General features: G+C 34.6%; 2 protein-coding genes across 4 annotated transcripts; one reads left to right on the forward strand and one right to left on the reverse strand.

Moving 5' to 3' along the window:
* Positions 1-2,209: 2,209 nt before the first annotated feature.
* On the forward strand, positions 2,210-19,278 carry LOC129884324 (G-type lectin S-receptor-like serine/threonine-protein kinase LECRK3). The gene is given in 6 exon segments (XM_055958642.1): positions 2,210-2,739; positions 3,573-4,147; positions 17,711-17,724; positions 18,031-18,299; positions 18,301-18,530; positions 18,533-19,278. Coding segments are annotated over 6 exon segments (2,364 nt in total).
* A 3,141-nt stretch (positions 19,279-22,419) lies between these two features.
* LOC129887508 (G-type lectin S-receptor-like serine/threonine-protein kinase LECRK3) lies at positions 22,420-53,432 on the reverse strand. 3 transcript variants are annotated; one of them, XM_055962624.1, is made up of 2 exons: positions 53,291-53,432; positions 22,420-23,710 (listed from the first exon to the last, which is right to left on the reverse strand). In XM_055962624.1, exon 2 carries the CDS (start codon positions 23,620-23,622, stop codon positions 22,495-22,497), a length of 1,128 nt encoding a protein of 375 aa, XP_055818599.1. In that variant the 5' UTR covers positions 23,623-23,710; positions 53,291-53,432; the 3' UTR covers positions 22,420-22,494. The 3 variants fall into 3 exon arrangements, with proteins under 3 accessions (XP_055818599.1, XP_055818598.1, XP_055818597.1); XM_055962623.1 differs by having other exon boundaries at positions 22,420-23,714; XM_055962622.1 differs by lacking the exon at positions 53,291-53,432 and having other exon boundaries at positions 22,420-24,124.
* Positions 53,433-72,089: the final 18,657 nt, after the last annotated feature.

The following is a 72,089-nucleotide window of genomic DNA, read 5'->3' on the forward strand; positions in this document are numbered from 1 at the left end:
TCATAACAACGAGTTCTGTTGAAGGATTGTTAGGAGGGAAATCAGCAGTAGAGGCAGAAGGGACATTGATATCATGATGAAATTTTGTTCTTATTTCATCCAACACACCATCGTCTGATTTGCTTGCTTGTTTTGAAGAAGAATCGGCCTTATCACATACACTTTCTTCTTCTTCTTCTTCTTTTTCTTGTTTAGAAGAACAATCATCTTTATCCATTGTTGATTGTTGTTGGGCCTCAGAACCCTCATCTGATTGCCTAGGGCTTGAGGCTACCTCACCATCTACCATTGTGGCATCAGCCAACAAAGTTAATTTAATAGTAGATACTTGTGCTTCTGCTGCTTTTGTTGTTGCTTCTGCTTCTCTTTGGGATTGTGTTCTTATTCTTCAAGATTTTCGAGGAGTATTTCTTAAAGAAAGTTTTTTTTTGTACGAGCCATTTTATCTACACATACGAGATAAAACACGTAGATTAGCACAATTAATTCTTCAATAAAATAGAAAAACAAACTACAATACATAATTTCATATTCTTTTCAAATGAGTGATTTGCTACATCAATTTAAGGAGTTTATGCAAAAATAAGTTAAACAAATGCAGCAATAACAACATCTTAAGGTAGAAATTTAAGAAATTAAAAATACAACTACTTAAACAGTTGCTTTAGAAATACTTAAGTTGTTACTATAACTTAAATGCAACTTAAAGAATTTAGTGTAACAGTTTCAGTAGTTGCTACTGCAACACCTTAAGGAATTCTCAGTAGCAACTTAAGAGTTGCTTCATCAACTACTTAAGTTGCTACAACAACTTGTTTTAGCAACTTAAATAGTTGCAACTCAAGGAATTTACTACATCAACTTATGCAGTTGTTTCATCAACAACTTAAATAGTTGCAACACCTTAAGGTTGCAACTCAAAAAATTTATTACATCAACTTAAGCAGTGGCTTCATCAACAACTTAAGTTGCTACATAAACTTAAGGTATTTAGTGAAGCAATTTAAGCAGTTGTTTCATCAATTACTGAAGTTGTTTCGACAACTTAAGGTTGCAAGTTAAAAAATTTATTGCAGCAATGTAAGCGGTTGGTTCATTAACTACTTAAATTAATGCGACTTATTAAACAACTAATGATTTTTATTCAACAGCTGAGAGGGCGGTTACAACAAGTACCTCGTCTGTTGAAAAAAAATCAAACAAATTTCGAAATTGCTACAGTAACTATACATCTTTTTACTCTTATTTTTTCTGCTATGTCATTCATAAATTATTTATTTTTTCAGATTTTCATTAATGTCACACCATCACAATAATGAATACAATGTATTAGGACAAAAAATACAATAATAAACTACGAAATATTTGGAGAAACAATAAACATAACATACACAAGATGCATATTCTTCTTCTTCTTTTTTTAAACTATGAAACTCAAACTCAAAACCCTAACTATTTGGAGAAATTTTTACCTCTGTCACGATGACAATGTAGAGGATAAGAGAAGAAGAGCAAAACACGAGACGAAGAAGACAAAGATGAAGAAAACTTGAAGAACTTTGGAGAAGAGAGGAAGGAGATCTTTAGAAGATGAACGTTTTTTTTTGAAAGATGAGGAGGAATGACTGATTTGAAATGGGGTCAGTTGAGGGATCCTATTAGAAAAGTAAAAAAACTTGTATTTTTATAAGTTTAACAAGTTTAAAAGTACACTTCACCTCATTTAATTTAATCCCTTAATTAGTAAATGATTTAACTTGACCTTAATTAATATGTCACTTTTTTAATTAGAGACTTTTTTGTCATTTGTTACTCAATTTTCTCAACTTTTCTTGGTCAAGAAAACGCTGTAGAACCCAATATGTACATTTACTTCAAAAAAAATGGGGTAGCCAATGTGGACCTATTCCACATTTACTTTTAAAAATGTGGTCCAACAAGTTAATTGAAGTTGAATTTTCTTCTTCCCTATTTCTAAAAATGGAGTACCCAACTATTCCACATTTACTTTTTAAAATGTGGTCCAACAAGTTAATTGAAATTGAATTTTCCTTTTCCCTATTTCTTTCTAAAATTTGTTTTGTGGAATATTATGGCTTTTACTATTTGAGACTTGCAACATTATATTTGTAACTTATATAGGTGTAGGTAATTTTTATTAACTTTGCCTCTTTGTAGGTAATATTCATTAACTTTCCCTCTTTCTTACATGGCTTTTGCAGCTGTGCTTGTTGTTGGTTTCTTATTTAATCCCCTTTCAGCCATTGCGCAATCTTACAAAAATGTTAGTTTGGGTTCATCACTCAGTACGAGTGATGTTACTAGCTTTTGGCCATCTCCGTATGAAGAATTCGCTTTCAGCTTCAAAAAAGTTGGAAATGGATCAGGCTACTTACTAGCCATATGGTTCAATTTAATCAAAGAAAAAACCATAGTTTGGTCAGCCAATAGGAATAATCTTGCCTTAGATGGATCCAAAGTTCAGCTCACTAGAGATGGAAGACTAGTCCTCACTGATCCAAATGGTCAAGAGATGTGGTCTCGTGGCATGGCGGAATTGGCCTATGGAGCCATGCTTGACGATGGAAACTTTGTACTAGCAACCAGTAGTTCAGACACTCTATGGCAGAGTTTTAATAAGCCCACCGATACGATTTTGCCTGGTCAAGTACTTAATCAAGAAACTAGTCTTATTTCAAGTTTCTCTAACACGAATGTATCTAGTGGGAGGTTTGAGTTCACAATTCAAACTAGGGCTGTTCACAGTTTTGGTTAAAACCAAAATCAAATCGAAAATTTAACCAAATCGAATAAAAAAATCGACATTTGATTTGGTTTGGTTTGATTTAGTTTTAAATTTAAAAAACCGATAATATTTGGTTTGGTTATGGTTATAGTAAAAAATAACCGAATAAATAACCGAACCAAATCGATAATTATATACATAAAATTTATAATTATTTATATGCATAATATTAGTTTTTCATAAATAATTAAAGATATTTTATACCTTTTAATTATTAATTTAATTTTGATCTACTTATTTTTAAGGCTCATGTCTTAAAAAAAATATGTTCAAGTCCAACAATCCAAGTCCAACTCTGAATTCTAATAAGTCGTAAGCACTGAGCAGAATATGTCCAAGTTCAACAATCCAAGCCCAATTTTTGAATATATTATGGATTCTCTAGTTAGTTTAGTTTAAATATGTAATTTTTTCATTTTAATTGACAAAGTTGTTTGTATTTTGGAACCTTTGTTTAACTTGTTCTTTTAAATCTAAACTGCGTTGCAAATTTGGTCCACCTGATTTGCCATCAGCATGTCTTTTGTGGGTCGTAAGAAAAAAAGAGATTCATAAGAAATTTGAAGAATATAGGGAGAGAATATTTGAATTTTTCCGGCTAGTCATAAACCGAATAACCGAACCAAACTGAACCAAACCGACAATAACCAAACCGGTGGTTATTATTTTACTTGGTTTGATTATGGTTTTAGACATTTAAAAACCGATTAAATTAATTTGGTTATGATTTTAATCAATAACCGACCCAAATCGAACCATGAACACCCCTACTTCAAACTGATGGAAATCTGGTGTTTTACACTGTTAGTTATCCATCTGAGGCAACAAATGATGCATATTGGTCACCTATGTCAGTTGGCGGTGGTTATCAGGTGATCTTCAATCAATCCATCTTTATTTTTCTTCAAGCAAAGAATGGAACTTTGTTATATTTGATATCTTCTAATGTGGAAAACTCAAGAAGCCAATCACTGTATCATCGAGTGATTCTTGAATATGATGGAGTTTTTAGGCGCTATGTCTATCCGAAATCTTCTAGTGGGAAACCGATGGCATGGTCAAGTTTGTATAACATTCCTGATAACATCTGTTTGTCTATCAGGGAAGATACAAGAGGGGGTGCCTGTGGTTTCAACAGTCTATGCTCAATAGGAACTGATCAGAGGCCAAGATGTGATTGTCCACTGGGGTATATCTTGGATGATCCGAACGATAAATTAGGCAGCTGCAGACGAAATTTCTCTGAGAAAAACTGTAACCATGAATCGCGAGAAGTTGAGGCTTTCACTTTCCAAGAAATGTTGCACACTAACTGGCTTGACTCTGATTATTGTTATTAAGGTTAGTAAATATAAACTATAAAGATGAAAATAAAAAAAATAGTATTCGAGTCCACATAATTTATTGTGTCCTTAAGGATTTTAATTCTCTCACTGTATCGAGATTATGAATTATTTCATCCCAAGATAAAATGGATAAACTTTTAAAGAAGTAACGGTACCTCAAACTTCAATAATTTCAGCGAACTCAAAAGCCAGCTACAAAATCACACAAAGACTCAACTTTGTTTGTAAGAAAATATATGCAGAAGAGGGAGAAATTCAATATTTAAAAATGAGAGAAAAATCATCTATTTATAGACAACAAAGAATAATGTGAACAGGTGCTTATTGTGGCTTATCTGAAAAGTCACAACCCTTCACAAAAGTCACAACCTTTCGAAAAGGTCACAATCTTTCATTTCTCATTCACACCTTTAAAACTCAACAATCCCCCACATGAATGGAGAAATGACTATTGTTAAAACATATGCATGAAAAATTGTGTAATTTGTAAGTAAGAATTAATTGCATCTGGATAAGTAGGTTTTCCTTTGAACTTTCCGTAGTGAACATATATCGGATATACTCGATCAATCAGTAGATTTGATATATTTGAACCATCGAGCTTTGGTATATACCTAAACAACATAAGTCACACAATCAACCCTTTAACTATTTTTGGTTCTCATTGTTTTGTTCATTTCAGCCATGAATATTTCTTGGTTCATAAGTGCATAGAGAACTGGCCTTATCGGATTCTCCTTGAAGTGACTTACACTTCACACTTATATAGGTGATATCTAAATGTGTTATCCCATAGAAACACCATTTGATATGCCCTGTATCAAACTTAGATATCATTAAAAGGTCCTAATGCCTTATCTTTATTACTAAACATTGTCGCATCATAAAAATTATTTTAACAATGTTGAACCGTCTTCAATGACTTTTTTTGTTCTCCTTGAACCTAGATCTTGGGATCTCCAGTCTTTTAGGTAGAGTTACTACCACGATAATTTATCCTCGGCTATAGTCCCATTTCCTTTTATGATCACTCAACTCCTTCTCTAGTTAGGCTTTTGTAAGTGGATCCAACACATTATCCTTTGATTTTACATAGTCAATTGTGATAATTCTATTAGAGAGTAGTTGCCTAACGGTATTATGTATTCGTCGTATGTGACGAGACTTACTGTTATACATAACGCTCTCAGCTCTTCCTATTGCAGCTTGACTATCACAATGTATGCATATAAGAGCCATTGGTTTAGGCCAAAATGAAATATCTTCTAAGAAATTTTGGAGCCATTCTTCTTCTTCACCGGCCTTGTCTAAGGCTATAAACTCAGACTCCATTGTAAAGAGAGTTATACATATTTGTTTGGAAGATTTCCAAGATATCGCTTCTCCACCAATGGTGAAAATGTATCCACTTGTGGATTTAGTTTCAGTTGACCCATTAATCCAATTTGCATCACTATATCCTTCAGCAACTACTGGATACTTATTGTAATGTAAAGCAAAGTTTTGAGTGTATTCTAAATACCCCAAAACTCATTTTATTGTCATCCAATAATTTTGGTTGGGATTATTTCACGCTCCGAGAGGGTACCCTAGACGTGACCGGCACTCAGGAACTATTTCTGACTCCAGAGCAAACCACATAGCTCGATCACACATCCGTTCATTCATTCATTCAGCGAAAAGTTTAAAAATAAAGAATAATTTAGTGGGCAACTCAAATCACCCATCCAACTCAAAAAATAACTGTCGTGGGCAAATAAATCAACTAAAATATTTGTCATTAAAAATAGTTTGACAAAAATAACTCAAGGAAAGAAATACTCAATCGACCCATCACTATCTAGTCTATGAAGCCTCTATCACTACTATTTAATTGGTGCCAATGACATATTCATGGCTATCTCAAATTAAAATAGAAAGGGCTAACTCGACGCAAGAATACATAAGCGGTGTCCTCCGGATGTAGGAAAGGACTCACCAATACGCTGAGTGTGCATAGATCCTCAATGGTGCTCCTATTGATGATCTCTTAAACCTGTCTCTGCATCATGAAACGATGCAGGTCCAAATGAACGTCAGTACGTGGAATGTACGAGTATGTAATATGGCAGAATGAAACATACCTCAAGGAAGAATAACATCGGATCAACTATCTTGAATCAGAAAGGTAGGAGAGACTCACATAAGAAATCATAAGTCTAAAGTAAGAATACATTTCTAGACAAAGACCAATCCCACATCATACAATCCAATCCAATCATACACAATACAGTTCAATCAAATCATATATCATCCGATTCAATCCAATCGTATACAATCGGTTCAACCCGGTCATATACGATCCGATCCAATCCAATCATATATCCTTCCATTCAACCCAATCAATATATCATCTAATCCAATCTAGTACAATCGTACACTATCAAATCACAATTCATCTAATCCAATCCGATCAATGCAATCAACTCACAATCAACTCAAAGGGGCTCAACTCAATAAATATGCAAATTAAGTTATGCAATGTCTTACAATTCAACTCAATCATCTACAATCACAATCAAACCAATCAGATCAAGCACAATCCATTCAATTGAGAGTTTCTCTAACCGACAACCATCACCATATGAGCGAGTGATAGTACAACAAGCCGACGTTGTTGTCGCGTCTGTTCGTACCTTGCTAGGGTATGAACGCATCAACCAATCATGGATCCAATCCAACCGAGTCCTATAATGTCAGGAAAAATATTTTAGGGAAGCATCCGACTTTAACGGTTCAATCCCCTCCTACGTTTGGCGACGTAGTTATTGGGTTTGAGTATGGACTTACTCTTATCCAATTCGGTGCTCGATACTCCTCCCAAGATTCAATATGCTCATATCTATCAAGTGAGTAACATACTCAAAATACTAATTTAACCTCATTGGACTCTTTCAAATCAACTCATCTCGACTCATCAAACTCTTCTCTTTAAAATTTATACAGTCTCAAAATAGACCTTTTTATGTAAAAAAATGCTCAACTCATTTATACTAAAAATACTCATGTTCAAAAATAATTAAAAGACTTCTCAAACTCAACTCATGCTTAAACTCCTTTTAAATCATAGATGAAAATAATCATTTCTTAAACTCAAAAATAGTGTATAAATAGTTTATGCAAAAATGCTCACAAATTATTTACTTAAAACTCCTTCTCAAAAGATCCTTTATTTTCAAAATACTCATAAGACTCCAATCAACTCAGATTATGCAAATCACATATCACATAATCACATTAGACTCCAATCCGCTCCATCACATAACATCCTCATCAATATACCTCTTCATCAATCATTCTACACATATTAAATAAGCACCATTCACGTCATCACTCACATCGTCATCAAACATCATCATCACATCATCATCATATATTATCATTTACATCATTATCAAACATTATCATCACATCATTGTCAAGTATCATCATCACATCAATCATCAAATATCTACTCCAAAATCCTTATTTTAGTCCTATGTTCATTTTATAGAAGCAAAGGGACATTCTTAACCAAACAATTCATTCTTTTCATTCCAATCAATACATACATACACACAACTATCCATCTCAACCTCAAGACATTTATGACAAGAAATCTCATCTTGGGTTCATGTGAATGAAACATGAACCCATACTCTCAATAAAACTCAACTCAAGAATATCGTCAATACCTATAAATTTATATACAAAGATACATTTGTAGTTAATAATATGAAAAATAACTATTTAGTAACTCAAGTCATTAAAATCATCAATCAACCATTTGTATCTAAAAATATTCCATAGTTTAGGGAAAACTTTCAAGAAAACCTTTCTAGAAGGTGCAACTCTTTCACAACTCCTAACCAACACATCTATGGGCATATGGAAGAACTCAATTCATATTTTAGGTTAGCCTTACATACCTTGTTTGAATACTTTGAAGGAACTTGATGTTAGGTCTTCAATAGAAGGCTTGAATTCTTGAAGCTCTTGAAGGGAATCTTTGTTGGAGAAGGATTTGGAGAAGAAGAAGAAGAAGAAGAAGAGAGAGAAAATTTTAGAGCTTTTTAGAGAGAGGAAGGCCTGAAAAATAGTCCCAAAACGTTCAAGGATAGGGTATATATAATTAGGGAAAAGTCCAAGTTGCCCCTCTTCAAAAATCTGGAAAATTGGGCAAAAACCTTGCTGGCGCTATAGTGGCGCATCGCGCTACTGCAGCGCCAAGCCAAAATAGGCTTAAAACCCTGCACATCTAATAGTGGCGCGTCTCGCCAAGCCCTAAACTACTGAGGCTATTTTCTGGCGTTATAGTGGCGTGGGGCGCCACTGGAGCGCCAAGCCTAAATTTCGCACAGGCCTGAAATTCCTGCAGTACTAGTCTGTAGTAAAATGACCATAACTTTTGACTCCAAACTCCAAAAATTGCAATCTTGATGGCGTTGTGAAGAAGACTCGAAGACCTTTAATCTGGTAGGTCGTGGGCTACCCAGTTCTTTATATCCTAGGAGATATGGTCGTTTGAAGTTGACCCTTATACTAACTCATCCGAAAACTCAATCGATTGGAGTTCTTTGGACTCGACTTGGTGGTAGAGATCCCTTATGACCCCTAAACACATCTAACACACTTCAAATACTTAGGAATTAATCCTAATTCATGTGTAGAATTACAAGTCCTCCGATCTGAGTCTACCCACATGTGAAGAAATGTTCGAGTCTTTGCAAAAAAGAATTCGGGGTGTCACATTATCTCCCCATTGGGATCATTCGTCCTCGAATGATGAGTAAACCAATGGTGGACTCGAGGCACGAATAAAAATTGAAACTCAATCAAATCAACCAATCGAGCAATTTAGACAAATGGGCTATTCAAACTCAAGAATAGACAAATCATTTCAACTCAGGAATAGGGACATCACCTTCATCATTCTCATCATTTGGCATGAATAGAACATCGAAACTCCATCAACCGAATCATTCAAATATCTACATACTCAACCGTCGAATTCCAATTCACGAGTGACATTTCCAATCCTCTTCACCATTTCATGAGGTCAATATATTGGTGTCCAAACTTCCTCTTCTTTCCAAGCCTCATAACACCCTTCACACACCTCCAATCTTTCCCCAAGATGCAATCATTAGTCTACTACCATCACTCTCACAGTAACAACCATACACTCGAGCTTATCACTCTAACTACCTCACTCATATCTAAGAGTTCTCGAGCTTACTTTAACACTTATACCCTCATCATCGTATAAGATCTTTCCCGGGGACACAATAACATACTCTTACCTATCTATGCTCATCATAAGGTCTCATCTCACTCCTCCTCCACACATTTATCCTCAACTAGACAAGTACAACACAACTATCACAATCGGGAAGCACTCACTCTCCCTCATCTACTCTCGCTCAACTCCATTCACTATCATCTTGGCCAACTCATCACTATCGGAAGCACAAGACTTACTTTGGCTCATTACCCCATCATCTCCCCCTTAGCTTAAAGGCATCAACTAAAGGAAACTAACTAGTCACTCAAAACGACTCACAAATTTAGAACCTTATTCAAATCTATACTGTTTCATATACACCTCTTAAGCCTCTTCTTACCATATGACTTAGACTCAATTCACTATTTACATCTGAGGGTCACATAACCCCTCTATTCATAACACACTCTCCTCGCAAGTTAATATCTTAATCTCTCGCATACGTCATGTCAAGCCTACTAAATAAAATCTTAAAACTAGAACTATCACAATCATTTATTATACCTCATTACTCACCCTATAGATACTCCTCTCTAGTTGTAGGTCTCAATCAACCACCATTCTTACTACTTCGGTTCTACTCCTCTAACTCCTTCTTCCTACCTCTACAATCATTCTACCAACCATAGCTCACTATACCTCAAACCATATTCCCTTGAATGGTAAGACTTGTCACTCAGATACACAACTTCCCCCTCGAAGGTGATATTCGAATCAAGATGTAGGGATAATATTCTAGGATACATGTCGCTCTGACTCAACGCACGATCCATACGAATGAGAGTACATCCTTCCAGATCAGTAGAGTTAAGCACAGTAATCGGTTCCTCTCAAGCCTTGTGCCGTCTCTTGCCTTCCTCAAGACTTTATCTTAACTCATCAACAAGAATCTCATATCTACCATTTCAACTATCTTGAGTATGAGGGGTAGTCAAATAGATTTGAGCAACGCACGAATTAGAAAGGAATATTCATAGAGTTAAACTCTATCGCACGAGCTTAGAATATGAAAGAAGAGAAACACATTCTTAATGTCTTATAGCCTCTTGATTATAAGTGTGGTGCAGAACACACCCATAAGCAAAACTCTACTAGACACGGCTTCATAGACTCCCTAGGACACTTGAACTCTATGCTCTGATATCATGTTTGTCACGCCCTGAGAGGGTACCCTAGACGTGACCGGCACTCAGGAACCATTTCTGACTCCCGAGCGAACCACATAGCTTGATCACACATCCGTTTATTTATTCATTCAGCGGAAAGTTTAAAAATAAAGAATAATTTAGCGGGCAACTCAAATCACCTATCCAACTCAAAAAATAACTGTCGTGGGCCGACAAATCAACTAAAATATTTGTCATTAAAAATAGTTTGACAAAAATAACTCAAGGAAAGAAATACTCAATCTACCCATCACTATCTAGTCTATGAAGCCTCTATCACTACTATCTAATTGGTGTCAATGACATGTTCATGGCTATCTCAAATTAAAATAGAAAAGGCTAACTCGACGCAAGAATACATAGCGGTGTCCTCCGAATGTAGGGAAGGACTCACCAATATGCTGAGTGTGCATAGATCCTCAATGGTGCTCCTATTAACGATCTCTTAAACCTGTCTCTGCATCATGAAACGATGCAGGTCCAAATGGACGTCAGTACGTGGAATGTACGAGTATGTAATATGGCAGAATGAAACATACCTCAAGGAAGAATAACATCGGATCAACTATCTCGAATCAGAAAGGTAGGAGAGACTCATATAAGACGTCATAAGTCTAAAGTAAGAATACATTTCTAGACAAAGACCAATCACACATCATACAATCCAATCCAATCATACACAATACAGTTCAATCAAATCATATATCATCCGATTCAATCCAATCGTATACAATCGGTTCAACCCGGTCATATACGATCCGATCCAATCCAATCATATATCCTTCCATTCAACCCAATCAACATATCATCTAATCCAATCCAGTCCAATCGAACACTATCAAATCATAATTCATCTAATCCAATCCGATCAATGCAATCAACTCACAATCAACTCAAAGGGGCTCAACTCAATAAATATGCAAATTAAGTTATGCAATGTCTTACAATTCAACTCAATCATCTACAATCACAATCAAACCAATCAGATCAAGCACAATCCATTCAATTGGGAGTTTCTTTAACCGACAACCATCACCATATGAGCGAGTGATAGTACAACAAGTCAACGTTGTTGTCGCATCCGTTCGTACCTTGGCAGGGTATGAACGCATCAACCAATCATGGATCCAATCCAACCGAGTTCTATAATATCAGGAAAAATATTTTGGGGAAGCATCCGACTTTAACGGTTCAATCCCCTCCTACGTTTGGCGACGTAGTTATTGGGTTTGAGTATGGACTTACTTTTACCCAATTCGGTGCTCGATACTCCTCCTAAGATTCAATATGCTCATATCTATCAAGTGAGTAACATACTCAAAATACTCATTTAGCCTCATTGGACTCTTTCAAATTAACTCATCTTGACTCATCAAACTCTTCTCTTTAAAATTTATACAGTCTCAAAATAGACCTTTTTATGTAAAAAAATGCTCAACTCATTTATACTAAAAATACTCATGTTCAAAAATAATTAAAAGACTTCTCAAACTCAACTCATGCTTAAACTCCTTTTAAATCATAGATGAAAATAATCATTTCTTAAACTCAAAAATAGTGTATAAATAGTTTATGCAAAAATGCTCACAACTTATTTATTTAAAACTCCTTCTCAAAAGATCCTTTATTTTCAAAATACTCATAAGACTCCAATCAACTCAGATTATACAAATCACATATCACATAATCACATTAGACTCCAATCCGCTCCATCACATAACATCCTCGTCAATATACCTCTTCATCAACAATTCTACACATATTAAATAAGCACCATTCACATCATCACTCACATCGTCATCAAACATCATCATCACATCATCATCATATATTATCATTTACATCATCATCAAACATTATCATCACATTATTGTCAAGTATCATCATCGCATCAATCATCAAACATCTACTCCAAAATCCTTATTTTAGTCCTATGTTCATTTTATAGAAGCAAAGGGACATTCCTAACCAACCAATTCATTCTTTTCATTCCAATCAATACATACATACACACAACTATCCATCTCAACCTCAAGACATTTATGACAAGAAATCTCATCTTGGGTTCATGTGAATGAAACATGAACCCATACTCTCAATAAAACTCAACTCAAGAATATCGTCAATACCTATAAATCTATATACAAAGATACATTTGTAGTTAATAATATGAAAAATAACTATTTAGTAACTCAAGTCATTAAAATCATCAATCAACCATTTGTATCTAAAAATATTCCATAGTTTAGGGAAAACTTTCAAGAAAACCTTTCTAGAAGGTGCAACTCTTTCACAACTCCTAACCAACACATCTATGGGCATATGGAAGAACTCAATCCATATTTTAGGTTAGCCTTACATACCTTGTTTGAATACTTTGAAGGAACTTGATGTTAGGTCTTCAATAGAAGGCTTGAATTCTTGAAGCTCTTGAAGGGAATCTTTGTTGGAGAAGGATTTGGAGAAGAAGAAGAAGAAAAAGAAGAGAGAGAAAATTTTAGAGCTTTTTAGAGAGAGGGAGGACTGAAAAATGGTCCCAAAACATTCAAGGATAGGGTATATATAATTAGGGAAAAGTCCAAGTTGCCCCTCTTCAAAAATCTGGAAAATTAGGCAAAAACCTTGCTGGCGCTATAGTGGCGCATCGCGCTACTGCAGCGCCAAGCCAAAATAGGCTTAAAACCCTGCACATCTAATAGTGGCGCGTCTCGCCAAGCCCCAAACTACTGAGGCTATTTTCTGGCGTTATAGTGGCGTGGGGCGCCACTGGAGCGCCAAGCCTAAATTTCGCACAGGCCTGAAATTCCTGCAGTACTAGTCTGTAGTAAAATGACCATAACTTTTGACTTCAAACTCCAAAAATTGCAATCTTGGTGGAGTTGGAAAGAAGACTCAAAGACCTTTAATCTGGTAGGTCGTGGGATACCCATTTCTTTATATCCTAGGAGATATGGTTATTTGAAGTTGACCCTTATACTAACTCGTCCGAAAACTCAATCGATTGGAGTTCTTTGGACTCGACTTGGTGTTAGAGATCCCTTATGACCCCTAAACACATCTAACACACTTCAAATACTTAGAAATTAATCCTAATTCATGTGTATAATTACAATTCCTTCGATCCGAGTCTACCCACACGTGAAGAAATGTTCGAGTCTTTGCGAAAATATTTTCGGGGTGTCACAGATTACTTATGTATCGACTCAATTTACTTATAGCATAAGCTATGTCTGGCCATGTACAGTTCATGATGTACATAAAACTTTCTAACACTCTTGCATAATCCAATTGAGCTTGACTTTCATCTTTATTCTTAGCAAGATCAAGGTTCACATCAATTAGTGTTTTTGCACTTTTGAAATTTAAGTACTTGTATTTTTCAAGTACCTTTTGGATATAATGAGTTTGATACAATTTTAGACCTTGAAGAGTTTTGTGAATTTTAATTCCCAATATTAAATCAGCAACTCCTAGATCTTTCATATTAAATTTACTAGAAAGCATACGCTTAGTAGCATTTATGTTTGCAATGTTGTTACTCATTATTAGCATATCATCCACATATAAACAAACAATGACAACTTTGTTTGGAGTGTCTTTAATGTAAACACATTTATCACACTCATTAATTTTAAATTCATTTGTCAACATGGTTTGGTCAAACTTCGCATGTCATTGTTTGGGTGCTTGTTTTAGTCCATAAAGTAACTTAATAAGTTTGGAAACTTTATTTTCTTTACCAGGAACCACAAAGCCTCGGGTTATTCCATGTAAATTTCTTCCTCTAATTTTTCATTTAAGAAAGTTATTTTTACATTCATTTGATGGATTTCAAGGCCATATACTGCAACTAGTGCAATAAAAATTTGAATGGATGTAATCCTAGTTATAGGTGAGTATGTATCAAAATAATCAAGGCTTTCTTTCTGTCTAAATCCTTTAACGACAAGTCTTGCCTTATATTTGTCAATAGTTCCATTATATTTCATTTTTCTTTTGAAAATCCATTTTGAACCCAAAGGTTTGTTTTCAGGAGGAAGATCAATCAATTTCCAAGTATGGTTTCTCAATATTGAATCAATCTCACTATTGACGGCTTCTTTCCAAAAAGATGAGTCTGCAGCGGACATAACTTCTTTTAATGTTTGAGGTTCATGTTCAAGAAGAAATATTACAAAATCAGATCCAAATAAAATAGATGTCCTTTGACGTTTACTGCTCCTTGGATTCTCTTTATTAGCTACATTCTCCTTTGGTTCTTCTCGAGGTCATTTAAACCCTTCACTAGATACTTCAAATCTAGTTTTATATGGATAGATATGTTCAAAAAATTTAGCATTATCTTATTTTATTACCGTATTGTCATGAATATTTAGATGTTCGGACTTATGAACCAAAAATCGACATGCTTTACTATTTGTAGCATATCTAATGAAAACATAGTCCACAGTCTTAGGTCCTATTGTGACCCTCTTAGGTTTAGGAACTTGGACTTTGGCTAGACAGCACACACTTTGAAATATTTCAAATTTGGTTTTCTTTTTTTCCATTTCTCATATGGAATAGACTGTGTTTTGCTGTGGGAAACTCTATTGAGTATTTGCTTTGCTGTAAGGATGGCTTCCCCCTACAAGCTTTATGGTACGCCTGAACTTATAAGTAAGGCATTCATCATTTTTTTTAAAGTTTGGTTTTTTCTTTCTGTAATTCCATTTGATTGAGGTGAGTAAGAGGCAGTTGTTTGATGGATGATTCCATTTTCCAAACATATTTCTGCAAAAGGAGATTCATACTCTCCACCTCTATCACTTCTTATTATTTTTATCTTTTTATTCAACTGATTTTCAACTTTAGTTTTGTATTGTCAAAATGCTTCTATTGCTTCATCCTTACTATTTAACAAATAGACATAACAATATCTAGTGCAATTGTCAATAAAAGTTATAAAGTACTTTTTCCCACAACGAGCTGGTGTTGACTTCATATCATAAATATCTGTGTGAATCAATTCTAAGGGACTGAAATTCCTTTCAATAGATTTATAAGAATGCTTAACATACTTAGATTCAACACATACTTGACATTTTAATTTATTGCACTCAAAGTTAGGCAATACATTTAAGTTGATCAGTTTTTGTAAGGTTTTATAATTGACATATCCTAAACGTGAATGCCATAAATTATTTGACTCAAGTAAGTAAGAAGAGCTTAAACTTTATTATTATCAACAACCATTACATTCAGTTTGAAAAGTCCCTCAGAGAGGTAGTCTTTTCCTAAATACATTTCATTCTTACTAACAACTACTTTATCTGAAACTAGAAGGCACTTGAATCCATTTTTGATAAGAAAACTGACAGAAACCAATTTCTTTCTCATTTATGGAATATGACAAACTTTGTTCAGCGTCACCACCTTGCCGGGTGTTATTTTTAGGAATACTCTATCATATCCTTCAACCTTAGCCATTGCAGAATTTTCCATATAGATAGTCTCATCAGGTGCGGTAAGGGAATCAATAGCGAAGGCTTCTCAGATTGCACAAACATGTGACGTGGCTCCTGGATCAAGCCACAATTCTTTGAAATTTCCTACTAAGTTGCATTTAGTCAGCATTGCACATAAGTTTTCAACACCCCCATTTGTATCAACCATGTTGGCTTGACCTTTCTTCTTTTCCTTCTTGGAAGCACGACATTCCACAGCCTTATGTCCAGTTTTTCCACAGTTGTGGCAGTCTCCTTTGAACTTCTTTTTACTAGGATAGTTCTTCGGTCCAGAAGGTTTCTTCCTCTTTTTTGATTTATTTGAACCATCCTTAACAATATTTGCTCCCATAATTATTAAGTTTCCTCTAGCCTTGTTTTTGACAGTCTTGTTGTCTTCTTTGATCCTAAGATGAACAATCAAGTCTTCAAGAGTCATCTCCTTTCTTTTTTGCTTCAAATAATTTTTGAAGTCTTTCCATGAAGGAGGCAATTTCTCGATTAATGTCGCTACTTGAAATGTTCCGTTTATGATCATACCTTCTACCAGAAGATCATGAATAATGACTTGTAGTTCTTGGACTTGAGACATCACAGTCATTCAATCAACAATCTTATAGTCCAAAAATTTTGCAGCCACAAACTTCTTTAAGCCTGCATCTTCAGTTTTGTATCTCTTTTCGAGAGCATACCAGAGTTCTTTAGAGGTTTTACAAACACTGAAGACATTATACAAGCTATCTTCCAATCCATTGAGTATGTAGTTCTTACAAAGGAAATCAGAATGTGTCCATGCCTCAGTCACAATAAATTTTTCATTGTCAGGAGTTCCTTCCTCTACCACAGGTTCATCTTCATTTATAAACCGTTGTAGACTGAGTGTAGTCAAATAGAAGAACATCTTCTGCTGCCAACATTTGAAGTCAATATCAGTAAACTTTTCAGAATTTTCTGCAATAGCCATTGCTGTAGAAATTGGTGTTCTACTGGTTGAAGGCATTGTGTTTGCTTCAAAACTTGATACATTTGTATCTCTCATTCTGCTTGACAAAATAAAAGTAGTGTTAAACAATAGAATAACCAAATAGAGATTTTTGTCTCAATGAAGTTTTTATATTCTTCAAACTGAGAAAAACATAAACTCAATTAACTTGATGAAGATTTTATTTCTTCTAACCAAGTTAATCACTGGAGTAAAAGTCTTTCAATTTTAGTTTTCAGCCTCCCAAACAGAATATAAGATGAAGCAGAAATATACAACTTGTTTCTAGTTTAACGATGAAGTTTTTATGTTCTTGCAATCGTTAACCGAATGAATCTTGAATACTGATGAAGTTTTTATACTCTTCAAATCAGTATTAGATTCAGACAGAATAGGAAACCATAAAGGTTTTAATCTCCAGAACCGTAAGATACAAGAGAAAATAAAGTAAATTTCTTAAGTTTGTTATTCCTCCTATATTATGGTTAGTAAACTAGAAACTATAAAGATGAAACTAAAAAAAAATAGTAGCTGAGTCCACAAAATTCACTGTGTCCTTAAGGAATTTAATCCTCTCACTGTACCGAGGTTATGGATTATTTCCTTCCAAGATAAAACGGAGAAACTATTAAAGAAGTAGTTATACCTCAAACTTCAATAATTATAGCGAACTCAAAAGCCAACTACAAAATCACACAAAGACTCAATTTTGTTTGTAAGAAAATATATGCAAAAGAGGGAGAAATTCAATGTTTAAAAATGAGAGAAAAATCCTCTATTTATAGACAACAAATGGTAGTGTGAACAGGTGCTTATTGTGGCTTATCGAAAAAGTCACAACCCTTCACAAAAGTCCAACCTTTCGAAAAGGTCACAACCTTTCATTTCTCATTCACACCTTTAAAATCCAACAATTATGAGTCTCACCGGGATGTTTCGGAGGATTGGTGCAGACAGAATTGCTTGAGTGATTGTTTTTGTGCTGTTGCCATTTATAGTGACAACAACATTTGTTGGAAGAAAAGATATCCTCTTTCAAACGGGAATGTAGATCCAAAAACTGGAGGGAAGGCTTTGATAAAAATAAGGAAAGACAACTCCACAGTGGGATCACCAAATGTTGAAAAAAGAAAAAAGAAAAATCAATCTACTCTGTTCATTTCTTGTTCTGTGTTGTTGGCCACTTCAGTTTTCATGAATTTAATCCTTATGTATTTTTAAGTTTAAAGGGAAAAAACGAAACATGATTGCACCATATTCAGTTGTTCCAGGAGTGAACTTAAGAAGTTTTAGCTACAAAGAGCTGGAACAAGCTACAAATGGATTCAAGGAAGAATTAGGAACTGGAGCTTTCTCAACAGTTTACAAAGCGGTTCTTGATGATGAAAATGGGAAAGTCGTTGCTGTCAAAAAACTACGAAACATGGTAACAGAAGAAGAGAAGGATTTGAAGCTGAAGTGAATTCAATCAGCAGGACAAATCACAAGAACTTGGTCCAACTCCTTGGATTCTGCAACGAAGGCCAACACCGCCTTTTGGTATATGAATACATGAAAACAGGCTCAATAGCACACTTGCTATTCAAAGATTCTAGGCTAAGTTGGTCCAAAAGGGTACAAGTTGCCATCGACACTGCCAAAGGACTTTCCTATTTGCATGAAGAGTGCAGTTCCCAAATTATAAATTGTGACATCAAGCCCCAAAATGTGCTTTTGGATGAAAGTTTGACAGCAAAAATAGCAGATTTTGGTATGGCCAAGTTTCTGAAAAAACATCAGACTCAAACAACCACTAGGATACGTGGAACAAAAGGGTATGTAGCCCCAGACAGGTTCAGAAGCATGCCTATAACTGTGAAGGTGGATGTGTACAGCTTCGGGGTCTTGCTTTTAGATTTGATTTGCTGCAGAAAAAACTATGAGCAGGATGTGGCAAATGAGAACGAAATGATACTACTGGAGTGGGCTTGTGATTGCTATAACAGAAATGAGTTGCATTTACTTGTAGGTGATGATGAAGAGGCATTAGAAGATATCAGGAGATTTGAAAAGTTCTTGTTGGTTGCTATTTGTTGCATTCAAGAAAATCTAGCATCAAGGCCTAGCATGAAGAATGTCATGTTAATGCTTGAAGGTTCTGTTAAAGTATCAATTCCTCTCCACACTTTTTCGTTTTTCGATTCAATTTAGATCAACCATGTTTTTTTTTTCCATTATTCATTTGTTTGGACCTAAAGAGAACATCAGTAACCTATGAACTCCAAGTCAATTATGTATCTGTATCTTCAGTGCAATATGTTCCTTGAAATGTATGAAATATTTCATTATTTCAGCTTCAACTTGAAATGCTACTTGCAAATCAATGTTTGTTATACAATTTCGTCCATCAATTATTACAATCACAAACTGTTGAATTGTGTGAAATTGCAAGTTGGATTATCGACGAATTCAACTATGGCCATGAAGCAGATACACATCTATCTATCTATACTATATTAAAAGTGTGAAGGTCCTTAATAATATTATTTGAACTTTTTGTCGTTAATTAAAAGACTTTGTTTTAGACAAAATCGTCTTTTTAATATTTTTTTTAATTCAAGTTGGATAAACATGCAATTGTCTTGCCATTTTTATTAAGTACGTCTTTTCTTTGTTTAGTTTTAAGTTTACGTTTAGAATTCACATTAAGTTTAGTTGGGAGAATATAGGTTGCTTATGCTCCCATATGAGTGTTAAGAGAAACTTCTCAAGGATCTTCAATGCAAACTCTTGCATAACGTCATTGAGAGGCGGAAGCAGTACAAGAATATTTCTTTGGAAGAGAGCCTATAGGATAATTGGAAGGGAAAACGTCTTGATATACCTTAATTTTATCATTTAGGGTTGATATACTCCGTTATAAAAGTGACTCGTATATATCTTTATGAAAGTGGCTTGCATATAACTTTTGTTGTTACACAAATGACTTACATATATCCCCACCATTTTAAAAATAGCTCACATATACCCTTTTCATCTTAAGGAAATGAAATAATTTATTTTTAATTTTTAAAATTCATGTATGGGGTATTTTTTCTTATGAGAAAGTAAAACAATATTAAAAATATATACATTCATGCATATGAATTATTTTTAGCATATAATCTTTTTCACGCATGAATTATTTTTTGACTTCTTTGATTATCATTATTTTAGTTTCTAATTCTTATTTTTTTCATTCTTTGGTGTAAATATATGAGAAATAAAAAAAAGTGCGAATGGGAAAAAGAGAAAAAAAATTTAAAAATATTTTTTTGCATCTATATTGTAATTTAAAACTATTTTTTTTTGCTATATTGTAATTTAGTTTTTGTATCTATAAAAAAAATTGGGGCATGTATAATAAATTTTAGAATAAAAGTATTGAGAAAAATAAATTTGATCATCAAAATAAAAAATTTAAATTAGCCGTGAATAAAAAAAGTCAAAAAATAAATTATGTGTGAGAAAGATCAAATATACCCCTATATGTATTATTTTTTAAATAAAATTCTTTAAAAATAATTTAAAATTAATTGTTTTACTTCCATTAGAAGAAAAAGGTATATGTGAGTCATTTGTGTAACAATATAATATATATAAGACACTTTCATAACAAGGGATATATCAATTCTAAATGATAAAATTGAAGGTATATCAGAATTTTTTTCCTAATTGAAATTAAGAAACAACAAGTAATACCAAACACTAAACGTTAAAAATTTTGAAATCAATTGAAGTTTTGGTGTTAGATCGTTCAAACAATATTAGTTGTCCTGATATTGAAAAATTTAAAAGCGATTAACATTTAATTTTACATTAATTATTTTCTGTTTTGGTCATGATAAAACAACCAAAGCGACGGCCAACAAATCATTTATCAAAAAACCAGGTGAGACACGAGACACAATAGACAATAACGTATTTGAGATACAATATTTATTTATATTATTTAAATATATATTAACATTTATTTTAATATTAATTACTATACTTTAATAATTTTATTATTTTTATATATAATAATTTTATTAATTGACGTGATACAACGTGCAAAGTACGTACTCTAAACTAGTACTATATTAAAAGTATGAAGACCCTTAAAATATTGATTGAACGTTTTGCCCTTTATTAAAAGACTTCGTTTTAGAAAAAATTGTCTTTTCACATTATAGTTTTATTAAATATTAACTATTATAAAAATTAAATGGAGAAGTTTTCTTATCATATTATGATTAAATTTCTATACAGAGAATCTTTTTTCTAATTAAAATAGACTTGATCTCAAAAATATAATCAAATAACTTTCAAAATAATAGGCAAAAAAGAATTTTTAAAAAAGCTTAAGAAAAGAATCAAAAAAATAGGCCACAAAATAGACAAAAAAAAAAACCCCGTTCAAAATTTTTTTTTTAAAAAAAACGTCAAAAACAGTATAACCAAAAAAATCATAAAAAATAGGTAAAAGATTTCTACTCCTAATACTTGGTACTAAGGTGTTTTTAAAAAGCTGAGAAAAGGGTCCAAAAAAACAGGTCACGAAATAGGCAAAAAAAGGTTTTTAAAAAAAAGTCAAAACAAATATAGCCAAAAAAAATCTTTAAAAAAAGGTAAATTTTCTACTCCTAATATTTGGTACTAAAATTATAATTCTTAAATCTTTTCAAATTAATATTAAAAGTCCTAACATTTAAATCTTTTTTTTTATTTGAAAAATGTGAGAATTTTAATTATATATCTCATAATAAATATATATATCGTCTTAGATTGTCATTTAGATTTATGATTCTTTAACTCCTTTATTTAAGATTCTTGACTTCTGGATTAGGATAGCAAAACTGCCGTAGATTTAGTTTCAACCCAAGTCAAACTTATTTATAAAATGTCATGTAAATCTTTTAAATCAAAATTATAAAATTATTACTTTTCTCTCTGATTTTCATTGTATAATAATCAAGGTTCCTATTTTTTCTGTAAAATCTAATTTATTGCTTTTGTTTTTACAGCATATTGTCATCTCAAACAAATATGAATTTTACTAAGTTTTTATTAGGTTTTATTTTTATTTGATTATTATCTATCGAAAACAATCTTTTATTTCATGAAAATAATAATAGTAAATTAGGAATAAGTTCTGCATATACGTAGGTTATTATTGTTGTTGCAAATATTATATATACTTCTAAGCTGTTATAGTGGCTAAAATTTTTCTTAGAAGTCGACTTGTTCATTCATCAACATCGAAAATGTTGGCATCTCGTGTGTTTTGGATGGAAATACTTATAACAAACGCCTATAAAATTTTGTACTTAATAATATAATAATTTATTTTTATATATTTATTATTAATTAACGCGATTGACTAGTTATATTAAATTTAAAAAGCTCTTATGTTGAAACTTTCCTTATTTTAAGGAAAGCTTTCACATTCAAAGAGGTATCTACTCTCCCATTTGACAATGGTAGTTTCTTCTTCCAGCAACTATTGCTTCTATAAATAGTAACAGCACAAAAACAATCTTCTAAACAAGCCTTCTTGCATTCTTCTTCAGCAGAAGGATGAATCCTCTCGAAATCTGATAATGGCCAATCAATATCCGTCACCACATCAAAATCATATAAATCTTCAGGATTCCCCGGTCCAAGTTCATCACAACTTGGAATAAATTTTGGTTTGCAACTCCCATACTTATTATTCGGATCAATCAACGAATACCCTTTTGGACAATCACAATATGGCCTCTGATTTTCACCTAGATGGCACACATTATTAAAACCACAAGCTCCACTTTCAGTTTCTTCAAGAATTGCTAGACATATGTTATCAGGCAGAGACCAAAGAGTAGTCCACCTTTGGTTCCCCGTCGACGTACTCTTGGGATGATAATAATGAGTTAAAACACCATCAAAATCCAGACTTATCCTGTGATAATTTTCTGAAACTGAAGGGACATTGGGAGGTGTCAGCACAAGTCTTTGATTGTTCCTTTTTAATATATAAACTGAACCAAACTCATCGAAGATCAATCGATAACCGGAATTGGCTTCATCTCCGGGAGCAGAAGTATGACTGTTGTAATACTCAGTATCATAATCGAAATTCGTTGGCTTGGATTGAGTAACAAGCACCAAATTCCCATTACTCAGCATACGAAGATAGAATCTACCAGGAACAAACAAAGACTCCAATTTTCGAGCTACCAGCTTATTGTCAATCTCTAGCATTTGAGTAGGCATAAGGGTATCAGTTGGATGTCGAAAACTTTCCCATAAAACTGAAGAATCAACACCAACAAGAACAAAGTTTCCTGTATCATTCATGACAGCATAAGCAACATTAGCTACAATTGGACTAGCGCTCCAAATGATCATTTTACCCTGAGAATCGCGAAGAATTAGTCCATTTTGAGGATTTAACTCCGCGATTGAGCCTCGTGGCACCGGATGACCATCATTTGCATACCAAACTATGGTGGCATCTTGTATTTTGGCATAGTATATGCAAAGCAAGAACATGTTTTGACCTTGAATTTGCTTGAAACCAAATGCAAAATCTCCAGATTGAGAAAGCCATGGGGTGGTTTCTTCATTTGCAGTGAGAGAGCTGCCTAATGGTATAGTAAACTTAGTTTGTGCTATAATATGCAGGGGAAAGATTAGAAGAACAAGCACCAGAGGATATCTTGTGGAGTATGCCATTTCAAATATCAAAACTATTGTATATAAATATGAGTTTTATCATTTATCATTTATACACCAATATCACATAAAAGATGGATAATATTTCATAATAAATGAAATTAATAATTTTGAAAATAAGACATGTTATCTGTCACTGTGGAAAATAGTCTTACCAATTATTCAAATTTTGTGTGATTTGTACTTCTTTGACTTTCATAAGCCTTTGATAATTGAAATGAATACAGAGAGTTCCACATGCCAGGAGATTTGATCATTAAAAGAAACTAGAGACAGTACATGAAAGATGAATTTCATAGATTATAAATTCATGCATCTAATTCAAATCTTGACCATATAAGAACTGTAATAATAGGAATGATCAATGTCTAGAAGAAAGAACATTAACATATATACACATGTATTAACACTGTAACCCAACAATTAATGAAAATGGTGTAAATTAAAATATTTCTTCCCTTATATATATATATATATATATATATTTGGTTTTCACATGATGTTCGATATCCACATTAGAGTCCGATTAAATCTAAATTGTTAAAAATAAATGATTTAAATATTTATTATCTTAGAGAATAAAGATAACTTTAATTATATTATAATTGTCATGGTTATTGTAACTCTAACAAATATGCAGACAAATTATAATGAGAAGAAAGGTAAAATATTAGTGAATTGAGACTAAGTTCCTATTTGGCATTGCTCTTGGAAAGCCAAAAACATTTATTTTAAGAGAAAAAAATATTTTTTTAAAAAATTAAGGTGTTTGGCTAATCAGTAAAATTATTTTTAAATGAAAGCACAAGCATTGTTTTTGATTTTGGGAAGAAGCTAAAAAATTTCGCTTTGTAGAAGCAGAATTTTTTTTTTCAAATCCAAAATATCTCTGTCATATATATATATATATATATACACCAATATATCTCTTATATTTATTTATATTTGTGATAAATTTTCGTAGGTAGTGATTTAATTTTGGAATGATTTTTAAATTTATTTTGCTTGATAATTTTAATTATATAATCATCATGTTAATATTATCAATTTTTAATTTATTTTTTATTTATCTATATATAATATTAATTGAAGATTTGAATATGTATATTTTAATTTAATAAAAATAAAAACTATTAAAAATTTTATAATAGATATTTAAAATAATTTCTCTTTATAAAATATTCTTAATATTAAAAGTGCATTGATACCTATTCTTTTTTATAATTTGACTAGCAAAAGCAATTTTAAAAAAAATTAGTCAAATATAATATGCTTATCAAAAGCATTTTTCAAATGAAATTAGCCAAACACAAAATGTTTTTTTTTTTCAAAATCACTTTTTTTAAAAGCTATTTAAAAAAATATCTCTAACAATAAATATTTTTAGAAGAAAAATATCAAACAGACTCTAAAGAATAAATAAGAATAATTTGAGTAAATTATTTTCTTAGTTAATATTTTCTTTATGGATCAAACATGACAAACAAGATAGATGGAACGGAGTAAAAATTGGCATTTAATTACAGTTAGGGGAAAGATTGGCATTTAATTACAGTTAGGGGTGTTTATAGTTTGGATAAAAATCAATTCAAATTGAATTAAATCTATGAATTAACTTATTTTGATTTGATTTGGTTTTACATTTTTTAAAAATGATAATATTTAATTTGATTTTGATTTTTCTCAAAAAATCCAAAAAAATAATCGAACCTACAAATTATATATATAATTTTTATAATTATATATTCAAAATACATTATATTTTTGAACAATTTTAAGTATTATATATATATATATATATATGTTTTCATGAAAATTTATTTAACCAAATCAAAAAAAGGCCAAAATAAAAGTTAACAAAAAGGGCCAGCTTTTTTATAATTATATATACATATTGGATTAACAGACAATGGTGCTATTTGCTAAAGATGAATGGTGTTTTGTGAGTTTAAATGACACTACGAAGTTAAACATAGTTAGAATTTTGGTATAAAAACAAGAATTATAAGATTCAAAATGCCACGAAGACAATTCATTTCTTTTTGAATGAATTGTTGTATTTTTTTTATAAAAAATTAAATTATTTTTTTATTTTTATATATGATTAATAACTGAACAACTGAACGTAGGTCCTTGAACGATGGCCCTTATAGTCTAGTCTATTCAGAGGTTCAGTTTTCTTACTTGATAATGTTTGCATGAAAAAAAGCCTCGGAAGGCTAATAGACGAATACCAACTCAGTCCACTCCTATTGCAAAGGAATCTCGAAACCGATTAAATTAATTTGATTTAGATTTAATAATTTAATAACAGAGTAAATTGCTTTAGTTTTAATTTTGATCAATAGCCAACTTAAATTGACCCCGAAAGACCTCTAATTATAGTAAACAACTCCTATCAATGAGAAGCTTTCACTCACTCGGAGTTTGGCCATGAAAAGTTTCAACTTTTTTTCGGAGTTCAACTCCATAAATGTATTTGATCATAAAATTCTGTTAAAATTTTCAAGAATTTGAAAAGTAACAAAAAAAAATTTCACTTCAAATTATCTAAAAAAAATAAAAAATAACACAAAGTTATATTCATGACCTAATAGATTTCTAATTTTCAAATGATATGCGGAATTAGGAAAGAGTCACATCAAAAGAATAAGGACCACACGTTACGTATAATTAAAATAAGTTGAAATTCTGACAACTTATAGCCGATATAATTGACTTGGTTGACTTATATCTCTACGGTTGAAATGACGCAAACCATTTTCAAACTATATTTTTCGATAGGTACGAAAATTATTGTTTTTTCATAATAACTTCAGCAATTCAGATAGTATTTAGTGAAATTTTGATCATTAGAAATTATAGTAATATCTAAGTATTGACTGGAGTGGTGATGTGAAGTTGGTGATATTGATGGGAAGAAAAATGACTTTAGGGCATAGTAAATTAAAAGTTATCTTTATCATTTTGATGAAAATAAATTTTCTGATAATTAAATACTAAAATGACTTTAATAAGGTAACAAATGTGATGGCTACTGGAAATCTGAGATTAAATATTACTGTAAACAACAAATTTTTGAGTCGAAATAAATAAATAGTCAAGACCGAAAAATTGGAGTAACAAAGTGTAATATTTGATTTCAAAATGTAGTGCGTGTTACAATCTCTATGATAATCCTCTGATTCTTCAATTAATATGTAATATATTGAACTTGAATTTGATTTAGAATCAAGGGTTTGAATAGCTTGATCTTGAATCTTCATTTTCAAATTTGAATTTGAATTATTCGTCACGAACACTTGTACGGTTATGACGAATAATAAATATGAACAAGTAACTTGATCTCAAACTTTTTGATATTTGCCTTCGTTCTTGATCTTGAACTTGAACTTGAATTTGATACTTGAACTTTGTAGCTTTGTAGAGAATTTGCGGCCTTTGATCCACGAATTCTCTTCTTGCTTCTTGTTCTTCAAAACCCCTCCCCTTCTGAGAATAATAAGAACCCCTATTTATAGTTGTAGGGAGTGGTATGCTTGTGTGATTTGATTGGTCTGTTTGAACTGACCAATCAGATGCCTTTGGTTAAAAGCTTCAATTTGATTGGTCATAACATGTCACATATACACGTGACATGATTTTAGTGGTGTATTTAATTTGACTTGAATTGCCACATAATTTTGACATGTGACATGATTTTAGTGGCTTATTTAATTTGACTTGGATTGCCACATAACTTTGACACGTGACATGATTTTAATGACTTATTTAATTTGACCTGGATTGCAACCTACCTTTGGCACATGACATGATTTTAGTGGCTTATTTAATTTGACTTGGATTGCCACAAACATGATTTTAGTGGCTTATTTAATTTGACTTGAATTGCCACATAACTTTGACACGTAACATAATTTTAGTGGCTTAATTAATTTAACTTGGATTGCCACATTATTTAGACTTTTCTTAAATTTTACATAGTCCAAATTAATTTACGAATTTAAATCCAATATAATTTTAATGTTTACAAATGTCCTATACTTCAACTCTTGTCAAAGTATTTTATTTGTTGAAGCTGGGCTTGAAGCACCTAGTAAAAATATCCTCCAACTTGTAGTAGAACTTTTTTGGTTGCTACGTTTTTGATGGAGAATTACAATTACCAAAGAAAGTTATCATCTTGTTAAAGTAATTGTATCTACATTTTGAAGAAGAAGACAGATATATAATTTTTTTGCACCACGTGGAACATATTAATACATGACAAAGTGCCAATTGGAGTGGCTTGGATCTCACGTTCCAAGAATAATATGACAACATATATTTAACATTTACATAGATTAGTCAACTTTTGGTTCGCACCAAACATCAAACACATTTACAATTTGAAGCTATTTAGGACACTTGATATGCTTATTAAGAATATCCATTTATTGTTGGAAATAAAGAGTACTACCGCCTCAATAGGTCAAGTTCAACTGGAAGACTGACAAAATTTATGAAAACTTCTAGGTTTTTAGTAGAAAAATAATTTTCCTCGTCCTTATCCCAAAAATATGCAACCTATCAAAGTTGAATTTGTTTTGGACTAGGCTACTAGTGTCCTCTCTAAACCCCTCTATAAATAGCAGCTCATCACATTGAGCATAAGAGAATCTACTGAAAGAGGAGAACTATAGCAATCACAAGGTGAACATATGAAAACAAATTCTACGTCTTTCTACCTTGTTCATATTTTTTTTTAGGTTTTCCTTCCTTGTTCACATTATTTTTTATTCTACTGACACCATCACATCATTATATATATATATATATGTAATCCAAGTGATGTTGTAAACAACTTTTGAAAGAGTGAAACATAATTTTTCATAGGAATTAATAGCCATTTTTGTTGACTTTGTAGCAATGCATTATTTTATTTTATTTTTTTTAAAAAAACAAATTCCAGCATGCATGCTTATTTGTCTTAGATGAATTGCCAACTAAAATAAATAGTTTTTAATTCATATGCACTTATTTTCTTTACGGCCAAGTTCCTTTTGTTTTTTCTAGGTCATAGGTCTAATTTTTTTTCTTTTAATTTTTCAAGTGAAAATAAAATAAAATAATATTTCTTCTTATCCAGCGAATCTTTATATCATTTGAACCAAAGGTGTTGCATTATTATAAATAATTTTACATTATTTTTGGCAAAGACTTTACACCGTTTGATCCGAAGGTGCCGCATTGTTCGAGCCAAAAACTTTACACTATCTAAAACAAATACTTTACATGATTTGTGGCAAAAACTTTACATTGTCTGAGTCAAAAGACATCACATAGTCCAAATCAAAGACTTTACACCATCTAAGGTAAAGATTTTACATGATTTGTGGCAAAGACTTTACACAGTCTAAGGCAAAAATTTTACATAATTTATGGCAAAGACTTTACACCGTCTGAGTCAAAGGCATCCCATAGTCCAAACCAAAGACTTTACACCATCTAAGGCAAAGACTTTACATGATTTGTGGCAAAGACTTTACACCATCTAAGTCAAAGGCATCGCATAGTTCAAGCCAAAGACTTTACACTGTCTAAGACAAAGACTTTACATGATTTGTGGCAAAAACTTTACACTGTCTAAGTCAAAGACATCTTATAGTCCAAGCCAAAGACATTATACCATCTAAGGCAAAGACTTTAGGAGATTTGTAAAGACTTTCCACCATCTAGATTAGGCATAGTTCTTGCTCAAAGAACATAATCGTTCATTATTGAGATTCATGACCATGATTATTGAATTACTAATTTAAGAGCTAATAAAATATCTTTTTTTCCTTTTTTTCCCAAATTGAATCATGGTTTACTTTAGAGATTTGACTTTCTCTTATTCAGAGTTATGATACCTTGTGATATCATATCATAAGGACAGTGAGGTGGAGACCAAATTGCTTGTAAGTACGCCATTAGCTGGCCAATATGTTGCTCTATGGCCATCTTTGGAGGAACTTTCTGGTTTAGATAATTGGACTATTGAATATAACAACCGTCCTCCTAAGATGTGGGTACTTTGCACTCCTAATCATCATACAAAAAATATTGCAACTTCTTTATCATGTTTGGGGAGACGAATCATAAATGAAGAGATTCGATGGGATGACACTTTAACACTTAATGGAGAGTTTCACTATATTCCAGGCTATTGGGAGTGGGATGAAGATATCCTTAGTAGGAATCGCTAGACTTTGAAGGATGCAAAAATATATGATGTTGTGTATGATTCACTTTTTACTTATGATCGTAACACTAACATCTTGCAAGCCTTCTGCGAAGCTTGGTGTCCTGTTACAAATATACTGCTTACCTCAATCGAAGAACTATCTATATCACTTTGGAATTTACACGTGATTGGTGGTTTACCCATAACAGGAAGTCTTTACGAGAAAGTCATACCAAATGTTGCAGAACTTTTAGGCATATTTGATAAGGGAAAAATGTTTCTCCTTCACTCTTGTGAGCATCTATTTGATGCCTTTCATCGGATCCGAGTAGAGAATAATCATGACCCGAATGTTTCTGTGGAAAGATGGGTAGAATTTTGGTGTAAGAAAGATACAAAATATGGACAACCCCCACTAAGAAGAGAAAAAAAGTCCGCCCGTCTCAAGTCATCGTATAACCCAACTGGCGTAATTGGTGAGTCTATTAATTGGTCTCCTGCTGAAAAAGCTTTGTTTCACAAGTTAGAAGTTAAGAGTCACAAGAAAAATGAAACATACTTGGTATCCTTTTTATCTTGTTGGTTGTGCGTATTTGTGCTTCTTACGAATTTGACTTTATTCGTTCGGGCGTCTTCAGAATCGCATGTCATTTAGCATATGGACGAAGAGTTAGCCTTGCAGTTCCAGTCTTAGCCAGCATTTACGAAGGTCTAAATACAATTTCAAGATTCTCACGACTTGATCTAGTCCAAATTTGTTTTTCAATTCATTACATGTATGGTTGGTCGTCCTATTACTTCAAAACTCATTACCCATTAGAAGGTGGATCAGCTGATCCTCTTATAGCTTCCTTTTTTGGTGAAGGTGTTGTCAGGTATTTTGAAAAAGAGGATACAAGAAAGCATATACATTGAGGGGGAACCATTGTCTGGGATGAAACATTGATCAAAATGCCTAATGCTCACCACTACCGCGACGACGACACTGAAAAGGAGTTTCAATCAAATTTCTTTATGAGACTTCGGTCAAATTATCTCACTTTAAGGGATGAAAATATATTTATTGTGGAGCCTTATAGTCCCAATAGATTCAGTTGTCAATTTGACTTTTTTCAAGATGTTCCTTAGATCGAGATTTTTGTGAAGCTTCATTAGCCTAGGGTTTAAGGTTTGCACAAATTTATGTGCTGACAAAATCTAGGGCAAGAGCAATATTTTCTCCTAGTGGGTCCAACTTGAAGAAATTCTTTTCGCTCAATTACAAGTCTTGGTGGGAAAAGGTGCATGAAAATTTTCTTGTAAATTATATACAATCCTTGGTGAGTGTTGTTGGTCTGGATACTAATGTTCTTCAAAAGCAAGACGAGGAGGTCTTAATTGTGAGTCAACCTCCTATTTTGAAGTCTAAAGTTGTTGTTCCAGACAAGATCAAAGGATCATCACTTGAAGAAGTTCAAAAAGAAAAGTATTCAACTCAAATTCAACGGACCTCTCACAAGCGGCCATCTCAAGATGAAAGTAGTAGCACCCGTAGTGATCATTGTTGGAAGTAATTGAAACTACCTTCTGACACGCCAAACGATGATAGTTCACATCCGGTAGAGATTTCCGACAACAATGTTAGTTCTTCAAGGACTTTGATAACTATTAAAGAGGTAACGATTTTTTTTCATTCCATGATACCACATGATTCTACTAACTATTATATTTCTTCTTTTATATATATATATATATATATTATTATTATTATTATTTTTATTGCAGGCAAACGATGTTGGCATTTTGGAGACTTCTTACCAAAGTAAGCCACAAGATAGTAATGAATGTGTAGAGGGGCCGACTTCAAGAAAATCAATTTTGTCACCCAAATCAGAGTGAGAGGCTACTTTTATCCCACATGAAAGGACTACATCAAATGTAGAATATCCTCCCCATAAGAAACCGGCGATGTCCGTGTCCATTTTTGACGGAAAGCAAGTCATCTCAAAACTTTGAATGAATTTTTTCGAGGGAGCTTGGAATAAGATTTGTTCTAAACTTGCTGATCTTACTGCAAAACTTGTTTCTTCTCTTAAGGATAAGATCCAAGTAATTCTCAAGGATGTAGATGAAATGGGGGTGGATATTTCTCCTTTGAAGAACTTATTGGAGTCTCTCTTTGAACTTGCCACCTCCTATGACCAAGCAATGATCATCCCTCGCTAATAAAGCCCTGAAAATTGAAAAATCTGATCCATACCTAAATGCCAAGAAACACCTTGATCTTGTATTAAATGAAAAAAAATAAGAAATTCAAAGAATTTTCTGATGTCTGTCAATCCCTTAAGGAGGCAAGAAAAAAGGTAAAGGAGTTAAAAGCCCTCCGAGATGCTGCCAAGAAAGAAGTCGAAGATGTCGAATCTAAAGTCTCAGCAGATGAACAAGAGTACAACAAATGTGTTGATGTTTCTCTAGCTTTGCGAAGACTAGCTTGTTATGAACTATTTTTTTTGGTCCCTTTTTTTAGCATTCTGATTGATAGTTGTCACTCTTTTAGAAATCCTTTTGATTGCATTATATTGCACATTTATTCAAGTATTTCTTTTACGTTTCATATTCAAGAGTTATTTACTCATATTGATGCATTGACGTAATCGCATTAAGGTTGGACTTTCCCTTAAACACCATTGTTTATCACCTTGTGTGTTTTGATAGTACGAGAGATATATCATTATATGAGAGAATCAAAGCCAAGAGAGACTTAATTTATCAGAAACCAAACTTCTTAATCTAAAACATATCCAAAATTTATAGCTCAAGTCTCTCAGGATCATTCTAAACAAACTTCAAAAATGAATTTAACATGCAGAAAAACTGACAGATTTATATTCGCATGATCTTATTAAAAATACTCATATCTCAGTGTAGAGAAGCCGAAAAGGAGATTCATAGAACTACAACATGTACAATATTCACAGCTAATAGCTTTACGAATTTGCACGAATATTTCTTTAAAGTCAATTCAAATTCTGTCTTGATTGGCCTTCTCTAATTCACACGTTATATATGACAATCTATAAGAATATTGTGATGCACAAATAATAGTGTGCCCCATTTCTTTTGAACTTATGAGACTAAACTTAGGATGTAACTCTATGCACCACGAACCTCAGCAAAGAGGGTCAAGAGAGACTGTATTTTTTGGATACTCATGCGACTGAACTCAGAATGTAATTCCAAGCACCTATGTACCTCAGTGAAGAGGATCAAGTCATAACATAGTTCTAAAAGAGTGATTTTTTTGATGTCCTAACTTTTGCCAAGGCCGCCTCTTTCGAGATTTTCAACCTAGCGGATATTGTTTTTGATGTCGTGCACAGTTTATACTCTTGCAGCCTAGGAGTAACATGCAATTTATGCTCATACCTTAAGAAGCGTGTTTCTTTTCTTTAAGGATAGTATCTCTTTATGAACTTTCCATTGATGGGGCCAATGCGCAATCCTTCTGAGTCAACAAGTTTGTAAGGGTCACATGAGTATACTTCTTATACCACATATGGTCCATCCCATTTAGCAGAGACCTTGCTTCTAGAACGACGAGAAGTAATAATGGGCCTTCTTTCAACAAGAACTTGATTACCCACTTGGAAGCATCTAAGACGAACCTTCTTATTAAAAGATCGAGCTAGACAAGCTTGATAACATTCCAGACTTTGTTGGGCCTCTAAATTTTTTTTATCAAGAGCTTCCAATTCTTCAAGGCGTAACCGAGCATTTTCTTCATTAGTGATTCCTTCTTGAATGGCAAGGAGCAATGATGGGATTTGACATTCAAGTGGAAGGATTTCTTCAACTCCATAAACAAGAGAATAGGGAGTCACTTATGTTGGCTTGCAATACGTAGTCCTATATGCCTAAAGAGCCTCTTCCATTCTTTCATGCCAATCTCTCTTAGACTTGGAAACAACTTTCTTTAACAAGTTGCAGAGTGTCTTGTTAAAATCTTCAGCGAGACCATTAGCAGCCACATAATACATAGAGGAATTGAGTTGCTTGAAGCCAAAAAGATCCCATAACTTCGTCAATAACTTGTTATCAAATGGATTGCTATTATCTGTTAATATGTATCGAGGAATACCAAAATGGTGGATAATATTGAATCAAATGAAGCTAGCGACATTCTCTTTCTTCACTTCTCTAAGAGAAACAACTTCTGCCCATTTTGAGAAATAGTCAGTTGCAAACAGGATATACAAATGTCCACCACAGGACTTAGGCAATGGTCCAACAACATCCAAACCCCAGGTTTCAAATGGCCATGAGGTAATAGTTGGGTGCAATACTTATGGGGTTTGATTTATAAAATTCGCATGAAATTGGCAAGCTTTACATCTTCGAACATAATCCAGACAATCTTTCACCATAGTTTGCCAGTAATATTCCATCCTTTTTATGTGAAAATAAAGTTTTGTCCTAAATTGATGCGCTCCACATACTCCAGAATGTGCTTGTTGCATAGCTTGAGTAGATTTATCTGCACCCAAATATCGTAAGAGAACTCCATCGAACAACCGCCTATAAAGTGTATTTTTATAATAAAGACAATGAGGGGCTCGTCGTCGGATTTCTGTCCTTCTTAGAAGATTTTCTGGCAATATTCCATAACACACGTAATCTATTATTGGTTGTCCCCAATCTTCAATTTCAGCCTCTAAAGTAGCAATAACTTGTAGAAATTCTTCTTCATGCTCTTCTGGAGGCGAAGTTATCCATCTTTGGCAAACCACAACTTTTATTTCATCAGGTGATACTAATGCAGAAGTTAAAGATGCCAACACATCAGCCTTCTTATTTTCCTTTCTAGGGACATGTTGAATAGTCACCTCTCTAAGCCATCCTATCATTTTTTGAGCATAATTGTAGTATGGGAGTAACTCAGGTTGTTTTACTTCATAATTACCTGACTTGATTGATCACTAACTTGGAATCCCCAAAAACTTTTAGTTGCAATTGTTTCATATCAACAACCATTTCAAGCCCAAGTAAGAGTGCTTGATATTCGGCAATATTATTGGAGCAGTTTTGTGTTAGAGTGAGGGAGTAGGAAACAACTTCTCCATAGGAAGTGAAAAATACCACTACAGCACCGGCTCCTTCACAATGTGCAGCACCATCAAAATACATCTTCCAAGGTGGCTGAATTTCCACTAACATTACGTCTTCATCAGGTAATTCATTAGATAACTCTCAATCATTCATAATTGGATGATCGACCAAGAAATCTGCTAGCACTTGTCCTTTTACTACCTTCTGAGATATATACACAATTTCAAATTGTTGAAATTGGAGGTACCACCTTGCTAGTCGATCACTTAAGACAGGCTTGGACATGACAAACTTGATAGGATTTGCTTTAGAGATAAGTTGTACAATATGAGCTTGGAAGTAATGCTTCATCTTCTGAATTGAGAATATGAATGCCACAAATAATTTCTCAATAGGTGAATACTTGATCTCATTTTGTGTCATCATCCTACTCAAGTAACATAGGGCATTTTCTTTCCCTTCATCATTTTCTTGTGCGAGAAGTGCTCCTATTGACCTTTCTTGTGCTATAATGTATAAAATCAATGGTTTTTCAGGTATAGGAGCTACAAGTACTGGAGGCTTCATCAGATAATACTTTATATTCTCGAAAGCATTGGTACAAGCTTGGTCCCATTAAAAAAGAACATCTTTCTTCATAAGGTGACTGAATGGTTGACATCTCCCAGCCAGATTTGAGATAAACCTCCTACGGTATGCTAATTTTCCCTGTAAGCTTTTTAATTCATGAATATTTTTTGGCTCAGACATCTTCAAAATAGCATCTATCTTATCTTGATCAATCTCGATTCCTCAATGTCGAACAATAAAATTGAGAAACTTTTTCGAAGTAACTCCAAAGGCACATTTTAAAGGGTTCATTTTGAGTTGGTATCTTCAAAGTCGTTCGAACACCATTCTCAAATCTTGCAAGTGGTCATCACTCTTTCTTGATTTCATCACTAAGTCATCAACATAGCACTCAATATTTTTATGAAGCATGCCATCAAAAATATTTTGCATGGCTCATTGATAAGTAGCCTTAACATTTTTTAAATGAAAAGGCATTACTTTGTAGCAATATATACCTTTAGGAGTGCAAAATGCAGTCAGTTCTTCATCCCTTGGTGCCATGCGAATTTGATTGTATCTAGATGAACCATTCATGAAAGACACTGTCTCGTATACAGTTGTGGCATCAATCATAAGCTCAGGGATTAGAAGAAGAAATTCATCCTTAGGGCATGCATTATTAAGATCTCTAAAGTCAACACAAACTCGGATTTGGCCATCCTTCTTTCTTACAGGTACAATGCTTGAATTCCATGTAGAATATTTGACTTCACAAATGAAATCTGATGAATTTGTTAACTTTAGTTTCGATCAAAGGAACCAGTTCAAGTCTAAAGCGATGTTGAGTTTGTTTAGCAAGATGGTGCTTCATTTCACAACAAGATGATGAACTACAATTTTAGGGTCTAATCTTGGCATTTCTTTGTAACTCCAAGCAAATACATCCCTAAATTCTATAAGCAGCTCAATATATTTCTTCTCTTCATCTTCATCTAGTGAAGCACTTACATATGTAGGCCTTATATCATCATCAACCCCAAGATTTACTTTCTTCAATACATCAATAATATTCTTTACCCCTCCCTCGAGTTAAGGTGGCGTATCTTCAGCATCCTTAGCATCCTTATCTTCTTGAGGATCACCATCATTAAAAGATATGTGATGGAATGCATGGATATCAACAAACTCATCCTCAATTTTTGCATATAGTGAAGTACTTTCCTCGTCACAAATTGTGATGTGATACTTTCTTCATCTTCATCTTGCTCCCTAGTGTGAACTATGGTATGAGCTCTTGCTCTCAGGATATTTCCACATGAAACTACAAGTTTTGTTTCTCGCCTCATTCTAGAAGAAATCAAACTGGGGCAATTCTTGGGTGAATTATGCTCTCGAGCATGTACCCATTCTTCCATTGTTCTATAATTTCCTTAGCGCTTGTTCATTGGTCCCAAATGATCAAAGACTAAAGTTTTTGGGGTTTATTTGATAAGCGATCAAATGCAGAAACATTAGGAGTCATTCCATTAAGTCGATCAAACACATAAGGCTTCTTTTGAGCATCATAGGTTCTTCCAAAGGGGTACTGTAGTTGATGCTCATCCTTTTTATAGAGATTCGAACTGGTAGTAGTTATTTATAACCCAAGCCTTCGCGCGATTGCTTGACAGCATACCCTCTCTCTATCATTATTCTTTGAGTTAGATTTAGGCCATGATTTGCCTTTTCAATAACTTTATTTGGAAGTTTCCCTACTTTAAAAGTTTCATTGGGATTGTACCCTGCTTTCACCAACAACTTATATGTATTTGGGTCAAAACCCTCATTTGTACGCTTTTTATAAAGTGATTCATATGAATCATGATTTGATGGTCTGACAAATCCTTTTATTATTTTTAAAGGTGATTTGATTGCATCAATTTGCTTGATAGGAAATGTCAACTTGCTACTCTACAACTCAGAGGGTGGGATCTTGACCTTGTTTGTCTTTGAGACAGTGAGAAATAGGAATCACTCTCTTTCTTGAAGAAGCCTCACTTGTCTTAGGTACTTTACTAATATCTGAAAGCATTTTATTCTTTTCAATCATGACCATCATATTATCAGGTGCTACATCAACCTTTTTTGTGATATCAGCCTTTCTGATTGGTATCACGTTATCAACTTTGACTTTTTTTGAGACATGATTCTTTAAGTAGAATTTTGAATCAGCAAAGTGCGCTTTTGTCTCGGTGAAAGGTTCATCATCACCAACTACCTTCTTTTGAACCCCATCTTCAAAGTATTTGAAATATTGATGGTAGGTGGATGGTACCACTTTGTTGTCATGTATCCATGGCCTTCCTAACAAGATATTATATGAGGTCTTTGAGTTAATAACATGCATCCATGTACTCGAACTCATATCTCCCATCATTATATCTAATTTGACAGCGCCAATGGCTTGCTGCCTCCTTGGTTAAATCCCTAAATCATCAGACGACTTTCAGAAAGTTCATTTATTGGGATTCCAAGTTCCTTCGCAGTGCGAATAGGAAGAATATTGACCCCAGATCCATCATCCACCATGATCCTATTTACTTTATGTCCACGCACAAAATTTACCATATATAAAAAATGATTATGCAACACTTCACCCAATAAAAGATCATCATTAGTGAATGTAAACTTCGCATCACAAGTGTCCACTTCTTCAGAGTGAGACTTGATAGGGTCTTCATGTGATGGAAGTAATGATGGCGATGAGTCTTCTCCCGTTGTCTATTCTTTATCAATGTTATAACACAAGGCCTTGGTGTCACAACAAGAAATCTTTTCACGGAACCAACTTGGCAAAAATTCCTCTAATGTCACAGGAGAACGTTGCTTTTGATAGTAATTCCCCCCAATTCTTGACTTCTTCACATTTTTCTTTACTCTTTGAGTTTTAGGTAGTTTTTTTATCTTTGCTCTTGTCACTTGCTTACTCGCCTCTCTTTGCAAGCTCGTTTTACAACTTCTTCATCGTGTCATTAAAATCCATCTTTGATCATCAGTATAAGCACCGCAAGATTGATTTTCCTTTAGAGGTTTATCTTATCCTATTACTTTATTCATCAAAGGAACGAGTGATGATGTGTTAACATCTATCGGTTTGAAGTCACCAAATTTAATTATTTTTGGTGGTGATGTGGCTAGGACATTACCATCATTATATATTTCGACAAAGTTGCAAAAAACTATGTGATCGAGTGAACCAAAAGTGATAGAGATTTGATTTGAACTCTTCTTCTCGTAATCAAGTAATATCTTTCCTTCACGGGCTAAGTCCATGATCTTTTCCTTAAAGATAAAACACTTTTCAATAGGATGGCCCATCAAAGATGATATTTGCAGTAATTTGGATCATTAGTCCTCCCAGCCTCATCTAGACACTTTATTTCAGGTAGCTCAAAGAGTTTTAATGCCAGAAGCTCTTCAAAAATTGATGGAACATCTGAGTCCAAGAACAGATACTCTTTTGCCTGTATTTCCTTCAAAGTTAGCTATGACACCCCTCAAAATTTTTCCCTAAGATTCGGACCTTTTTTGTATTCGGGTAGGATCGAACTCGAGTATTGTGGAGCATTTGCATGAGTAAGATGAGTCATTGAGAAATTTAGCAGCGTTACAGGTGATGTGGGGTCATGAAGGACCCCTAGGACCAAATCAATCCAAAAGATTCATCGGGGCTAAGTTTGAGGAGGAGTTCACATGAGGGGTTGACTTCTAATGAACCTATCTTTTGAAATATGACGATCTGGGTGGCCCACGACCTATTGAATTAAAGGTCATCGAGTCTTCTTTCCAAATCCACCAAGAATGTACATTTTGGAGTTTGGAGTCAAAAGATATGACGATTCTAAGACGAACTAGCACGGCAGGAATTTCATTTTTGGGCCTGGGTTATAACTGCTGGGGAAATAGCCTTGGCGCTGTAAGGGAGCGATGCGCCACTATTGCACCAAGAATGTGCCTCAGTAGTTTGGTCCTTGGTGTGATGCGCCACTAAAAGGTGTGCAGGGATTTTCAAGCCAATTTCCAGAACCCAGGAAATATTGGCCTTGGCGCTGTAAGGGCGCGATGCGCCACTATCGCGCCAAGAATGTGCCTCAGTAGTTTGGTCCTTGGCGTGGCGCGCCACTACGAGATGTGAAGGTTTTAGGCATAATCAGCCAGGCGCTGCAATGGCGCGATGCGCCACTATCGCGCTAGGAGCATTTTTGTCTATTTTTCAGAACTTTTGAAAAGGGGTAATTTGGGAATTCCCCCAAATTATATATGTATCATCCTTAGCACATTTTGGAATCATTTTTCAATCCCTCACTCTCTCTCTAAAAAAAGCCCTAGGAGTTCCTCTCTCTCTCTCTCTTTCTTCTTCTCCATTTCCAACAAGGAGAGTTCCAAGAGCTTCAAGATTTGAGTTCCCCATTGAAGACCCAACATCAAGGTTTTCTTCAAAGTCTTCAAACAAGATATGTAAGGCTAACCTAAAATATGGATTGAGTTCTTCCATATGCCCATAGATGTGTTGGTTAGGAGTTGTGAAAGAGTTGCACCTTCTAGAAAGATTTTCTTGAAAGTTTTCCCTAAACTATGGAATGCTTTTAGATACAAATGGTTGATTGGTGATTTTAATGACTTGAGTTACTAAATAGTTATTTTTCATATTATTAACTACAAATGTATCCTTGTATATAGATTTATAGATGTTGATGATATTCTTGAGTTGAGTTTTGTTGAGAGTATGGATTCATGTTTCATTCACATGAACCCAAGATGAGGTTTCTTTGGTCATAATTTGTCTTGAGTTGAGATGGATGGTTTTGTGTATATGTGTATTGATTGGAATGAAAAGAATGAATTGGATAGTTAAGAATGTCCTTTTGCTTCCATAAATTGAACATAGGACTAAAATAAGGATTTTGGAGTAGATGTTTGACGATTGATGTGATGATGATATTTAACAATGATATGATGATGATGTTTGATGATGATGATGATGTGATGATGATGTGAATAATGGTATTTGACGATGATGTGAATGGAGAGGTTATGTTGATGAGCATGTTGTGTGATGAAGTGGATTGGAGTCTAATGCGATTTTGTGGTATGTGATGTGCATAATTTGAGTTGATTGGAGTCTTAGGAATATTTTGAAAATAAATGATCTTTTGAGGAGGAGCTTTAACTAAATTATTTATGAACCTTTTTGCATAAACTATTTACACACTATTTTGATTCTAAAGAATTATTAATTTCATCTCTGATTTAAAAAGAGTTTAAGAATGAGTTGAGTTTGAAAAGTCTTTTAATTATTTTGAATATGAGTATTTTGAGTATAAATGAGTTTGAACACTTTTACATAAAAATGTCTATTTTGAGGTAGAGTTGAGGAGTTGGAATTATATTTTAAATGCATATAATATTTTCTACATCCATTGAGTTGAGATGGTATCAATTTAAAGAGAAGAGTTTGATGATTTGAGATGAGTCGATTTGAAAGAAGGTCCAATGAGGCCAGATTTGATTAAGTTTTGAAAAGAGTCCAATGAGACTAAATGAGTTGATTTGAAAGAGTCCGATGAGACTAAATGAGTATTTTGAGTATGTTACTCACTTGATAGATATGAGCATATTAAGTCTTGGGAGGAGTATCGATCACCGAATTAGGTAAGAGTAAAGTCCATACTCAAATCCAATAACTACATCGCCAAACATAGGAGGGGATTGAACCGTTAAAGTCGGATGCTTCCCCCAAAATGTTTTTCCTGACATTATAGGACTCGGTTGGATTGGATCCATGATTGGTTGATGCGTTCATACTCTGGCAAGGTATGAACGGACGCAACAACGTCGGCTTGTTGTACTATCACTCGCTCATATAGTGATGGTTGTCGGTTAGAGAGACTCCTAATTGAATGGATTGTGCTTGATCTGATTGGTTTGATTGTGATTGTAGATGATTGAGTTGAATTGTAAGACATTGCATAACTTAATTTGCATATTTATTGAGTTGAGCCCCTTTGAGTTGATTGTGAGTTGATTGCATTGATCGGATTGGATTAGATGAATTGTGATTTGATAGTGTGCGATTGGACTGGATTGGATTAGATGATATGTTGATTGGGTTGAATGGAAGGTTATATGAATAGATTGGATCGGATCGTATATGACCGGGTTAAACCGATTGTATACGATTGGATTGAATCGGATGATATATGATTTGATTGAACTGTATTGTGTATGATTGGATTAGATTATATGATGTGTGATTGGTCTTTGTCTAGAAATGTATTCTTACTTTAGACTTATGATTTCTTATGTGAGTCTCTCCTACCTTTCTGATTCAAGATAGTTGATCCGATGTTATTCTTTCTTGAGGTATGTTTCATTCTGCCATATTACATACTCGTACATTCCATGTACTGACGTCTATTTGGACCTGCATCGTTTCATGATGCAGAGACAGGTTTAAGAGATCGTCAATAGGAGCATCATTGGGGATCTATTCGCATTCAGCATATTGGTGAGTCCTCCCCTACATTTGGAGGAAGCCGCTTATGTTATTCTTGCATCGAGTTAGCCCTTGTCATTTGATTTGAGGTAGCCATGAACATGTCATTGGCACCAATTAGATAGTACTGATAGAGGCTTCATAGAGTAGATAGTGATGGGTCGATTGAGTATTTCTTTCATTGAGTTATTCTTGACAAACTATTTTTAATGACAAATATTTTAGTTGATTTGTTGGCCCATGGCCTTTATTCTTTGAGTTGGATGGGTGATTTGAGTTGCCCGCTAAATTATTCTTTATTTTTAAACTTTCCGCTGAATGAATGAATGAACGGATGTGTGATCGAGCTATGTGGTTCGCTCGGGAGACAGAAATGGTTCCTGAGTGCCGGTCACGTCTAGGGTACCCTCTCGGAGCGTGACATCAGATTTCTACCAGTATTATTCTGAAAAGTCGTGGTCTTTACCCTTTGATTCTTGCTTAGATTTGTAGTCACTTTCAAAGGTACAACATTAACATTCATCAACTCCTTATTTTCAAACTTAGGTGCCGATTTTTCTCCCTTCTTTACCTCCATTTTGTCTTTTTCCTTACGAGGCTCATAAATAAGTGGTTTTTCAATTCCGCTTGCAGATATGCTCAACTTCATATCATGAGAACGTGTGGCTAGTTCATCAAATGATTTGGGTTTAATACCCTATAGGATATAACAAAGTCCCTAACGCATTCCTTGAATACACATTTCTATTCCAGAAGTTTCACTAAGCCTATCCTTACAATTGAGGCTTGCATTCTCCATCGGTTGATGAACTTGATGATATGTTCATCTTCCTATTGATGTGTATTTGTGAGTTCAACCATGCTCACAGTACGCCTTGTGCTATAGAAACGATTGAGAAATTTATGCTCATGTTGTTCCCAACTATCAATAGAGCCAATCTCGAGATCTGTATACCAGTCAAAGGCATTTCCTTGTAAGGAGCGCACAAATTGTTTGACTAGATAATCTTCATATATTCCAGCATTATTGCAAGTTTCAACAAAATGGGCAATGTATTTCTTTGGATTTCCCTTTTTGTCAAATTATTGAAATTTTGGAGGTTGATAACCTGCAGGCATCTTCAAAAAATCAATTCTTGAAGTGTATGGCTTTGCATACGTAAATAATGACTTTGAAGATAAGTCATACTTATCTTTGATAGTTCCAATAATGAAGTTATTCAGTTGATGAATGGGAATTTCTCCTTCAGCGGATACTTGTAGCTCATCACCCACATTTATTTGCTTTGTAACTGAATCTCCCTTTTTTGTATCATGGTACGTTTTCCAGGTGCATGACTTGAGTCTCCCTCCATAAAATTTTCAACTCTGTCCATCAACTTGACAATTCGATTATCCTGATCTTGCACATATTTTGTTAGACCTTCAATTGCTTTTGTCAAACTCGCCAGTTGTTCTTCAACAGTTGAGGCGTTAGTCATCATCGCTTGGATGACTATTATGGATGACGGATTAAAGCACGAAGTTTTCCTCAAACTAAAATTTATTTGAAATAAAGTTATGTGGAGTGACTGGGGCAGATCTCGTGATCAAGACATTATCTTAATCTTGAATAGTGCAATTCCTTGTGTTAAAAAGACTAAGTCGAGCCAACATCTTTTTAATAATATTAGCTATATTCTCTCCTTCTTTCAATTCATTCGGAAAGAATCTTGCCTCCTTTGAAGATGGAAGATCAAAAATAAGAACTAATGCGGACGACACTAGAAGTTCTTATTGTCCTAGCAAGTTTTCTTTGTTCCTAGTGATGGGTCCCAAACTTCCCATAGTAGCATCCAGTATGTTCTCCACCTCAGAGGAAAACTTGGAATCAGTAGCCTTAGCAACAGTAGTCCTGGAGTCAAACTTCTTAGATGTCATTTAAGTATTCTTGAAGCTTGATGATTGATGTAAAGAGATGAGAGGTAGAGATTGTCTCACTAGGCGTGCCAAAATTTATAAACAATAAATTTTTGAGCCGAGAAAAATAAATAATCAAGACTGGAAAATTGGAGTAACAAAATGTAATATTTAATTTCAAAATATAATCCTCTGATTCTTCAAATAATATGAAATATGTTGAACTTGAATTTGATTTAGAATCAAGGGCTTGAATAGCTTGATCTTGAATCTTCGTCTTTAAATTTGGATTTGAATTATTCATCACAAACACTTGTACGATTATGATGAATAATAAATATGAACAAGTAACTTGATATCGAACTTTTTGATATTTGCCTTCATTCTTGATCTTGAACTTGAACTTGAATTTAATTACTTGAACTTTGTAGCTTTATAGAGAATTTACGGTCTTTGATCCACGTGCTCTCTTCTTGCTTCTTGTTCTTCAAAACCCCTCCCTTTCTGAGAATAATGAGGACCCTATTTATAGTTGTAGGGAGTGGTATGCTTGTGCGATTTGATTGGTCGGTTTGAACTGACCAATCAGATGCCTTTGGTGAAAAGCTTCAATTTGATTGGTCATAACATATCACATATACACGTGATATTATTCTAGTGGCTTATTTAATTTAACTTGGATTGACACATAAATTTGACATGTGACATGATTTTAGTGGCTTATTTAATTTGACTTGAATTGCCACATAACTTTGACATGTGTCATGATTTTAATTGCTTATTTAATTTATCTTGGATTGCAATCTAACTTTGGCACATCGCATGATTTTAGTGGCTTATTTAATTTGACTTGGATTGCCACACTTTTTAGACTATTTTCTTGAATTTAATATAGTCTAAATTAATTTATAAATTTTAATCCAATATAATTTTAATGTTTGCAATTATAACAGAAATATTTACGTTTCAAGATAATATTCTCCTATATATATAAGAGGCTATGATACATAATTCTTGACCAATATGTGTGTTTGAGCTATGTGCTTATAGCCAACTATTCTTTCCTTGCCAAAAGTGTTGGACCCACTTCATTATTTTCTTTTCCTTGCTAAAAGTGTTGGACCTACTTTATTATTTTCTCTGTTTTAATTTTTTTTATGTTATATATTTAAAAATTACGTTTAAAAATATTATAAATTACAATAATTAACAACTTAAATATTTAGTTATATATTTAAAAATTACGTAAAAAGTATTATAAATCACAATAATTAACAACATAAAATATATTTAAAAATTGGTTGAGTCTCCGAATTCTATCCATGCCACATAAATTGGGACAAGTAGAATAACATATATTATTTTAAAATTACTTAAAAAGTACTATAGATTATAATAATTAACAATTTAAAATAAATCATATACAAAATTTGGTTTGCTCTCCATATTTCATTTGTGCAACATAAATTGGGACAGAGAGAGTAATACATATTAATTGAAAATGATGTAAAAATTACTTTAAATCGCAATAATTAAAAACTTTAAATATTTCTAAAAATATATAAGAATTTGATTGACTCTCCAAATTTCACTAATGTCATATAAATTAGAACAAAAAAAATAACATGTATTTGAACTCGTGTTAACACATATTCCAATATTTAATATAACGAATTTGAACCAAACTCTCCTGTTTTAGAACAATCCTGTAAAAAATTCTCGTCTCCAATATATACTAAATTAATTACTTATCTAAATTTGGTGAAACTTTATTTAGATATATCAATCAAATTACAAAGTGAAAGACACCTCGTACAGTCAAATTAATTAATACCACCAATGATTCATCTTTTAATGAAGATTTGGTGTGTCCACCTCCAACTTACAAATGAGGATGCTAGGCATTACCCATTTTCCTCATTCGTGTATATACTTTTTGTATTGGTAATAATATGCTGTAAGCGAAGACTATTTGACTAAACACCAAGTAAGTGTAGAGAGGATCACAATCAATCGTTGAATTGATCAACGCTGATCAGACCAATGATTAGTTAGGGCATTCGAAAAGGTATTGACTAAACTTGTCTCATTAGGGGTGGGCAAGGTATCGTATATATCGAATTACCATACCATTCCAGAAGTTTTGATACCGTAGTTTTGGTATTATGTTATTTGGTATGGCATATGGTATACATTTTAAACAGTTTTGGTATTCGATCCGATATTTGATATTTAGAAATAACATATAAAAATACCGAATACCATACCAAAGTATATAATTACACACACACACACATATATATATATATATATATATATATATATATATATATATATATATATATTTATTATTATTATTATTAAAATACTAAAAAATATGAAACCAATGTTATAAATACATTAAATATGTGGATTGCCCATTTAGTTAATACATAAACTTCTTATATTCATGCATACATATTCCCTAGGTTCTATGAATCATTTTGGATAAGTATGTATCCATTAATTTGAGCATTTAATATAATGACTTTTGGAGTGATTTCTCAACCTATAAATAGGTTTGTCATTCCCTATTGTAATAGACACTTGAAGACATGAATAAGATAATCTCTACATTCTACTCTTCATATATTTGTCTATAAATCTTGTTCTATATTACTTATATTTTAAAATGCGTTATCAACATGACACTCTAGCCAATTGAGATTAAGTTATAGTTTTTCTTCAACTCATGTTCTGGTTGATCTCATTATGAGAATCGAGAAGGAAAAAAATGATAATTACTGCAATCAAGAATATTCTATGCATAAAATCAGGTATGTATATTTCAAGAATCTTCTTATGATTTAGAAATAAGTTTCAATCGATATTCGACAATACAATAGCGTTTGGTTACTAACATTCACCAGGAACCAAAGGAATATGCTCCTACTAGTTGAATATTCTCTGCTCCACAAAATTTCTTAAATAAAAGAAAGTATAATGTTTTGGTAGCATTCGTTTGAAGGAAAACACCAATCTTTTAAATAAATTTGATTGTAATCTTGAAACTTGAAATATATCTTAAGTGCCCTAGCCCGCCGCCACTACCAAAAACCTAATTTTGCCTATTTTTCTGGTGGGATGGCCACCACGTCGCCGGATCAACCCCCACTGGGATTGATCAGATAATACCCATATCGGAAAAAGCTTCTAACATGAATTTTGCATCCATCCTTAGACCCTAGACCCCCACTAGTTAGGAAGAAACATTTGCCATTGAAACCTATTACTTATTTGCATGGAGAACCACGCGTAATATGGGAAGAAAAAGAGGTAGATCAAATGATACTGAATGATAACTTGTAGTATGCTGTCATTGGAAAGTTTTCTCATGGATGGCCAGACATCCAAGATATTAGATGATTAATTCTAAAACAGTGTGAATTAAAAGGTGAATGCAACATTGATTTGCTGAGTAACAGACATGTGCTTATAAAGGCATCATCTTTAGAAGACTATGTCAATATTTTTTCGAAATCATCGTACTATATTACACATCGAAATTGGACTTTTCCAATGAGAACTCTTAAATGGAATTCTTTTTTTTGACCTTGAGGAGGAGACAACTACAACGATTGCTTGGATCTCTTTCCCATCTTTGCTTCCCAACTTCTTTGGGAAGGTATCAATGTTCTCACTAGTAGCAGCTATAAGCAAGCCGCTTCAAGTGGATCTTGCTACTCAAAATCAAATAAGACCAAGGACCAAGGTAAAAGTAGAAGTGGACTTGCTGAGTGAGTTCCCAAAAAGAATAAATTTAAGGCTTAGAAAGCAATCAGGAGAGATATGTGGAAAATGGGTAAGAATAAAATATGATCATGTCACTAAGTATTGTACAAATTGCATAATACAAGATCATAATGAGAAAGAATGTTATATCATATATCCAGAGTTGCATCCACAAAGAGAGAAGGGAAACATGTTGGAGTAATCCAAGGGTCATGACAGGCAGGGGAAAAATATGGTGATGGAGAAAAAAGGAACGAAATGGGAAATAACACTCTAAAGCCTTCACATGATCAAAAGGGAGACAATCAAAGGAAGGAGGAGCAGTTTAGGGAACAAAAAAAAGGGATATAGATAATAGAGGAATCACATTTGGGAGAAACTGAAGCAGGTGTGGAATAAGAAACAACAACATCAAAATACTAGGGTGGTTGAGACAGTTAATCAATTTGACTCTAAATGAAAAAGAGAAAAAAGGAAATGATAAGTAGGCACAAACCAGCTCATTAAAGCAAAGGTGTGAGGAATTATTTGGAAAATATAAGAAAAGCTTGAGAACCGAAAAGAGTAATGAGGTACCTATTGAAGTGGAAGATAATTCTAACAAAGAAAATAGTCCAAAGCAAGATCCTAATATGAAGGATGAAGGAAGCATAAATAAAAAGGCTCAATCAAGCAGTGGAACTACTCAGAATGGAATTGAAGCCCTGAATAGTAGGGGTAGGGATGAGATAGATGATCTACAGTCAGACAATAGTCTTTTGTTAACAAAATCAACCCTGGACCTACAAGAAATAACAGTGGAGCAGAAGGAGGAGTTGAGAGACACAAAAAAAGATGACAACATGATAGAAAATATTAATAGTGTTGCAAGAGGACGGGACTTATCTCCTAGAAAAATAGCAAGAATGATGAGTGGTATGAAAAGAAATCATGCAAGTCTACCTCTACAAGTTTGAACAATAGGGATAGGGACTTAATTAGTAATCAATGATTGACAAAATTATATTCTAGAACATAAAATAAGTTAAAACTCAAAATTCTTTTGAGAGATTAATTGATCTAAATAGGAGACATCACTATTCACTGATAACTCTCATGGAATATTTTCAGGATCCACAAGAGTTGCATCAATTTAGAGATAAATTGGGAATGCAACATGCTTATTGTAATTGTTCAGCCAAGATCTGGTTATTTTGGGATGAGAAGTGGAAGGGACAAATAATAAGTGATAGTCTACAACAAGTTTCAATTCAATTAAAACAAAGCAATATGGAGGTATTGGTAACAACTATTTATGCAAGATGTAGTGCCCTTGAAAGACTAGAATTATGAAGGAATTAGAGAATATAGCTCAAGAATGTCAATATCCATGGATGATTGGTGGTGACTTCAATGTTGTGTTGAATAAAGATGAAAAACATGGAGGTTTGCTATTTTTACAGGGTGAAGCTACTGAATTTTCCCAATGCATCAAAAATTATGAGTTGGAAGAATTAAAGACTTCAGGAAGTAAATATACTTGATGGAATGGAAGGAGAGAGGGGAAGTGCATTTCTTAAAGGTTGGATAGGGTACTTGGAAATCAGGCTCTTTTCAACTTGATTCCATCAAGTGAGGTCCAACATTTAATAAGAAGGGTATCAGATTATGCTTCACTCTATGTTCTATATAATACAGAGGAAGAGATAACAGTTAAGCCTTTCAAGTTCCTCAATTTTTAGACAAAGCATAAAGAGTTCTATAAAGTGGTGAAGGACAGTTGAAAGGTGGATTTCATTGGATGTCCATTCTTGATTCTTAAGGTAAAGTTAAAAAGGGTCAAAGGTGCCTTGGCTAAATGGACCAAGGAAGTGTCTGGAAATATCTTTCAATAGATTTCCAACCTGGACGATGTAATTAAAGTACATGAGATACAATTTAAAATGATGCCTACAGAAATGAATAGAGCTTTACTGAAGAAAGAAGAAGTTGAATTAAGAAGGTATCTACATATAGAGGAGGAATATTGGAGGCTAGAAAATAGGTATGAACTGGTTTGAGGATGGTGGAAAGAATACAAAGCTCTTTCATTCATATGTGAGGGGGAGAAGAAAGAAACTTAACATTCAGGAGATCAGAATAGGTCAATAAGATCTTATTAATGGTACTGACAATATTAGAGCTGAAGCTATTCATTAATATGAAGAACATTTCAGGGAAACCTCATATAATGTAGAGAACAGGATGCTAAATCATATCTTTAGGTTGGTTTCTGATGCATAAAATGAAAAAATGACTGAATTGCCTACTAAGGAGGAAGTGAAAAAGGCAGTTTTTGATCTGAATGGAGATAGCACAAGTGGTCCAGATGGTTTATAAGGACATTCTTCAAAAATTGTTGGAAAATTATTTGAGATGATATAACACAGGTGGTCAGAGGAATTTTTTGTGGAAAAGAGATGCCAAAGTATATCACTCATACTAATTTGGTTCTCATACCTAAGAAGGAACATGTTAGTTCCTTTGTAGATTTGAGACCAATTAGTCTAAGTACTTTTGGGAACAAAATTATATCTAGGGTCCTCCATGGCAGAATAGCTGGGATGCTGCCTATGATTATTTCAGAGAATTAGTCAGGATTTATCAAAGGGAGAAGTATAATAGAGAATGTTCTTTGGCACAAGAGATTATTAAAAATATAAATCTAAGAAAAAAAATCATAATGTGGTGGTGAAACATGACATGGCAAACGCTTATCATAGAGTTTCTTGAATTTATTTGAAAAAGGTATTAAGGAGGTTTGGGTTCTGCGAGGCTATCATTGACATGATTTGGAGATTAATCTCAAGTAACTGATAGTCAGTACTAGTTAATGGAAAGTCCCATGGTTTTTTCTCCTTATCAAGAGAAATAAAACAAGGAGATCCACTATCACCTACACTGTTTATAATTGCTGCACAAGTGATATACAAGGGTCTCAATAATTTGTTGGAAGATGTCAATTTTAAAGGGTATGTGATGCCCAAATGGAGTCCAATAATCAATCACCTCTCTTATCTAGATGACACAACATTGTTCTCATAAGGTGACAGATAAATAGTAAAAAAATGATGAGTGTGCTAAGGAACTATGAATTAATCTCAGGGTAGTTGATTAATAGAGATAAGAGTTTTTTCTACCTTCATGAGAACACTGCTATTGCTGTAGGAATCAGACTGAGGAGATTGACAAGTATTAAAATGGAGAGTTTTCCATTTACATATTTAGGATGTCCATTTTTTTATGAAAGGAAGAATAAAACATATTTTGAAGATCTACTAAGAAAGGTGACAAGAAGAATTATGAGTTGGTAGAACAAATTCCTTTCCTTTGGTGGTAAAATGGTTCTGATAAGTCATGTTCTACAATCTGTGCCTGTATACTTATTGTCAGCTATGAACCCACCAAATAAAGTATTAGATCAGGTACATTAGATTTTTGCAAATTTCTTCTGGGGTAAGATTGGGAGAGATAGAGGAAAACATTGGGTTTCTTAAGAAGATTTATGCTATCCTTATGTTGAAGGAGGTATAAGATTTATATCCTTACATGATTCTCAAAGGCTCTATTTGCAAAGTTATTGATGAAATTTCAGGATTTCAATTTCATTATTATGGAGCACTTTTATGTGAAATAAATATTGCAAAAAGAAGCATCCTTCAGTGGTAAATAGTAAAGGGACACCCTATGTGTGGATAAAAATGTTATTGGTTAGAGAAGAAGTGGAACATGATATCTGGAGGCAGCTCAAAGCAGGAAACTCAAGCTTCTGGTATGATAATTGGACAAAATAAGGTGCACTATTTTTCACAGAGGAGACCAACAATATAGATGAAAGTTTAGAGATTAAAGGCCTCATTGTCAATGGGGAATGGGATAAAGAAAAGCTTCTAGGATTAATTTTTGGGAGATGACAGATCATATAATAGATACATTAAACCCATGCTAATTGAAGGGGAAAATGACAAAGCATGGTGGATGGCAGGCACTTCTGGAGCTTTTGCAGTCCAGTCTGCCAATGGTGTGGTGAGAAGAACAGAGTTGGCTGTGCAATATTTGGGTGTCTGGGATTCCTTTTAAATTGAGTTTTTTTTAATGGAGAGCATGGAAGGGTAGGATTACTATAGAGGATAATCTAAAGAAGATGAGGATCTCTTTAGCATCAAGATGCTACTGTTGTGAGAATTATGCACATGATACTATATCTCATTTACTACTAACTGCTCCTATAGCCCACATGGAGATTCTTTGATACTTGTGTAGGTATCAATATGGAGAGAGCCAATTTACCAATCCTAATTGAAAGATGATGGAAGGCTCAGGTCCCCGCAAAGCTCATTTGAGTATACAAGGCAATTCCATCAATTGTGATGTCGGAACTGTGGAAAAAAAGAAATACAAGGAGACATGATAAAGAGGTCACCAACCATAGAATGATAGAAAACTATCAAGACAGTGGGAATAAGGTGATTAAAGGAAAGTTGCGTTGGATAGATCTTTTAAAGGATGGTCAGGGATGGTTAAAGTCCTACAGGGATATAAGCCTAAATTACATCATCTAGCTATAAAGTGGAGTTTTCCTCAGTTTGGATGGGTGAAATGTAATACTGATGATGCTAGTAAAGGTAATCCTGGAGAAAGCTGATATGGACTTTGTATAAGGGGCACAAATAGAGATATGCTATTTGTAGAAGCTAAGGCAATAGGAACAACTGCCAATATGGAGGCTGAAGCAATTGCTATTCTGAAAGGTATGATACATTGTCAAATGTGTGAGTTTAGATGTCATTATAGAAACATACTCTCTGAGTCTCATGAAGATGATACTGAAAGAATGGAGAATTCCATGGAGTCTGGCGGTACACATAGAGGAGATTCAGAGGATAATGACTACACTACAAGTTCAAATCAAAGATACTTCTAGAGAGGCTAATCAATTAGCTAACCTAGAACTAGAGAGGCAGGAATTTATACAAGTTCATCACTTTAGAAATCTACGAGTAGTATGCAAAGGAAATCTAAATATGGAAAAAGCACAGGTCTATTCACTAAGAATAAAAGAAAGGAAAATAAATAGTTCAAATGTAACGGTCGCATAGATTTTTACAGCGTAGAGAGGAGTCTCACAGCAGGGGTATTTGCAAAATCAGTATGTATCATCAAAAGGGTTACACCGATATGAGACTAACTAAGCTAACTAGACTTAGATATGTGAGCTTACAAACTGAGTCATCACCAAAAGTTAGGGGCAGTAGAGTCAGATTAAGAAGTAAAACACGACAACTGGCTCTCAGACACATGACTCAGCTTTTCAAAAGATCCTAAGGACCCCAATTTCCTATCTGAGAACACCATTGAAAAGATGGAGAAAATGATAAGGGGAAGGCCACAAAATGAAAGGAGAAAGTTAAAGAAGATACCTTTGCGAGCCACAACTAAAGAGAATAGCCAGATCCAGGATTATCACCCAAAGCAGAAGTTTTCAAAGATGGCATTTCACAAGCTCTCTCAAAGGCAACATAGTAAGAGGAAGGAGATGAGAGACTCAGTTAGGAAATCCTATCTGAGGGTTTTTGTTTTTTATATTTGGCCGGAAAGGGTATTGGGTTTGGGACTACAATGTAAGAATGCACTAATTGTTTTTGGGTTGTTGGGGTCCATTTTTGGTAATACATCAAACAACAACAATCCAGTTAAATCCCATAATGTGGGATCTGGAGAGGGTAAAGTGTACGCAGACCTTACTGCTTCTAAGGTAGGACAGCTGTTTCCGAGAGATTCTCGGCTTAAAAGAAGCATAAAAAGATGTCAGATAAGGCTAAGAAGTTCAAAGTGTTATGGGTAAGCAAATAATGAATAACGCAAATAACGAAAGTGACACAGGTAAAATAGAGTAATCAAAGTACAAAAAATAATAGAAAGATAATAACAGAAGTCAGAGAACAAGAAATTATAGTGCGCTAATGCGCTTACTAATACGGAAGAATAACGAGACTATGTACTAACCTTCTACCCTAATATGGGTCCTCCACACCCTCCTATCTAAGGTCATGTCCTTGGTAAGCTGTAACTACGCTATCTCCTATCTAATCACCTCTCTCCAATATTTCTTCGGCCTACCCATACCTCTTCTGAAACCATTCATGGCCAACCTCTCACACCTCCGCACTGGGGCATCTGTGTCTCTCCTCTTTACAAGCCCAAACCATCTCAGTTGCATTTTCCACATCTTGTCTTCCACCGAGGCCACTTCTACCTTGTCCCAAATAGCCTAATTTCTAATCCTGTCACTCTTGATATTCCCACACATCCATCCTTGGTAAGTTGTAACTGGGCCATCTCCTATCTAATCACCTCTCTCTAATATTTCTTCATCCTACCCATACTTATTCTGAAACCATCCATGGCCAACCTCTCACACCTCCGCACTGGGGCATCTGTGTCTCTCCTTTTTACAAGCCCAAACCATCTCAGTTGCATTTCCCGCATCTTGTCTTCCATTGAGGCCACTCCTACCTTGTTCCAAATAGACTAATTTGTAATCTTGTCACTCTTGGTATTACCACACATCCATATCAATATTCTCATCTCGTCTACTTTCATCTTTTAAATGTGAGAGACCTTAACTGGCTAATACTCCGCCCCATATAATATAGCCAGTCTAACAACCACTTTATAGAACTTTTCCTTAAGTTGTGGTGGCACATTCTTATCATATAGCACACCATAAGCGAGCCTCCATTTCATCCACCCTACCCCAATATAATGTGTGACATCATCGTCAATCTCTCCGCTGCCTTGCATGATAGACCCAAGGTACTTGAAATTACTTTTCTTTTGGATGTCTTGGTTACCAAGCCTAATTTCCGTGCCAACCTCCTGTGGTATCTCACTGAACTTGCACTCTAAGTACTATGTCTTGGCCCTACTCAAATTAAACCCTTTAGACTCCAAGGTATGTCTTCAATCCTCTAGCTTAGCGTTAACTTTCCTATGAGTCTCATCGATTAGGACTATGTCGTCCACAAGAAGCATACACCATGGCACCTCACCTTATATTTTTCGTGCCAATCCATCTATCACCAAGGAAAATAAAAATAGACTAAGGGCTGATCCTTGATGCAACTCCATCATAACTGGGAAGTGCTATGAGTCCCCTCCTACTATCCTTACCCTGGTTTTGACACCCTCATACATGTCCTTGATCACTCTAATGTACGCCATAGGTATACCTTTAGCCTCCAAACATCTCCATAGTATCTCTCGTGGAACTTTATCGTAAGACTTTTCTAGATCGATGAATACTATATGCAAGTCCCTCTTCCTCTCCCTATACTACTCCACCAGTATTCTCATAAGATAGATGGCTTTTGTAGTTGAGAGTCCCGACATAAATCCGAACTAGTTCTCTAAAATAGACACGCCTCTCCTAACCTCATCTCTACTACTCTTTCCCATACTTTCATAGTATGGCTTAGAAGCTTGATACCTCTATAGTTATTGCAGCTCTATATATCCCCCTTATTTTTGTATAGAGGGATCATTACATTCAACCTTTATTCTTCAGGTATCGTTGCTATCTTAAAGATGACATTAAATAACCTAGTCATCCACTCCAAACCTACCAAGCTCGCGCTCTTCCAAAATTCCTCAAGAATCTTGTCAGGACCGGTCGCTCTTCCCCAACGCATCCTACGCACAACTCCCAACACTTCCCATGCTACAACCCTAATACAACTAGCTATCCTATTCCACATAGTGTTCGCATCCCCACTACTATCCCAGGCCCCCATATCCTTCAATTTCTCTCCCATCTCTAGGATGCTAGCCATGTTCAAACTCCCCCATCTAATCCTAGGTCAGTCATTCCCGACCCTCTTCTTCCTTGTCATCTTGATCCCTAAATACATCACCAAAAGCTTATATCAGGTCATAAGTTTGTCGATCGAAATGACCTTACAGTCTTTGCACAGACCTTTATCATTCTTCCTAAGGAGTAAAAAATCTATCTGAGTCTTAGCCACTGCACTACGGAAGGTTACCAAATAGTCCACCTTCTTTGGGAAACTTGAATTGGCTATCACCAACCCAAAAGCTCTTGCAAAATTCGAAAGTGAAACTCCTTCTCCATTTCTGTCCTCGAAGCCAAAGCCTCCATGCATATCATCATACCCTCCCAAAATAGACCTGATGTGCCCATTGCAATTACCTCCCACAAAAAGCTTCTTAGTAGGCGGTATGCCTCCCACTAACTCATCCAAATCCTCCAAAAGCGCTTCTTATCCTCCCCGCCTAAGCCCGCTTGCAGTTCATAAACACTAATAATGTTTAACATGATCCCTTCAACGACTACCTTAATCGACATTATCCTATTAGTGACTATCCTATTCTCCACCACCTGATCCCTTAAATTACTGTCTACTAAAATGCCTACCCCATTCCTATACTTCAATCTACCAGAGAACCAAAGCTTATACCTGTCTACCTCCTTAGCTTTAGAACCTACCTATTTGGTCTCGTGTACACAATCTATATTAATCTTCCTCTTCTTTAGAATCTTAACTAGCTCTATGGATTTTCCCGTCAACGTCCTAATGTTCTAAGAACCTACTCTCAGTCTAGACGCTCATTTAACCCACTTACCCCTCCTTACCCTTATCCCCGTTCCTGAGCTAGAACATGACCTTAGTCTACCATCACTATCTAAAGCAACAAAAATGTGTATGAACTAATAAATTATTCAAAGGTTTAAAGTCAGCAAAATGTAACTATAATTGTATGAGCAAAGAATAGATATGGAAAGATATGGAAACTAGAGGTACCAACTCTAGTTGAAATGAACCTAGTTTCCGTCGGAAAACACTGTTCATATTGGAATACTGTTCACTTCAGAGTTATTATTCACGTTAGAGTTATTGTTCATGTTGGCTTGACAAGATGCTGTTCACAATGACCTTTGGGTTGTGTGGGTAGTAGGTCTTGGGTTGAACGAATCTTTGGGCCAAAAACCCAAAAATGATAAGCATTTAATGAAACAATATTTCATTGAGGAATTTCGTCGAATACCTTCAAGGTACTGTCCACAGTGCATAAAATAAAAGATACAAGGAGAATCTGCAATACCCAAAAAGCAATTTGAAGATTCATATCAAAATGGATACATAAACTGATTGAAAAACCAGTAAATCGGAAATGGTTCTATCTTAAATTATATTCTTTATTCCCTTTGTTTGTCGGTAAGCTCAGTCGGTTCCTAACCCCCTTTTCGATTGTAGTTACTATTGGATAATCCAATCCCTTCTTACAAATTCTAAATATGACCTGGAAAAATTGTAAAGATTAGAAAGAGAGAACGAGCATCCAAAATGTGCTTTGAAAAAAAATATTCCACAATGTTGAAAAGAAGGCCATGAGCCAAAATTTTGCTTAAAAAAGAAATATATTGATATTGAATAGATAAAGTTTTTGTAGCATGAGTTTGAGTATTATTTTTATTACGCTAATCTTGAGGGTAAGTTTTATATTTATCTTATTACAATTACTTATATTATGGAAGGCATTAGTCCATAGAAGTGATTATATTTTATGAATTTTGTTTAAATATTTTGAAAGACTCAAAGGGTGATTCATGTTGTACTTCAGTCTATTATACCATTGGTTGAGGGTAAGACGGTGGATTCAAGTACCATCACACCAAAAGGGTAAGACATCAAATTAAAGTCTGGATGCACCATAATAAAAAATATTTGAGGGTAAGATGGTATATTCAAGTTTAATCGCTACCAAAGGGTATGGCATCAATTTGAATTTTGATGCACCATGATGATAAGATATTGAGTATGAGTCCAATAGAATTATGGCCTAACATGCCTTCTATGGATAAAACATTGAGTTTGAGTATTAATACACCATAGTGATGATAAAATGATGACTAAGGCAAAAATAATATATCTTTCAATGAAAAGTCATGAAATTCATCCCATTGAATTTTCTCCATTCCCTAAAGTGAATATGATAGCAGTACATGATAAGTTTGAAATCCTCCCAATTGATTTGTTCTATTCTATCGTATCAATGTGGTAGCAGTGAATAATAAGTCTAAAAGAAGGCAAATGATTGAATAGATGAATAAGGGTGTGGAGGAACATAATTATAATAGTCATCATTGTGATAATTACAAAAGGAAGAACACTATGGGTTCTCCAAAAAGTCCTTCAAAATGTGAAGGTAATTTTTATCATCATAATGGTATGAAAGGTCATTAGACCGGTGTTCGTTATGCGACCTAATAATTTGATAAATTTATAAATTCTTCATCAAAAGAAAGGAAAATAAAGTGGTGGTACACTTGACCTTTCAAAATGATGTTAAGTTGGGTTGTGCAAAAATGATAAATTTTAAAGGCATGACAATGAGCTTATAATGCAGATTTATGAATCACATACACATGATTAGTCCATTCCCTGAAGAGAATATGACTTGCGACAAGCATCATGAATGCTCGACCATTGAATAAGTCAAGATGTGATATAAATATTATAGATTGGATATATTCCATAACTTACCTCTACGGGGGGTTTGAGAGAAATAAATAAAAATATTATGGGTTGGATATATGTCACAACTCACCTCTATGGGAGGTTTGAGAGAAATAAATAAATTTTATTTTGGCATAAATGGTCATTAGTTATGTACCTATGATACAATAAAAGAAATGCAAGAAACATGTCTTTTCTGTAATAATTTTGAACATGATAATAATAATAGATTTTTTTCCTTAAAGAAGATGGTCATCATACAGATGGTGTCATGAGATAGTACACAAAATTAATTGTCAACTTCGAAAGAGCTATTGTACTATCAGATGAATAATATTGTGGTTGTAGTAAGTTTCAAAAGAAATATTTTAAGTTTCAGAGGAATTGAAAACAAAAAATTATTATAATTGAGACTATAAATTATGGGAAAATTTAATATCTTCAGATTACTACAATCAAAATGGGTTATAAAAGGTTACCCATCTTTTTCTCTTGTTTGTTGTATATAAATATGTGCAAGATGATGGAATCACATGCAAAAGTAAACTAGAAGTTTACTGGAATAAAGATTAGTTGGCATGACCAGTTGGCCTTTTCAGTTCAAGTGTGATGCAAAAGTAATTAAGAATTCATGTGACTATATGATGACGAAATAAAAAATTCTTCAAGCATTTTCTTGTGTTGCTTGTTCTCAATAAAATGATCATTGTATCAGCTAAGGTTGGGATTGTATTCCCTGAGATTTTGGAACTTATAAAAAGGTGAATATGTACCCGTTCACCTACCATGTGAACCATTAGCAAACATCTATGGGATGGTCACATATGCTTTGTTGTCAACTTACAAATTGGTTTTTGTAAGGTTGTTTGCTCGGATTGTTAAATTAAGAGCACAATTCCAAACTATGAAATTATGCTGATAATATTGGTTGTTGTTAGCAGAAATTGCATGCCTCCAATTATAGCTAAATCATGGGTATGAGAACAAAACTCCCAAATAAGATTTGGTATGGGATAAATTTATTTAACATGTAACAACACATGTACGCATCAAGCCAAAAAGGTTTTCCCTTAATAATTATTTTCGGGTCAGGAACCATATAATTTCCATCTATACTTTAAATGTGTGATATCTGATTTAATTTCTCCAGCACACACAAAGATAGATCCCCAAATAAGGTTGAGCAAATGTTAAATTTTCTAACATTAAGGGGAGAGAGGATTGACAGCTGAAAATTATGAATGGGATGAATTATCTAGATCCTCGTTAAAAAAAGATAATTAATTTCTAAAATATTACAAATCAATTGTCAGATGAATTTGCTGACCCTATTTTATAATTCAGCTGCATATGCTCCAATGAGAAGTTCTTGAAAGATAGATTTTATGATACGCCTGGAGCATGATAGACCAATCGATTCCAAAAGTAAATTTTCTTAAGGAAAGAGAAGAGAAAATGATCAAGATGGTCATGATAATGAGGCATTCTTTAACAGAAAATGAGAACATAACACTTCATAAAACCTTGGCAAAGGTTCAGGTACCTGAAATGATGAAATATGAAGAGATCTCGATAAGTTATGTCGTATTAGAATCGAGTTAAATGACCGTCGACGGTATTTTTGATATGAAGTAGCACTTCATGATATAGATGGTGAAGAGGATCATGAAATACAAATATGTCATTTAGTGTGGACAGATAAATGATTGGCCAAATATATGCACTATTTAAGTATATTATATTTCACTTAGAAAAGTGATGTATTTGGACTTATAGTCCATGGATCAAGATATAATGTAAGTAGGTGTACAAATAAATCATTATGTGAAAGTATAATCGTGAGATATAAAGTACAATTTGTGCCTCGAGGCATAAAGAATTTTTCGCAAAAGTCCTGATATTATTAAATAAAGATATATTCTCCTATGGTGGATGCAATGAGGCTTGTTTCAGTCTAGCAATAGATGAAATCTTTGAATATGTGTAATGAATGATTGTCATGTCTAGCTAGACAATGAACGTTATATGAAAATCCTTGAATTCTTTAAAAGGTCTTAAAGTGATCACATTGAGTACCCCAATGATTGTGACACTGCTTAACATAAATAAAGATCAATTTTGATTTGATGAAAATGATTGAAAAATATCATATATTAGTGCAGTTGGTACACATACTTATTATTGGTTATGCAGAAGCTAGAATATTATTACATAACGAAAATTATGTGAGAAGATTGTCATATTATCATTCAAGTTATGACAAGATACTGATAAAGAAAGTGACTCAACACATAGAAGATGTGAGATTTTCTTTGAGAAAAAGAGACGAGCTTCAACAAAATTTGAATGTTCAATCTCTGAGTTAGAAATTATTGATTATGCAGATGTCGAAAATTTATTCGATCCGTATAAATAAAGATCCATTTCAAAATAAGGATTAAAAATTTCTTAGTGATAAAACTACATATATTAGTCAATTAGGGCTCTAATGAACCTCGCTATACATGATCAAATATTTTATTGTGAGTTTATTGAAAAGATTCAATTCCTCCCTAATGAAAGATGTTGGAATGAAGCCAAGGACATTGTAACACCCCAAAAATTTCTACGCTAAAATCCGAACCATTCTTTGTATGCGTATAGGCCCGAATATAATAAATTCTATTGTAATATAATTGTTATGACTGCTTGTTTGGTGTTTGAGTTGTATTTGAGGTGATTTAGGGTCTTAATAATCCTCTATCACTAAGTAGAGTTGAGATATTTCTTATCAATTGAGTTTCAACAAAAGATTTTACTTGGATGAATTTCAAATGATCATATCTCCTAGAATATGACAAATTAGGTAGACCATTACTATCAAATTAAAGGTATTTGAGTCCTCTTTCCAATGCTAATAAGTTTGCCTCATTTCGAGTTCGGAGGAAAATGTTATAACCATTTTACTAGAGGCTGTCAGACCATCAAAAGTTACTGGTCAACATCACGACTCATGGAGATTTGTAGGGTCGTAGAAATGAACCGTAGAACCTTGAAACACATAGAAAAATTTCAGTATTTTGGGTCTTTTCTATGAGTGTTGATTACAATCCGTAGGAATTCTTATGGATCATAAAAAGGACTCGTAGAACCTCCAAAACATATAGAAAAATTTCAAAAGTAAAGTCATTCCTATGAGTGATGATGATGACTGAGTCTACGAGTCATAGAAACGACTCATAAGAGAGATTCAGATACTCATATTTTTAGAGTTGATAGGACAAGAGGATCCTATGACTCTTCAAAGTTTCGACAGGTCGTAGAAACGACCCGTATACGTCCAAAATCAGATTTTTGTGAAGGGTAGCTTGGTCTTTTTCCATCCTTATCCAATCAAAACCTCAACGTTTTGGGACTATTTTGAGTCCCTTAATAGTACCCTATGTGCCTAAGTTCTCATAACACTTAGTTTATTTGAGAACAAGGATTGGAGAAGAGAAAGAAGCTAGGGTTTAAGCGTTCACTCCCATCTTTCAAACTTTTAATTGTTTTTCGAGTTACAGGTATGTAAGGATAACTAAAGCATGGTTTAAGTTCTTCCATGTTCCCTAAGTATATGATTGGTTGAGTAGTAAGTGATATAAGTCTCCTACGAATGAATCTTTGAAAGATCTCTTTAAATTCTAGTATATTATTGCATAATTTTTCATGATTGATAGCTTTCATGAATTAAAAACTTAAAATAAATGATTTTCCTTCTCCCTACATGAACCCTTTTTGAGTATTAACTTTCAAAGTATTACACAATGATTGAGTCTAAAAGTTTTATTGGTGAATATTGCATGAGCATGAGTCAAACTTGAGTTGGATAGTAGAAGTCTAAATAATTGTTGATTGGAGTTCTAATGAGTCATGAATGAGTTTTGAAAAGAATGTTTAATTGAAAGAACTTATGAATGAGTTGATTAGAGTCTAATGTCAAGGTCTGACTTTTATAAACTGATTAATTTGAATCTTATGAGCATATTGAGTCTTGAAAGGAGTATTAAGCATTGAATTAGATAAGAGTGTAGTTGTAACTTAATTTCCATGAACTACGTAGCTAATGTAGGATGGAGGGTTAAACCTTTTAAGTCCCAAAATGATGGACTTTGATTGTTTTTGGATCCACTGATATTGATTCGTCCTTTACTCTGGCAAGGTATTAGACGGGTATTGCAATGACACTGGTTCATCGTACACCATCTCATAGGTGATGGTTGTCGGTTAGACAAACTCCCAATTAGGATATGTTCTTGCATGATAGGATTGTTTGATTGATATTGTAGATGATTGAGTCAATTTGAGAAACATTTGCTAAATTCTAAATCTTTGCATATCTTTTGAGTTGATTGATGAGCTTGAGGTAAGTATTTATTTATTATTTCTCCTTCCTACCATTTTACATACTCGTACATTCCATGTACTGATGCCATTTGGCCTACATTATTTTTTGATGCAGATACATGTGTTAGAGATCCTCAACAGGTTCATCGTGGAAGATCACTTCTACTCTCATATTTGGTGAGCCCCCTTGCATCCGGAGGTACTCTAGATTAGTTATCTTTTCCTTGAGTATTTCTTTTTGGGTAGCCATTGACTTGTCATTGGCATTTTTTTAATAGTATTATAGGCTTCTAGATAAATAGTGATAGTTTTGATTCATTGTTTTGGTTTTCAAAACTATTATTTGACATAAGCTGAATTGGGATTTGGTTAAATATATTATTCTTTGATGAGTTGTTGATTTGATTGGCCCATACGATTGTCCCCCTTTTTGACATTTAAGTCTTCCACTGAATGAATGAATGTGTGATTGGACCACGTGGTTCGCTTGGAGATCAGCAATAGTCTTCGACTGCCGGCCACGTCTAGGGTACCTTCCCGGGGCTTGATAAACTTGGTATTAGAGCGCAGAGTTCAAGAATCCTAAGGTGTCTATGAAGACGTGTCTAGTAGAGTCTTAATTATGTGTGTGTCGTGCACCACACTTATAATCAGGAGGCTATATGATATTAGGAATTATTTCCCTTCTTCATGTTCTGATTTTGTGCGAAAGAGTTTAACTCTAAAAGTTCCTTCCTAATTCGTGCGTTACGCATTTACAGATCATGCCTGCAAAATGTACTTCTAGTCAGAGGAATGTCGCCAACACTGAGATCCCACAGTCTGAGATGTCCCCACCTTCTAGAGTGAGAAGTAGGGGTTGACCTGCCCGATCTGCAAAGGAAACCCAGGTGCCTACTACTCAGCCTGCACCGACTTCAAAAGCCAATTTCTAAGGAGCGATTGTTATGCTTATTTAATTGGTAGTTACCCTAAATGGTAGCTAGAGTTCACCATCTCCTAGCTCTGTTTCCTAAGATCCATATACTGCCATGAAGATTAAAGATTTCTTGAAAATAAACCCACCAGTTTTCACGAGTTCTAAGGCTGAGGAGGACCCCCAAAACTTTATCGATGAGATGTGGAAAATATTGAAAGCAATGCTTGCCACTGAGATTGAGGGGGTTGAATTATTGTGGAAAATGTGTGGTATAATTAGTGGGAAGAGGGTAAAGGTGAGGATGTAGAACCTACTATTTGGGACGAGTTCAAGGGAGAGTTCCTTGATCACTTCTTCCCTAGAGAATTGAGAGAAGTGAAAGTAGAAGATTTCATGAACTTGAAGTAAGAGGGTTTCACAGTGAAACAGTATGGTATGAAATTCATCTAACTGTCCAGATATGCTCCTGAGATGATCCCAGATATGAGGTCAAAGATGAGGAAATTTGTCTTCGACATGGGCAAACATGCGAAGAAAGAGTGTAAGGCATCATTACTATTTTTTGCTATGGATATTTCTAGGTTGATGGTGTATGCCCAGTAGGTTGAGGAAGATAAAAAGAAAGATAGAGAAGAGTACTCGAGCAAGAAGGCCAAATCCGCTAGTTATGAAAATAAGTAGAGATAAGGTAAGGGCAACAGGTCCTTCTTCCAGAAGAGGTCTTCTAACTATGCTCAGTCAACAGCAAGTGCACCTTCTCTTAGCCATAGGTATGATCAGAAGGCATAGAGCCACCAGAACTTCAGAGCTCAGGGTTCTCAATCCCAATCTAGTATGGCTCCAGGTTCGAAGGGGAAGCCACATTGTAGTAAATATGGCAAACTCTACTTGGGAGAATGTCGAGATAGAAGTAATAGTTTCTACAAATGTGGTAAGATAGGCCATTTTTAGTGGTAGTGTCCGATATGGGGTGATAGAGCCCAATCCTCTACTGCAACACTTCCAACTCGAGGTAATTAGAGAGTTACCACTATAGGTATGAGCGGAGGTTCAAACCACCTATATACTATGGCTAATCACCAAGATTTGGATAATTCACCAGATGTTTTCACCGGTATGCTTCGAGTCTTCTCTTTTGATTGTTATGCTTTATTTGACCCAGGTGCCATATTGTCATTTATGACCCCTTTTATGGCTAATAAGTTTAATAGAATCACTGAGTGTCTTCTTGAGCCTTTCAGTGTGTCTACCCCTATTGATGAATCTATCTTAGCTGAGAGTGTCTATAGAGATTATATTATGTTAATCTATCACAAGGATACCATGGCTGACTTAGTTGAGTTGGACATGGTTGATTTTGATGTGATTTTTGGCATGGACTGGCTTTATGCCTATTATGCCTCTGTTGATTGTAGGACTCAGATTGTTAAGTTCTATTTCCCAAATCAACCTGTCTTATAATGGAAGGGTAGTCTTGTTGTACCTAAAGGTAAATTTATGTCCTACCTTAGGGGATAGAAAGTTAATCTTGAAAGGATGTATTTATCACATCGTGCAAGTCAGAAATAATAGAGTGGAGTCTCCATCCCTTAAGTCTGTCACGATTTTTAATGAGTTTCCTAAAGTCGTTCTTGAGGATCTGCCTGAAGTAACACCTGATAGAGAGATTAACTTTGGGATTGATTTCCTTCCTGTCCCAGTCTATCTCTATTCCTCCATATAGAATGGCTCCCGTTGATTTGAAAGAGTTAAAGATCAGCTGAAAGATATCCTAGATAAGGGATTTATTAGGCCAAGTGTCTCACCTTGGGGCACTCCTGTCCTATTTGTTCGAAAGAAAGATGGGTCATTGAGAATGTGCATTGATTATCATCAACTAAACAAGGTCACCATAAAGAACAAGTATCCCCTTCCTAGGATAGATAATTTATTTAACCAGCTTTAGGGTGCCACTTGCTTCTCAAAGATATACCTCAGATCAGGCTACCACCAGTTGAAAGTGAGAGAATGTGACATCCCAAAGACCATTTTTCGAACCCAATAAGGTCACTTCGAGTTTTTTGTTATGTCTTTTGGTTTGAATAATGCTCCTGCAATATTTATTGACTTTATGAATCGAGTGTTCAAATAGTATTTAGATATGTTCGTGTTTATGTTCATCGATGATTTACTGGTCTACTCCAAAAATAGGGAGGAGTGTGCCAATCATCTCAGAATTATTCTTTAGACTCTCGAAGATAGGGAGTTGTATGCTAAGTTTTCAAAGTGTGAATTTTTGCTTGCTTTTATGGCATTCTTAGGCCATGTTGTATCCGATGAGGGTATACGAGTTGATTTACAGAAGATTGAAGAGTTAAAGAACTGGCCTACGCCCACATCCCCGACTGACATAAGAAGTTTTTTAGGTTTGGCTGGTTACTACCGAAGGTTTGTTGAAGGTTTTTCATCTATATCATCTTTATTAACTAAGCTGAATCAGAAGAAGGCTAAGTTCCAATGGTTAGAAGCTTGCAAGAAAAGTTTTCTAGAGCTCAAAACGAGGTTGACTACTGGTCCAGTTTTATCCCTACCTGAGGGGACAAATGGATTTGTTATCTATTGTGATGCATCCAGAGTTGTATTGGGTTGTGTATTGATGCAGAAATGTAAGGTTATTGCCTACGCTTCCAGGCAACTTAAAATTCATGAGAGGAACTACCCAACTCATGACTTGAGTTGGCAGTCATTGTATTCGCTCTCAAGATTTGGCGTTATTATCTCTATGGTGTGTATGTTGACGTGTTCACAGACCACAAGAGCCTATAGTATATATGTTTACTCAGAAAGACCTTAACCTAAGGCAGAGGAGATGGTTTGAGATGCTTCAGGACTATGATATGAGAATTCTCTATCACCCAGGTAAAGCTAATGTTATTGTTGGTGCCCTTAATAGGTTATCTATGGGGAGCACTTCTCATGTGGAAAAGGGAAGAAAAGAGTTGGCTAAAGAAATGTATAGGCTTGCACGTTTGGGAGTTCAACTTATTGATACTAGTGATGGTGATACCATTGTTCATAATGGGGCAGGATCATTTTTATTTTCAAAGGTAAAAGACAAACAAGATCAAGCAAAGGAGTCATAAATGACAATGTGGCACCCGGGTCAAGCAAAACATAACAATCGAAAGAAAAGACTTGAAGCATAACAGTGATAACATCTAGTGAATTCTTCTGATCCTGGCGATTAGCCATAGCATATAGACGGTTTGAACCTCTACCCATACCTATAGTATTACCTCTCTGATTACCTAGAGTTGGGGGTGTTGCAGTAGAGGATTGGGCTCTATTGCCCCATATCGGACACTGCCACTAAAAATGGCCTATCTTACCACATTTGTACCAACTATTACTTCTATCTCGACATTCTCCCAAGTGGAGTTTTCCATATTTACTACAAGGTGGCTTCCCCTTTGAACCTAGAGCCATATTAGATTGGGATTGAGAACCTTGAGCTCTGAAGTTCTGGTGGCTCTGTGCCTTCTGATCATACCTATGGCTGGGGGCAGGTGCACTTGTTGTCAACTAAGCATAGTTAGAAGACATCTTCCGGAAGAAGGACCTGTTGCCCTTACCTTGTCTCGCTCATTCTTATGCCCAGTAGATTTGGCCTTCTTGCTCAAGTTCTCTTCTCTGTCTTTGTTCTAATCTCCCTCAACCTGCTGGGCATACACCATCAACCTAGACCATACTCCAGAGCATAGCTGGACAGTTGGATGAACTTTAGACCATACTATTTTAATGTCTAACCCTCTTGCTTCAATTCACGAACTCTTCTACTTTTGCTTCCCTCAATTCTCTAGGGAAGAAAAAATCAAGGAACGCTCCTTTGAAATCGTCCAAAATAGCAGGTTCTGCATTATCTGCAAATGCGTAATGCACAGATTAGGAAGGAACTTTTAGAGTTAAAATCTTTTGCACGAACTCAAAACATGAAGAAGGGAAATAATTCCTAATGTCCCATAGCCTTCTGATTATAAGTTAGTGCATGACACATTCATAAGCAAGACTCTACTAGACACGGCTTTATAGACACCCTAATACTCTTGAACTCTGCACTCTGATACCAAGTTTGTTATGTCCCGAGAGGGTATCCTAGACATGGCCGACAGTCGAAGACCATTGTTGATCTCCAAGCGAATCACTTGGTCCAATCACACATTCATTCATTCAGCGGAAGACTTAAATGACAAAAAAAGGGACAATCATATGGGCAAATCAAATCAACATCTCATCAAATAATAACATATTTAACCAAATCCTAACTCAATGCCATGTCAAATAATAGTTTTGAAAAGGAAAACAATGAATCAACACTTTCACTATCTATCTAGGAAGCCCATAATACTATCCAGAAGGTGCCAATGACAATTCCATGACAACCCAAAAAGAAATACTCAAAGAAAATATAACTAATCTAGAGTGACTCCGTACGCAAGGAGGACTCACCAAATTGGAGAGTAGAAGTGATCTTCCACAATGCGCCTGTGAGGATATCTAACACATGTATCTGCGTCATGAAAAAATACAAGTCAAATGGACTCTGATCCAATTTGGTGCTTAATACTCCTTCCAAGACTCAATATGCTCATAAGACTTGGAAAGAGTATTAAGCACCAAATTGGGTAAGAGTCCATTTGGCCTACATCGTTTCATGATGCAGATACAGGTACTAGAGATCCTCAACAGGCGTATCATTTAATATCACTTTTACTCTCTAATTTGGTGAGTCCTCCTTGCATACAGAGGCACTCTACATTAGTTATCTTTTCTTTGAGTATTTCTTTTTGGGTTTTCATGGACTTGTCATTGGCACCTTCTGGATAGTATTAGAGTCTTCAAAGACAGATAGTGACAGTGTTGTTTCATTGTTTTGGTTTTCAAAACTATTCTTTGACATGGAGTTGGGATTTGGTTAAATATGTTATTTTTTGATGAGTTGTTGAATTAATTTGTCCACACGATTGTCCCCCTTTTTTTATTTAAGTCTTCCGCTGAATGAATGAATGTGTGATTGTACCAAGTGGTTCGCTTGGGGAACAGTAATGGTCTTTGAGTGCGGCCGAATCTAGGGTACCCTCTCGGGGTGTGACAAAAATATCTTTGGAGAATCATGAAAATGAGTATATTTTATTCTAATGAATCCAAGGCAGAAATGATTGGTTAAGAAGATGTAGGATATTCATCCTATCATGACTCAATTTCTCAAGTAATGATGGCATCTACTATCAACCCACCAGTAGGTAAGCCTAACTCCACAGTCTGAAACCATAGGCAATGGACCATCACAAGTGGAAGGAAAGAAATGAATAATAATAATATTAATAATAAGAAAAACAGAATAAGAACAACACAACAAGATAACCCCCAAGACCTGATATCAGTCTGTAGTCGAGCTACTAAACTAAATAAGGAAGTACAAGGTTTATACAGATACAATAATAGTGCAACTGTCTCTGAATATAAAGTAAAGACTAGTCCATGCCAAAACAGAGGGAGATAGGCAACTCTGAACGCCAAGAGCTCACCCATGTTTCTACAATCCAAGAGTTGCTCTACATGATACCTAAATCAGCAAAGAAAATCCGTACTATGATCTGCAGGTTGCACAAGTGTAGTATGAGTACCAATAAGTGGCACTCAGAAGGCATCGACCAACTGATCTCTCAAGACAAAATATAAAGAACATGTAAGCATGGAACATATATCACAATTAACTAAACAATAATAGGAAATTCACAATAAGTAACAGGCTGATATAAATAACGAGAATAAAAGAGAAACAAGCAAATGAAACAATGGAGATATCTGGAGGCGCCAGCCTAGAACCTAGATACAGTGATACTCTATGAAGGGGAACAACTAAGTGAAGATATACCAATAACATACACACAGATATCACATAAAGACCCAGAAGGCCAAGCAAAACTAAACCGTGCTAGAAAGAGTCAAATAAAGAAGAACAAAGTCAGTAACTACCTTCAAACAAGAGACCACCATTTATACTGCCACAAGTTTGCAAATAGTCAGACAATACCTTACTAAGCCCCTCTATGCCCATAAGGTTCATTCACAATCAACCAAACTCGTATTGGAGCCCATACTACTGACAGGAACACACAATTATGTTAGTGATAGGCAATGCATATGAATGAGAGTGATGTAATAAAATTCAGTAGTACCATCAGTGCCAAGTATCTCATACCAAGATATATACATCTACTTCAACTCTCGATCGAGAAGTAGAACCCATGTGCCTCTTTGGGATAGCCATGGGGGGCTCAGGAACGCCCCTATATACATGCCTGGTCTCGATCTAGTTCTTATCTTAATATATAAATATATCCTCAATCCTCTAGGATTCGCTCCGCCATGATGGTCGGAGATAAAAAGCCAGAACAATATAGAAAGGGTCAAAAATCTCTCTAACCAAGCCAGTATATATTAAACGAGCGCATCCCAAATATCTCAGTCCATCTCAAGTAGTAGTAGTAAAGGAGGTACGACCCCCATTTAGAAAATCAGTATAAAACAGTTTAGGTTACAACCCAGCTTTCTCAAATCAATGCAAAGGACCAATGCATGCACCGGGGTCAACCATAACCATGCAACATCAAGGAACCAATGCAATGCATGCTATCATCACTACCCAAGAAACACTCACAATCATATATAATAATGTCTCTATAATCAACTTACCCTCTATAGAGTAGAAACAGCACTGGAAGACAATCGGTCTCAAACCAAGGCCTATGGCTCAAATCTACTCTACTAACTCAACAACAAGTCCCAAGAGGGAGGTCAACCCTAACTGGGTAGGTAACAATGAGGAGGATATGAGAAATCAAGTGCTTGATGCGTCAGTCAAAACCCTCCAAATCCAACTGGAAGTACAACCCCGAGAATATATGCAAAGCTAGCCTCGACCAATGACTATCAAGAAAACATAAGGGATCCTGTAGTTAACACTTGAATTAGGGGAAACAATTAACTCACAAGTATAACAGGGTGAAAACCACTACTCTAAGGCCATAACATAGGCTCCACACTAGTGAAGGTACTAAATCTCAGAAATTTCCAACTAAAACGGCTATAATAGCTAAGAACCAACTCAAACTCAAACCTAAGGCACTAATTCCACCTCCTACCATATACATCGAACAAACCACTTGAAATGGATTAACAAGGCTAAACTTAAGGCATAACCAATAATATACCAAATACACGAAGGGTTTCATAAAGACAATATAGGCTAGGGCATATACCAGGACAAGAAAGTAGAAAACTAGGAATCGAACCTAACCCATCACATACAATCCAAACCACAAATAATTTATACTAAAAATACCTTATGAAGTTCAATCAAATAAATAAAGACCTTAGCCTACCTCGAAGCCAAACACGCACGCTCCAAGTCTACTTCTCGATATCTTTCCGCACTAAAATTGCCTCTAATTGCCTCCGTGCTATAAAAATATTGATCACCTTGTCAATACAAACGTTTTTACATCAAAATCACATTTTTCAAAGACGGACCTAAAATTAGATCAAAAAATGGGATTGTGGGACCATGATGGAAATTTCAAAATCAACTTTGTAAAAAGGTTCTAAATGAGTTACTAAGTTTGTACCCCCAAAATGGGCACAAATTGATGCTCAAAAATAAGAGAAATCAACCCAACAAATTAAATCATCATTAAAGCTTGAAACTAAGCTAGGACCACTCCTTTGGCCATAAAATTACCTCAAACAAATGACCTTCATACTCCCCCAAATACTCCACCGTGTAGCCACAATCAAAACAAAGCTCCAAGACTTGGAATCACCCAATTTGGAGCTACTAGCTCCCAAAATTGCAAGAACAAGAATGGGGGTCGGGCTGAATGACAGGGTTGATCCTTAATTAAAAGGACAAGTCAATTGACTATCATAAATGCGAGAATCAGGTTCGCGATCGCGAAGGCCAGCCTGACCATTCTTCGCAATCGCGAGAATGAGGTACGTGAATGCGAAGGTCTTATGGACCATTCTTTCCGATCACGAGAACTAGGTTTGCGAATGTAAAGAACCATCTATGATGTACCAGCAAGGGTTGCATCAACTGAATTTCAAGATTTGGAAAGACTCTGATGGGGTTCTCAGGATTCATTCAGAATCCCATGCGGGCAAATGAACTATGCTACCCCACCAAATTCGATACTACGAACTCAATGGCGCACTCAAAATTTCCATGAAAGGTCATCTCGACAAAAAATGGGTCTCACACCTAAGCACCATTTTAAGGAAAAATACACAAGGGGAATCAAAATGAGACCAGAAGCCTTGGGAACAGCATAAAAGGTTGTTCTAGACCAAACTCGA

This window comes from Solanum dulcamara, chromosome 4 (assembly GCF_947179165.1).
Source record: "Solanum dulcamara chromosome 4, daSolDulc1.2, whole genome shotgun sequence".
Classification (NCBI taxonomy): domain Eukaryota; kingdom Viridiplantae; phylum Streptophyta; class Magnoliopsida; order Solanales; family Solanaceae; genus Solanum; species Solanum dulcamara.

What these genes read in the sequence shown, in the direction of transcription:
- LOC129887508 (XM_055962622.1), bottom strand. Translation starts at nt 23,805, where the DNA reads ATGGCATACTCCACAAGATATCCTCTGGTGCTTGTTCTTCTAATCTTT.